General features: G+C 37.7%; 3 protein-coding genes across 6 annotated transcripts; 2 read left to right on the forward strand and 1 right to left on the reverse strand.

Moving 5' to 3' along the window:
- The first annotated feature begins 1,827 nt into the window (after positions 1 to 1,827).
- LOC145991040 (uncharacterized) lies at positions 1,828 to 13,527 on the forward strand. Of its 4 annotated transcripts, none has more exons than XM_083126734.1 (3): positions 1,828 to 1,874; positions 10,084 to 10,615; positions 12,005 to 13,527. In XM_083126734.1, the coding sequence occupies exons 2-3, from the start codon at positions 10,260 to 10,262 to the stop codon at positions 12,918 to 12,920; spliced, it is 1,272 nt and encodes a 423-aa protein (XP_082982860.1). In that variant the 5' UTR covers positions 1,828 to 1,874; positions 10,084 to 10,259; the 3' UTR covers positions 12,921 to 13,527. The 4 variants fall into 4 exon arrangements, with proteins under 4 accessions (XP_082982860.1, XP_082982857.1, XP_082982858.1 ...); XM_083126731.1 differs by lacking the exon at positions 1,828 to 1,874 and adding an exon at positions 4,792 to 4,879; XM_083126732.1 differs by lacking the exon at positions 1,828 to 1,874 and adding an exon at positions 5,015 to 5,148.
- A 3,500-nt stretch (positions 13,528 to 17,027) lies between these two features.
- LOC145991810 (histone-lysine N-methyltransferase SETMAR-like) lies at positions 17,028 to 17,984 on the reverse strand. The gene has a single exon (XM_083127859.1). It carries the CDS (start codon positions 17,982 to 17,984, stop codon positions 17,028 to 17,030), a length of 957 nt encoding a protein of 318 aa, XP_082983985.1.
- A 10,516-nt stretch (positions 17,985 to 28,500) lies between these two features.
- Positions 28,501 to 45,011, forward strand: LOC145991038 (zinc finger MYM-type protein 1-like). The gene is made up of 2 exons (XM_083126729.1): positions 28,501 to 28,580; positions 37,282 to 45,011. The coding sequence occupies exon 2, from the start codon at positions 37,518 to 37,520 to the stop codon at positions 39,978 to 39,980; it is 2,463 nt and encodes an 820-aa protein (XP_082982855.1). The 5' UTR covers positions 28,501 to 28,580; positions 37,282 to 37,517; the 3' UTR covers positions 39,981 to 45,011.
- Positions 45,012 to 72,089: the final 27,078 nt, after the last annotated feature.

Consider the following 72,089-nt stretch of genomic DNA (forward strand, 5'->3'; position numbering starts at 1 on the left):
GACCGTGTTCTTTTTTTCATCGTATACTATTGCTACTATTGCATAATGTAAAGGTTCTTGTTTTTTCTCAAGCTACAAATGAAAATGCAATTATATTCAACCGATTTTTCATGTAAACAATGTAAAAACGTTTATCACATGGAAGGAATTTCTCTATGACCACATATTTGCAATATACTGAACCACTAGCGTGCGCAGAACTTTTTTCGGGGGGGCTGGCATTGCAAAGGTGGATTTTGCACACCTGCCTTCTGGAGGAGCTGAGTATCTAACTATACAATTATTCGTAATTACCTTTTTTTTGCCTTCGTTTTCTAAACTGTCAAACACAAAAAATGGTAATCCGGGTTCATTTTAAGAGAGTTTAGTTTTTCCAAATTCCTTATTGCATTCCTTTGAATATAATAATTTTATGAACATTTCTGGAGAGCTGTAGCTTCGTTAGATTCCCCTGTGTGCGCCAGTGTACTGAACCAAATGCTCACCCCTAAAAGAACAGAAATTGCAACACCTTCACAATTTGTTTTTGCTGGCATCAACATTCAGACCCTTCTTTTTGTAAGTACTGTTATGAGTTTATTTGGGTTCAGTTTTAAGTCAACATTATGCACAAAAGGCTAATCGGGACTGAACCTACAGTTTTAAAGTGGGATCCGAACCACTATGTGCCTCCACCGGATATTGAACCCAGGAGCCCCTGGTTACAAGGCGATGAAGTTACCACTACGCCATCGAGGAAGTCCAAGTACTGTTATGCAGGTGTTGAAATCACTGTGAAAATTAAGCATTTTGTTTTAGGGGACGCCCACTTAGTGGCGTATGGGATGCCCACTTTTGATTACGGACCATCAATGGACACGATTGATTGTTCAATTGTGTTTGTTCCATAGTTAAGATTGATTGATTTGGTGTTTTGAGTCCACTTTATCCACAGTAAAGCTAATCGGGACTGGACCTACAGTTTAAAGTGGGATCCGAACCACTTGTGCCTCCACCGGGTATCGAACGTTACATAGTTAAGAGAAAGGTATACTATATACTTTCAATCCCATTTTCCTTGAGGGCAAAAACATCCATGGCAGCGATAAAAAAACATTTCTTTTGCCGGGGATATTTTGGGGGGGATTCACAGGCCCCTCCCCCCGCGTTAATTCGCACATTGGTTGAAATCTGTTTTGAAATTGTGTAATAATCGATGTAACATAGCTAATAATAAAGTTATAAATTAATAAAAACCCGATTGCATCTAGGGTTAACAGATGTTCTCTTTTACCCGGACATGTCCTCTTTTTCGGGCCCTAAAACTGGTCCGGGCGGGTTTTTAGGGAAATGGGGAAATGTCCTTTTTGGGGGGTATAGATAACTGCTTCAACTTCAAGATTCGTAACAAAATTTTATACATATAAATAATTCTTAATAGCATTTCCGTGTTCAAGTTCAAAGTAAAGAAATACAATACTCTCAGTTACAAGAAACTTTTCTTCCAACAAAGAAAAATTGTTGGACGTTTTCGCATCTTCTGTTGTCGTCTCCGCACCGACGAGGTTTTGATTTCAAAGCATTTGCGTTGCGATCTACCACGTTTCTAACAACAGCGAAGAATATGCGAGAAACTTTGATTCCTTTGATTTGAGTTTCATGACGTCAGAATTCAGCAATAAACAGTAACTTTTAACTGCTCTACTATTAGTTGTTACATGGTAGCGGTGAAGTGAAGTTGTGTCGATCAGCGATATGAACCATGCCGAAACGCAAACGTGTTTTTAATGGCGACTTACAAAAACGGTCTCCCGACTTTGGGACTGGAAGAAACATGTCCGAGGTAGAATGTCTTATCTATCCATCAGGCACATTCGTTTCAGTTGCTATTAAAGGTAAGTTTATTTCAGTATAGTGTCTAAATACATTGACGTTCCTTTATTATCTGACTAACGAACTCATTGGCATTGAGGAACCCGAAGGTTCATCACCGCAGCAACACAAGCCTTCCATTTTTTCCCTATCTTGGTCAAATCACAATCGAATCTTCATTATCGTTACCAATGTCTTTCAAATCTACTCTCATATTATCATATTATCTTCCCATCTTCCCTAAGGGCCTCTTTCCTTCAGGTTTTCCTACAAGAATTCTCCAAATCTTCCTCTCTTCTCCCATGTACGTGCTACATAACATGCGCATCTAAATCTTCTTGATTTAATGGTACTCTAATAATGTTAGGGGATGAATATAGTTTATGCAGTTAATTATTATGTAATATTCTCCATTCACAAACTTTCAATTTATGTTTCACAAGTTTCACAACCGTATAATACTACCGACATAGCAAATACATATTAGATTGATTGATTGATTTGATTGATTTAGTTTATTTTACTTCGCGTTTTGTGCCTCTAGGCTAATTTGCGAAGATGGTGATGAGTGATGAAATGATGAAATTGATGAATGGACATTCACAAACAACCAAGCCCGACCGGGATTCGAACCCGGGACCCTTGGCGTCGCAGCGCGATGTGCTAACCACTCGGCCACAGGGTCGGGCTAAATACATATTAGAATATCCAGACATTTGCTATAATGAGGCCTATTATTACTTTATTAGTTATACTGAAGGCAAGTAAAGGTAAAGTTCCCCGTGCATATAGCACCGTGCCATGAAGGCACATTTACGGGATGTAGAGGGTAAGGCCTCACACATTCTCGACCTCGGCCACTTTTCAGGTGATATGACCAGCACCACGCTTAACTCTCAGGGTTGCCCCGTCCCATCCATTTGAGGCTGGGTGAGCTCCTTGTCCCCGCATAAAGCAGCTCTGGTGCTCACCCAGCCTCAAATCGATGGGCAAAACATAGGCACAAGTGAAATATTCAAATACAAGTAATTTGCCTTATTATTTCTGAAGAAGAAGTGGAGTAACGTAATTCTTCTTGCGAACACGAGCCATCATTCGAAGGTTCAGATAATAATTATATAAGATATGGTAGTAGGTAATCCTTGGTTCATAGTCTCTTGCTGACGTCACGATTATGTTTATATTCCAGAAATGAAAAAGCAATCACTTGAGGTGGAAATAATGTGTAGAATTCGAAATTTTTAGAGCTTCGAAAATTTCCCGACTTTGTCCGGAAATTGCTATTTTTCAGTGACGTGCGGTGACGTCGACACTTGGGGTAGCAGTCAGTGGCGTGCTCAAGGGGGGGGAGGGTTGGTGTGGGTCACACCCCTCCTCCCTTTAGTGCCAGTATTCCTACAAAAATGAAGAATGTCAATAACAGAAAAAGATTGCAAAATTATGAATGAGTACTAGAAAAAAGTACACGTAACCCGCACCCACATTCGAAAATAAAAAACTATTTGATTTGACTCTAAGCCAGAGATCCTGGGTTCGAATCTCGGATTGGCCATTTGTGTTCTTTGTGTGTGTCCCTTCATCAATTTTGTCGTACCAAAGGTGGCGGAAAAGCGAAGTAAATTAAACCAAATTGAGCAATCAATCAATGATTTTATTTAATTTTAGTTACTTAGCGTCGCTTTTTGTCACATTTGGTTAATTGCGAAGATACGATGAAATTGATGAAGGGACGAGCACAGGGAACGCAATGCCTGGGTCGGGGTTCGAACCCGGAAATCCTGGTGTCATAGCGCGCTGTGATAATCACTCCCCCACGCTTTGTTGATTTGGTGACAGGTAACAAAACACAACACACTTTTTTGTAGTTTCTTCGATGATATTCATTTGACTTTTTGAGTTCTGAGATACATTTTTTATTCCAAATTATTTCATTATTCACTGCAACACATAGGACAAGAATGTGCACACATCACGGGTTCGAATCCTGGCCTGGATTGTTCATATGAGGTCCCTTAACCAATTTCATCATATTATCACTCAATCCTCATTTTCGCGATAACCAAATGTGGCAGAAAAGCGAAGTAAAATAAACCAAACCAACAACAATATGAACACGCGTTCTCTTGCCCAAATAAATACATCCGTATTTATGACTGTTAGAGACCAAGAGTAGTATATTTTAATAAAACACTACTAAAACGAGAGTCAGAGAGAGCCTGAGCACATATTTGTAATTTAATCATTATATATTCCATATTTGAAAAAGAAAAAAAGAAAGAAAGCATAACATTATTGTCTGCACATAACACGTTCCCATTTTATAAATAATAAAACTACATCCCATATTATACATACACACATATTGTACAACGTGTAAAAGGTTGTGTAAATACAGAGAACATAAGTACTGCAGAAAATTTTACCCTGTGTTCTTTAGAGGATTTACAAAAAAATTATGAGAAACCAATCCCCTATCTGTCCTATAGGAGATAGACTGGGGGACCTGAAAGCCTGGGCTTTCAACCATTGCAGCGGGGGGCGAGGGGACAAGGGAGGTAGAGGTAGAAATCTCCCTTTTCCTTGGGCTGGCCGTTTCTACCTGGAAACTGGTCTGGCGGAAGAAGAGCGAGCTAGGGTATCCAGCCAGCTTTGCCCGCGGAGAACACCGATGGACGAGAAGCGCGTGGAAAAGAAAGTGTTGCATATGAGTTGTGGTGGCCTTAACAAGACAATAAATATTGTGATTTGAATATAATTCGAGATGTGAGATTGATTGATCTATCTCTGCTAGACTAGCTACTCCTCAGTGCACGTCACTGCTATTTTTTCCTGTCTCAAATTTCCTGATTTTAAAATTTTCAGACGTCTATGGTTAACACCAAAGGGGCGGGGCGGAGTTCAATTGGGTGTGCGAAAAGTAAGACCTCCGTCGTCTGTATTATCGGCTATCACGCTGTATATATTATAATTACATTGTAATGGAGAAAGCCATAGATAAACTACCACAACACACTTGTCAATTTTCGCCGTAAGTTTGTTCTGTCAAAATTTTATTTAACAATAATTTTTGCGTATATTTACATACGCAGAGAGCCGATTGTTAATAAGCTGACATCTCAAATATCAAGCCGGTTCCTGGTGAACGGCAGTACTTGAACACTGTAGAACTTGAAGATTAACTCGGTCATATATCTTGAGTTTACCTCTGGTTACTCTTCATTTATGAAGAGTTTGTATGTTTATGATATCCAAGGGTCGAGTTTGACGTGATTTGACGTACTGTACTTAAACATTGAGGTGTGAATACGTTATAGGTGTTTAGGAAAGATACCTCTTCGGCCTAAGTTACGATTGTCTAATTCCGAATTTGTCATGGTGTACAGACTTTTAAATTGTTCGATTTCTAATTATGTATGTTAACACACTTCAGTTTTGTGATTTTTTTTTCATTACCTGTTTGGTATGGGGAAAACACCTTTCACTCGTTCATTTCGTCTTGTTTGACATTGGTATTTACCTCTTGTGCATTGCCAAACATTCTTTAAGGTGGGATTTTGCTTTTCTCACGAAAATAATTTCATTTTTTCACATTACGATTATTTATTGTTTTTCCTTTTTTCGCTTTCGTAAGGCACAATATGGCTAGCACAGCTTGGCACATCGTGGATCATCAGTGGGTATGCAGTGGTTCCAACCTTCTTAACCGAAAAATGCCCCACAAACCATTCATGCATTGCCCCAGAAACCATTCAAGGTACGGTTAGGCGAGCATAGTTAAAATTTGGGGTTTTAACCAAAAAATGCCCCACAAACCATTCACGCATAGCCCCCAGAAACCATTCATGGAAGGTTAGGTTAGGCAAACATAAATAAAATTTGGGGTCGTATTTGGTTTTTCATGTTCTTGCAAAACAACGGCGTGGTTGTAAACACTGGGGGTTACGTCATCAAACGTACACAACAGAAGCAAGTAGAAGCAATGGCAATTGTGCATCGGAGATATATTTCTCTTCAAAAATACATGAATTCTTGGACCAATAGATCAACGATCAAAGAAAATACCTGCACAGACTTTGAAAATGCAACAGAAACTCATTTCTGTAAGTAGTTTCTTCTGTAAAATTGAAGAAATGCACTCATTTGTTTACTGTCGGCTTGGATATGGACTAAGTCTACACATGCGAAGGGATATTGTGCCTATAAATACCTTCGTTGTAAGGGTAAGCTGGTGAGGCTTATGGCTTTTAGTGTTAATAAAATATTCCTACATCATTTCGTTGTTAGATTTAGGGCTCTTAGCATTAAATCTACTTCAAGCTTCGCATGAAAAAAAAAATTGTCTGAGTCAACTGGAAACGAAGCGACATTTCAATACATAATAACTAAGATACTAGTTTACTATCCTTCGGACACATTTATTTATTTTTACAGAAGAAACTACTTACCGTAATAAGTTCCTGTAGCATTGTCGAACATCGGGAAGGTGTTTTGTGCGATGTGGGAATGTTTCATAGCTGAAATTCATGTTGTTCATTGAAAATTAATTCCCCACCAGCCATTGGCACGTGGATAGGTTAGTTCTGTTAGGTTAGGAAACATAGTTAAAATTTGGTGTCGTGTTAGTATCAGGATCTAGAAATTGGAAATAATTGCGAACCATTGACGCTAGCCCCACAAACCATTGACGCTAGCCCCACAAACCATTGGCGCTAGCCCCACAAACCATTTGCACGTGGTTAGGTTAGTTCTGTTAGGTTAGGAAACATAGTTCAAATTTCATCAAAACAACGTTGATACACCTTCAGGAATGTTCCGCGAAGCAGATACGTAAGTACGAATGTCAAAAATTGACGAAACGAAAAAATTAGAGGTGTCCGAAGGATAGTAAATTTTTACCATAACTAATACTTAGTGAAGCTTTTAACTGTGCTACTTAGTTTCTCCAAGAATTTAACTTACTCCCACAATTGTTTCTAGTATTCTGAAGTACTTCCAAAAAGTAACATTATAGTATAGGGGTGACGGATTTCTTCAAATTTACAGGAGAAAGTACTTACGGAAATCATTTTCTGTAGCATTGTGGAAGTTTGTGAATGTAGTTTTGATCCATTTTAATGCGAATACATGTTGTTTTCTGCGAAAATCTATGTCCAACACGCTGTTTCTGCTGCCGCAATTTGCTTTCTGCACGAGAGCACAATGCTCCTTGTGTCAGATGACATAACCTCGTGGTCAGTGTTTCAAACTTGCAGTGTTTTCACTAGAACATGACGTGTCGAGTATTTTTAATTTTTAATTTTTTTTTTTTTTTTTTACTATGCTTGCCTAACCAAACCTTACGGAAAATGGTTTTTGGGGCTAACGTGAATGGTTTTTGGGGCTGTTTCCGCTGCCGCCATTTGCTTTCTGCACGAGAGCACAATGTTCCCCGTAGTCAGTGTTTCAAACTTGCCATGTTTTCACTAGAACATTACGTGTCTAGTATTTTTAATTTTTTTTTAACTATACTTGCCGAACCTTACGGAAAATGGTTTTTGGGGTTAACGTGAATGGTTTTTGGAGCTAACGTCAATGGTTTGTGGGTCTAACGTCAATGGTTTGTGAGGCTAACGTCAATGGTTTGCGAGGTATTAGCATAATTTCAAATCCAGGCACGAAAGTAGGTATGTTCCGGTGAACGAGGTTGCAACACTGCATAAATCGACAAAACACTCGCACAACGCGACCTGAACCAGTACGCTATAGCCTGCCATAATGTGTTACAGAATCGAAATAACAAGTAACAGTAAGTACTTGTAAATGTAAGAAATAGACATTATCTTAGTTAGAAATGCATTATTTCACCTTAGGAAATGTTCCGCATTCCAAAATAGTACGTTAGCAATGTAAAAAAGTGTGAAATATATGATTTATAGGTGTCACCCCCATACTATAATAGTACCCTTCCAAATACTTCTATAAAACTTGCAAAAAATCATTAAACATTCAGAACCGTTACCCTCAAATTGACTAATATTTCAGAAAAAAGGCTACAAGTAAATTTATCCATGACCATTGGTCCGGCTTCCGCATGCTGAATTAAGAGAATGTAAAACACTGTAGATGAGTTTGAGTTAATGCTTGAACTTTGTAGAATGCATGAATCTGTTGGCTTGAGTTTGTGGAAAACCGTAATTATTGAAATATCATAGTGAAAAGTTAATTGCATATGTTATCGTTCCTTTTGTTATAGCTACTGAAACTGAAAGAAAGAATTATGGAAATACAAAGGTAATTTAAGCCAACTCTAATTTTTTTGAAGATGATTTGCATTATATTTTGCTCCCATGCGTAGAAAAAATGCAGTAGTTTAGAAATACTAAGACAACTGACTCTGCCTAAGTTAGTCATGTACACATTTTGGGAACTGAATGATAAGAATATTAAACAAACCTATTTCAATTTTGCAGAACAGGTGAACATACTTGCAGAGATAGCAGCATTAGTCCTTATGCAATGTGATAACAGATGACCCTGTGAATGGAGTTTGCCATATTTCTCTATAACAATGCAGGGCATACACAGTCAATATAATGTCCCGCTCTTTACACCAACAAACATCAGAATATATATTTTTGATTGATTGAATTGTTGTTTAAAGTCCACTTTATGCACAGACAGGCTAATTGGGACTGCACCTACAGTTTAAAGTGGGATCCGAACTGCTGTATCATGTGCCTCCAGCGGGTATCAAACCCAAAACCCCTTGATCACAAGGCAACAACATAAAGCTACATGTTTTGAAATGTGCTCTTAAAACATTTAATTTATTAATTAATATAAGATTGGACTAAAAGTAATTAATTCTTGAGGGAGAGTGACCTTCCTAAAGAAGACTCAATGGGTAACAACATGAACAATTATGTAATATATTCAAAGGTATGGCCAACTCTATCATATCGCTGCAGGTTTTAAAATTCAGCTAGCAGCAGTGAAGAAATTATAATGGCATGTTTAATATTCTGATTTAACGATACTTGTGATACAGAAAACACACAAGGATTCATAAACACATACTGTACTAGCTAAATGGAAATTTTCATAAGCAAACTTGAAATATGTAATAATATATAAATTTTAGGTTATAGGTGCAAATTTTCAGGTGCCATGGTGTTTTTTGTACCCCTGATTAAAGTAAGCATTAGAATTATGGACAGAATTGTTGAATGCCTTAATGGAAAGTACACGTCCATTTTGATAAACATATTAAAAAGCATGTAAAAACAGGACGTCTGGCAACCCTACAGTGTGAAACGAAATTTATGGGACAGAAATATCATTTCGTAAGAAAGACTCAGGATGATTAGTAGTGTTTGGAAACTGGAAATTTTTTTTTTTGGTTCAAAAGCTCATTTACACAAACATTGATTCCTAGAATTTATTAGAATTTTTTGGGGGCCCACTTGGAGAAGCCCCCCCCCCTCCCCTTCCTTCAAGCATAAATGGCTAAGCTAATCAGGAGTGGACCTGCACTCAAAAGTTGAATCTGAGTTGCTGAAATGAACCTCCACCAGTAACTGAACTTTGCACAAACACTTGTTGTATTTTAGACAAAAAATCTTCACTGGAAAATTATAATTTCTATAAATTTCATGGTGGATAGCTGTATTCCAGATGTGCAAAGTGCTTATTTACCCTTTTTTCAATGTTAGCAATCATATATTAAATGTAATTTATTGCTTTTAGGTAGATGCAATGTAATATAATATAATACTGTTATTTTAAGAAAAAGTATTAGTTTATGGCAACATTAAATTCTTACTCATTTTGAATCTCAATTAGACATTATGCTGTGTACAGTGGGATCCATGAGTATTACCGTGCAAATTGTCCATCACCATGTTCGAGCACTTTATTTGGCCCAATAAGAGCTTCAAGAATTAAAAGAAAACTCAAAACAAGCTGTTGACAACTTCTGCACAAGCATACATAAAAATCAATCGCTAAAAGCACATAGGATGTAAGAGAAAAATTAATGAAAATAGTCATGGACAATTTGCACGGTATTACTCATGGATCCCACTGTACATTTTTAGCTATTATACATTATTGTTACGAATGCAAATAGATGTGTTAGGATGTAATTTTCCATGGCTTTGTGTATTGTAATAGTTAAGATTTTAAAAAGTTAAGCACATTTAGGTTATTTTACAGGCTTTGTGGCTTGAACAAATTTCTATTTTTTATTTTCAGTGTATATCAAGGAAATTAACCACCACTTTAAATGAAGAATAATAAGTAAATTCATCCGTTTATTCAACATAAGTTTGGAAATCTCTTCAGTGGAGTATTACACTCCTTATGACACCAATAAATATTTGATCACTCACTTTTCACTGCTGAATAATCTCTGAATTGCAAAGAACAGAATGGAAACTGATGATATTTCAAAAAATGAAACTCCACAAACTGATGAAAAAATTATCAAGGGAGAAGCAAACATTGCAACTTCCGACATGTCAACACCATTTGTATCCTGTGGAGAGTTGAAAGTAGAAATCAAAGTAGAATGCGAAGATGTTTACTCTGACGAATTACAATCAAGTACAGGTGAATTTCACAGTGATGAAAACAGTCACACTTTGGAATTAGAACTAAAAACAGAGTCTTCCACTGTGTCAGATCAAGTATTTCAATCTCTCCCATTAGAAGTACAAATTACGGAAGGATCGGCAATTAAAGCAGGAGATGATGATTTGAAGGAAGAAGTATTCCCCAGCACAAAGTAAGTTAAGTACATAGCAAAACTACAGTTCAGTCCATTTTAGTATAGTTTATCAACAATTAGTTAGGAAGTGTTAAAGGCTCTGCTTCTTAAGTTTTGAATTATCACAACTGCTTAGTTTTTGTGGTATTGAACCAAATGTACCTGGCATTGAACGGCAGCGTGGTGTATTGCATAAATGCTTTAGGTTTTCATCGCTAAAAACAGATTTTGTTGCAGGTTTTATGCTTTAGTCTACCAGGAAACATCTGCTAATTAGTACAGGACCAAGGTTGTTAACCCTTAAGTACTTTGAACTGTAAACTAGCTTTTTTGCTAATTTCAATTTCTGGCTAGGTTTCACATGACTTGACATAGAGAATATTGTTGTTTAGTTAAAGATATATAATGTCTTGGGTTAGAAGGGTGTGAGAAATATAGTAAAAGGGAAAGTTTGGGTGGTCCGAGAGACTGTCATAGTAGTAAAGGGTTAACATAAAAGGTATTGACACAGTTTTATTATCAAATTTTTCTCTTGACTTAAAGGGAAACAACTTTACTAAATGATGTTAGCACTAGCCATTAATTATTACAACAATCCTTGTGTTGTTGTTATGACCTAAGTGATGTGGGAAAATCTCACATGAAATACTGGTTGTACAAATTTTGGTAGTAAATTTTTCTGGACAGGTTTTGTTATTACATCTTTCAAGCAAAAACGCTAAAACGTTACACTAGATTGTTTTAGTTTTTAATAATATAACAACACACTTAGATTACCCACGAAGGTTACAAAAAAAACATTTAAACTACAGGGTAATTCAAAATGAATGGTACAGAAAGAAACCATACCTGTGACTGCTGTAATGAATGTAATTCACAATTATCGATATAATATGAAAGGTCAACTCATCATTAGCACACAAACTATATGTTTCTACGGACATTCCATGTGCTCCGATGATACGTTGACTTGGTGGGGCTTCGTAGGAAAGTCGCACAAATGTTTTCAACCACTTCGTTCTTGACGGATGGCCGTCCTGTGCTTTTCCCCTTGCATAAGCATCCCGTTTCCTCAAACTGTTTCACCCACCTAGCGATGTTGTGACAGCGAGGTGCTTCTTTGGCAAAATTTGTCTGGAAATCTCTCTGAACAACGGTTGCCAATGAAGTTTTTGCATATTCTAGCACATAATAAGCCTTTTCGTTCGCTGATGCTGCCATTTTGGATGACCAGCTTGTTTTGGTTCAGTGTTGCCAGATGAAACCTTGAAAGGTAATATCATTTTATGTCGATAATTGTGAATTAAATTCATCACAGCAGTCACAATTATGGTTTATTCCTTTACCATTCATTTTGAATTACCCTGTATATATTTTTTTCTTTTTTAATGAAAAGTAATATTTCAGCTCTACATCTCCTGTACTGAATCCAACGAACACCGATCATGAACCTTGTGAAGAAAATTCATCAATGCAGTGCCAACAATGTGGGAAACCTTGTTCTAGTGGAGATGGTGTGAAAGGGGGTTCTGGATTTCACAGCAAGAATAATCAGCATGTCTGCCAGGATTGTACCATGAAAAAGAAATCGTTGAGAAAATCTAGAACTGATGGAGGGTCTGTACCATTTCAGTGCCACCAATGCGGTAAATTATATAAACGGAAAGATTTCTTGGACACTCATCTTAGAACTCACGAGGAAGTTCGTCCTTTCACCTGCACCCATTGTGATAAGTCATTTTGTCGCAAAAGTTATCTGAATTGCCATCTTAGGATTCATGATGGTATTACTCCTTTCATGTGTCAATATTGCAGCAAATCATTTACGGAGAAAAATAACTTGAAGGCTCATCTACGAATCCACGAGGGCGTTCGACCATTTACTTGTCCACACTGTGCAAAATCATTCACACAGAAAGGTTCACTGACTTCACATATTCGGATTCACGAAGGCGTAAGACCATTTAAATGCCAACATTGTGACAGAGCATTTACGGAGAAAGGTTCTCTGAATGTGCATTTAAGAATACACCAAGGGATTCGTCCTTTCACATGTAAACACTGTGATATGGCTTTTACACAAAAAGGATCTTTGAATAAACATCTGCGTATTCACGAAGGAATTCGTCCATACAAGTGTCATTATTGTAGTAAGTCATTTAGGCAGAAGGGTTACTTCACAATACACATTAGATTTCACGAAGGGATTCGTCCATACAAGTGTCAGTACTGTCCAAAAGCATTCTCAGAGAATGGGTCATTAAGAACACATCTCAAAATTCATGAACGAGCGAATAAGGTTTCTTGTGAGCAAACAAAATAACTTGAACATCCACTGTGATCATTTTATGTTTTGTCTGATAGCCTCAGTGACCAACAAAGATTCTGAGTTAATGTTACTACATTTCATCACAGGAGTCTGTGGAGCAATAGAGAGGAGAGAAAGCATAGCAATGCATGCTGCAAATATCCATGATACAAACACTCATACTTAGAGATGGTTCAAACTGGGGCATTCATTGGTCAAGCCCTCTTGAGTCACTATTTGTATACAGCACTTGTTTTTATTCACTTGATTGGCCTTCCAGATGGTGTAGTGGAAAAGGGTCCCAGGTTCGGTACCTGCTGGAGGTGCATAGTGGTTTCAGATCCCACTTAAAATTGTAGGTCCAGTCCCGTTTAGCCTATCCATGTACAAAGTGGGCTTAAAAACTCATTCACTTGCTCCAGAGACTCAAAGATGTTAGAAACCCCAATGTAGCCTCTCCAGGATTACTTTTTTCCCCTCATCTCCAATTAGGACATTGACATGCAATGCAAATGTACCTTTTTTTTTGTCATCACACATTTAGGCTTGTTATTTTTGTTATAAGATATGATATAAAGGGGTAGATAAATAGAGGGCACCCGATTGTCATGGCACCTAAAAATTCAATTACAAATATATATATATATATATATATATATATATATATATATATATATATATATATATATATATATATATATATACCACATGAGGCACCTAAAAGTACCACCTGAAATAGCGAAGAAACCAGAAACAGTAGCGATGTGAGGTTTGCGGGAAACAATAATATCAAATGGGGCTCGTAAATCGGAGGTATGGGGTGGGTCGAAAAATATCGACAAATGGGGCATCTGGAGCAAAGTCATATTTTTTTAAATGGAACGATATACAATAACATGCATAATATAAAAGAGCACACGCAGAGAAACACAACGCCGTTGGTCTCATGCATCTATTGCACATAGGAACGAAGATATGGCCATGTGAAAATATGTAAACAAACTAACAAGTGGCCCACTTGACCGTCAGTACCACGGCATGTAAGACTTCTCAGGTGCCTGACAGAACTGCCTTTACGCAGAGCAAGTTTTGATAGCAGGTCCACGAGATCGGGTTAGTTCATAGCAAGCAGTCGTAGTGGTAAGAGCGAAGATTATGGTGTTCACAAACATAGAAAAAGCGGATATGATCCTGATTTATGGGGAATGCCTCAGAAGCCTACCGTGTTTACGCAGAGAGATATCCGGACAGATGACAGCCATCTCGACGTCTGTTTGGTAAGTTATTTATTAAATTAAGAGACACCGGACGTGTAACAACACGAGCACGTGTGCGGAACAAGCCAACTACAGGTGAGGCAGGTGCAACAAATGTTCTCGCTGCTGTTGCTGTGAATCCGCACGTTAGCTCCCGTAAAATTGCCAGGGATGCTGGGATGAGTCAGCAAAGTGTATTGCGCATTCTGCACACACACAAGTTTCACCCATATCATATCTCCCTCCATCAGGAACTTCACGGGAATGATTTTGTGGACCGTGTTCGGTTTTGCACATGGATGTTACGACACGACACACCCGATTTGTCACGTATCCTCTTCACTGACGAGGCAACTTTTACCAATCATGGAAATGTCAACCTAAGGAACATGCACTATTGGTCGATGACAAATCCACATTGCCTTCGCCAAGTGGAACGCCAGCGCCCATGGAGTGTGAACGTGTGGTGTGGTATAGTGGGTGAACATCTCATTGGCCCTTTTTTTATACAAGGGACATTGAATGCTGACCGATACATACAGTTTTTACAACATGAACTGCCTGTACTATTGGAGGACATACCACTTCAGACAAGGAGGGAAATGTGGTACCAACATGACGGGTGCCTAGCTCACAGTGCAAGACGCGCTACAGCATGTGTGGAAAATACATTTCCAAATCATTGGATTGGACGTGGAGGGCCTGTCAAATGGCCGGCTCGTTCCCGAGATTTGACACCGTTAGACTTTTTCCTGTGGGGAAAGCTGAAGGACATTGTCTACCGGGATGTGCCAACAACTCCAGAGGATATGCAACACCGCATTACTGCGGCCTGTAGGGACATTCCCTACGAGATGCTACATTCTGTGCAACGATCTTTGCGTGGGCGCCTCGTTGCCTGTATCGCAGCTGACGGCCACCACTTTGAACACACACTTTGACAGGTTTTCGCTTCTTAAGCAGTGGTTCTTCGACATACTGTCATGGTCATTTTCATTATTCTGTAACACTGTCAAATACAGGGTGCTGACGATGTCTACTGTATTTTATCTTCCTTTAACACGTTCTGTCTTCATCTTGTCCAATGGCTTCCGACATCTCATACTTGTACATGCCGTGGAACTGACGGTCAAGTGGGCCACTTGTTAGTTTGTTTACATATTTTCACATGGCCATGTCTTCGTTCCTATGTGCAGTAGATGCATGAGACCAACGGCGTTGTGTTTCTCTGCGTGTGCTCTTTTATATTATGCATGTTATTGTATATCGTTCCATTTAAAAAAAAATATGACTTTGCTCAGATGCCCCATTTGTCGATATTTTTCGACCCACCCCATACCTCCGATTTACGAGCCCCATTTGATATTATTGTTTCCCGCAAACCTAACATCGCTACTATTTCTGGTTTCTTCGCTATTTCAGGTGGTACTTTTAGGTGCCTCACGCGATATATATATATATATATATATATATATATATATATATATATATATATATATATATTTATTTTTAAGATCACTTATGGGAATTTCCATTACCATTTTTTTAAAATATCGAGCACACTATCTTTTTTTTAGTGTTTGTGTCTTTCGTGCATCACATGTTCGTTAAATCAGAATAATAAGCATGCCATGATAAATTTTTGCACTGTCGCTAGATGAATTTTATAATCTGCAACGATATAGTATAGTTGGTCATGTATTGCGTAGTTACAAGTCTTTATGCTGTTATCAGCAAAGCCTTCTTTAGGAAGACTGGCTGACCTCCTTGGTGTTAGAACGAGTGCTTAGTACCTGCTACAACGACAAGGCTCATCTTCGCAATTAGCCAAAAGTGGCAGAAAAGCAAAGTAAAATAAACCAAATCAATCAATTTAGGAAAGCCATTCCAGAGCATTAATGATTTTTAATCTAATCTTGTCTTAATTAATTAAATGTGTAGCTCTATCTTAGTTGGATTCGTGGTTTTCTGAGCCCATATTTTTAAACAAAGCTGGCTACTGGAAAGAAAAAAAAAAGGTGGGGTGTTTGTGCCTGAATTATTTTTAGTTATGTCTACCCCTGATGATATGTATCATTAAAATAATTGTAATTTTAATTAGTTGAATAATGTGAGGGAAAATCCTGAATTAAATTTGTTCTTAGTGAAAATAATTTTGATGAGGCATAACTTGCACCACATGCCATCATTTCACTATGTAATCAAGACCAGTTTTGGAATGTACTTACTTTTTTCTCTAGCTTTCTTTATAGTCTTTTTAACCTTTTTCATTATTCATTATCTGGTAAATCTTGACTACTCTTGTCCTGTCTCCTGAGGAAACCACATGATGTGGTGAAAGCTAGAGAACAAAGTAAGTACATGCCAAAACTGGTCTTTATTACATAGGAAAATAATTTTATTATAATGAAAAATGTTTGTGTCATTTGAAATTGTATTTCATTGTTTCAATGAGTGTATATTAAAGTTTATTTCATTGTTTTAATGAGTGATTAATCAGGCTTCGGTTTTTATGTAGGCAAAACTTGTGAAATACGAGGGTTGGGGCAAAAGTCATTGCAACTATTTTTTTTCTTGCAGATAACAGCCCGGTTGGGAAATACGACATATACAGATGAAAGGACGAGAGGGGAACTACATGTGGGGACAGTTAAAACACGCGAACATTTTGCCTCACATATTTATTACGATACTGTACAGGACAATACTGGTTTGATCGTGCAAGACAAATACATACCTGTTCTACAAAACTGGGGCTAAAGGCCCTCAAAGTAGTCACCTGCCATGTGCACCACACGCTGCCAACGATGTGGGAGACTCTGAATACCATCTGCGTCACCATTGGCCGCACCATGTGTGAATTGGGTCATCTGTTGTTGCACAGCATTGGCAATGTCGTCTCGTGTCGCAAACTGCCTTCCACGTAGTGGATCCTTAACCTTGGGTATGAGATGAAAGTCACAGGGCAAAATGTCAGGAGAGTACGGCGGGTGGTCCAATTCTTCCCATCCCAGCGGTGCAGTTGCCGCCGTACACACTCTGCTTTATGTGGTCTAGCGTTGTCGTGCAGGAAGATTGCACTGTCCAGAAGGTCCGGGCGTTTGTCCCGAACGCCACGTCGTACCTGTCGCACGAGGAAGTTTTTGTAGTACTCTGCTGTCACTGTTCTGCCATGTGGAACGAAGTGGCACACAATGACACCCCTGACGTCATACGTGACGATCACCATCAATTTCATGGTGGAAGAATTCTGACGGAACTTCTTCGGCCTTGATGATTCGGCATGTCGCCACTCCGCGGACTGACGTTTGAGTTCTGGTTCGTATGCCCTGGCCCAAAATTCATCGATGGCGATTATTCGTGACAGGAAGTGGTCGCCGTCCTGTTGCAAGCGTGCTAGGTGGTCGGAGCATGTTGCATATCGCATCCACCGTTGAATTTCCGTCAGTGCATGTGGTACCCACCGCGATGCGATTTTGCGCAGTTGCAGCTCTGTCCGCAATATCCTGTGGATGGTGCGTTTCTCGTAGCCACTTGCCCTCTCTAACTCCAGTAGCATCCATCGTCTGTCTTCCTCCAGGAGCTGCTCGATGACGGCACGTGCCACGTCGGTCCGCACACTGACAGGTCGTCCCGAGCGTTGCTGATCGCTGGTTGACACACGTTCTTGATGAAACTTTCGTACCCACCATGCTACTGTTCGGTATGGGAGAGCATTATCCCCAACGGCGTCCACCAATTCACTGTGACAATCTCTCGCATTCAACCCTCGGCGAACGGCTAGTTTGATGTACGAGCGCTGCTCAACACGGGTTACGTCCATCTCGCACGACGCTCGCCACACAACTGATTTCAGAGCGCTCTCTGTGCTACTTCCTGCAATCACAGAGCCATCTGTTGTTGTGCATACACACTATGCCTGCATGGCTTCCACGCGACACATAGCACTTTGTGCTGCACTCACATATCTGCAAGAAAAAAACCAGTTGCAATGACTTTTGCCCCAACCCTCGTATATACATAAATATGTATGAAAAATTACTGAATATGTAAAAATCAGTAAGTATAATACATGGCTAGTGTGTGTATTCTTTCTCATTTCTGTGCAATTTTTCAGGTTCCTGGCAGTAAAAATGCAATTATACTAAATTAATTTCTCAATATGATTATATTTTAATAAGTTTTCGTAAAGTAATAAAATTGCAAAGTACTATATTAAATGGAAAATTCATTATCTGGTAAAATGCCATTATTGACAACAGTTTTGAGCAGTGTGGCCAGGTATTTTTCACTACGAGAGAGGCATTCAGATTTCTACAATGCTAAAGAATATTATCATTGAATGAACAAAATGGTGTGCCAAGCAAGAAATAAAATGAACATTTAATTCAACAATACATTATTTTTTTAAGAAGTAAAAAGTGCTTCTGTTTCAGTACATACCATGTTAATTTTATACACAGTGAACCAGTAAATGCATTTTGAGATTTTTTTTTTCAATGTTTTTGTTTTTTCATCTTTGGAGAAATCAAAGCTTTGAATATTTGCCCCACGATCATATCTCCTTACTCAATGAAAAACAGAAAAATGGCCAATTTTATGTAAAAATGTGTAGTGTAAATGGGAAATATGTAATAAACCTCCAAATATGTAAGTGAAATTCACATATATGATCCCTAACTAGGGCTGTGCCGATACCACTTTGAACCGATACCCATGCCAATACTTTTACAGATTCCCACCGATACTGATACTTGAAAATTGCAATAATTAAAATGTGTTCAAAATTTTGATCAATATTGTTGTGCAAATTTTCTTCTCCAATTTTATACATCAATTTACCAAGAAATTTACTTTAGAATATTCAAGAATTACATCATAATATGAAAATGGATATTCTCTAAATCACAAAATATAGTTTTTCGTGCAAAGTTGGTGCAAAATAAAAAGAAAGTTTAAATTTTGCATAATTTCTAGGATAATTAGAATCCACTAAAGTGTTGCGTCGCATGAGCCAAAATGTCAGAAAACTATCAGTAGATGAATTCCAATCAATACTTTGCGATACTGATACATCGTCATCAGCTCTGCCCGTCACCAGCTTCATAATTCGCAGACATTCGTCATTTTTGCTTGGCTACATCCAAAGGAAAAATATGTAATTGCATAAAATCCAGGCCCTAGTGACTGTAGTCTTCATGCAAACCTCCATGGTTTCAGTTCACAGATTGTTCGACAGTGAAGGACTTACAAATGGAAAGGTATTTCTTGTACTTGCATTTCTGGCTTTTTAGGATAATTGTGATAAGAATTAATGACGAGTAGATGAAACTGATGATTGATCCAAAAATAAATCCTTTACACCAAGGTTGGAACTTCAACAAGGAACCTTTCATTCATGCCAACATGTTGAGTCAACTATTCAATGCAATTGGCCAACAGAGGCAGCTAAAGAAGGTACCAATGTGTAGATCCAGGTTAGTAAGCAATCAAATCATTTTATTTCCCTCCTGTGGCCCCTTTTTCCTTACCACACCCTACAATTGATTGCATTTAAAAATCTCTGATATTTTAAGGGTGAGTTGGTTTCAGTGTAAGTACTGGGTTGGAATCCTTCCTTGGGTGTTCATTTGTTCATCATTTTGATGTATATGACATTCATCACCATCATGATTAAAAATTACAACAAATATTCTTCACTATACACATGTTTTAGATACATTCAGGTAAGAACTTTCTCAAAATTTAGTATATGCCCTTAAATTTTATTAAACAGAAATTTGTATTTGGTATTGACTTCATCTTGTTTGATGAATGTTAATATACTGTATTTCAGGGCCGGTGCCAGTCATTTTGCCACCCTGGCTGGTTGCAGCAGATGCCACTTCCATATGAAGGCCCCCCGTCATTACGCAGCAACGGGACATTGAAAAATCAATATATTCCTAAGTAAAACATCAAACTATAAAATAAATAATGAGATTTGTTACGCCACCACAGTTAAACTTTAGAAAATGCGACACTAATTTTATATTATTATTATTTATGAAATCTATCTATCTGTCTCTTAAATGTATTAGGTTAGGAAAGAAATGAAGGCTTGACTTCATATGTTTACCGTTGTAGGTCTGTGATTGGAACTTTAATATTAATATTCCCGGATCTCCCACGTGGGTGATTAAGGGCCGGTTGCACCATATCACTCAATCTGCCACTTTACTAAGTGCTGGATAACGACAGGTGGGAGATTTAGGCGGCGGTGGGTTGCACCAAGCATTTTTATCCTCTGCCTTGTACGGTGGAACTTTCTCCTGCTTGCGTACGACCTGGCAACAGAAACTGGAGAAAGTTGTGTTTTCGATTGCGTTTTGTTTGTTTATTACGTGCTAATGTCTGCTTGACAATTCCAAATGCATGCTTTTTCAACTGAAATATGTTTAAAAAAACGAAATATTTATTGCAATAAAATGAAACAGCTGATCGAAGTAGGTAATGCACGTGTCATACTCTCATTTAATATCAAATATATGTTATATGATATAATATAAAACGTAATGTTTCCAAGTAGTGGGGAGTTATTCTTAAAAACTTTTCAAATTATTTTCCACATACTCCAATTAACATAATGCAAAATAGAATATTCCTACTTAACAGTGACCAAAACTTTACGAAGTCCTAACAAATTTAAGTTAAATTTTGAGTCTGAGTTTGTGAAAATAAACGGAATGAGAAGAGCAATCTTCTATTCTGCTCTTACTAACTTATCATTCGTTTCTGTTAATAATTTACCAATCCGTAACACCTTCTTTAGCGAATAGCGAGTATCAGTATTAACAACGTTGACTATATTATACTTAGGTTTCTTGCAGCTTTTGTGCAATAACGAGGCAAATAAAAATTTAATTTTTGTATTCAAAACAAATTCGGATAGCACAAAAAAATTGTTAATCAACGGTTCTATGTACAAGGTACATATTGGGAATTAATCATCTTAGCACAAAAGGAATAATCAAATAGTAATGTAAAGTATTGTATGTACAAATGTTTTATTCTTATTAAGAAAAAAGAAACTCCAGGCAGTATATACTTTTAGATAGGTAGTTTCGTGCAATGTTATATCTAGTGCAGTGCAAGAACGTATGTATTGTTTACAAAAAAACACCAACAACCACCCGGAAAATATACCTTGTACATACGTACACGCTGTGGTATATTTTAGGCGATCGGCTAGGGACAGTATTAGCACCTTGGGTAATACATGCTAACAACACCAAACCTGGTCTGCCTAACCTATCCATGTATGCATATAAAAGCTTAAATAAACAAATTATAACTTGCCAAACCTATTTACATGCTTATTTATGCTATTATATGCCTACGTGGATAGGTTAGGCAGGCCAGGTTTGGTGTTCTTGGCATGTATTTCCCAAGGTGATAATTCTTTCCCTAGCTGTTCGTCTTTTTAGGCCAGTTATTTTGAAAAATTATATACAAGATCATGTATATTGCATATGAATGTAAAAAAGAAAAAAAACTTGTGTTCACGTTTTATGTATCACCATTCGGAAATTGTTCCTTGTATATACGTATCAACGCCGTAAATATACTGCTGTGTCTGTCTCTATTATTATTATTATTGCCAGTCTTAAAGTTAAAGTACAAAATATCGCACAATGTCGTTAAAATATGTTACTTCGCATAAAATGTTTCCTGTAAATAGTAATTACCGAAAAAAAAAACTTCGGCATTTACGTCTTATTCACTCCCATGTATATTAGCGTAGGTACAAAACCAGTAGGAAATTGTTCCTTGTACATGCGTGTCAACATCGTAAGAATGCTTGTTAACAGTAAACTTTTTTTTTTTTTTTTGCTAATTTTGAAAGTTAACATAATAAATCACACGTATACATATATACGTTTCTTTAAAGATTGGTATTACGTCTTATGTACTATTAGGTATGTAGTTGCTTGCAAGGTTATTATTGTAAATGTGTGTGTGTGTACGTACAAAACAAACCACCATTCGGAAATTGTTCCTTGTACCATGTTACAGGTTACTTGTTTATTTGCAATGTTACATTCACACCAATGGCGACGGAAGTGACTCGAATGTTACACGGTATTTAATTTTAAAGATTACAAATTACTAGGATTGCGAAAAAGCAATTGATGCATGGTGTACATTTCGTATATTGTGTTGTTTGGTTGAAAAAATTTGTTACAGCAAACCCACATTCATTTATTTGGAACGCAATTTTAATACAATTTTGCAAGCATCAAACGCATTAGCCTGGAAGTCTGGAACGGTAGTTTTTATTTATATTTCTGTACCCGCATGCACTCCAATCCTACTTACGAAATTACAGCGGAACTGCTAACGCTAATATTAATATACAACATTTTTACAACACACACAAAAAAAACCACCTAATATTCATTTTTACACATATATTTATAAACGTTGCTTTATTTATTGCCGTTCCTAAGATAATTAACAAATCCGCCTGTTTTGCTGTTATTTGATATTTGGTAATGCAAAACGTGCAACAAACTTTCGCAATTTACATCAGCTGATCGAGACTTGGCCATTTTATCAACTACAACTATAAAAGTGCAAACACAGATTATACTAGGTACTGAACGTATCCGTTGGCTGCACAGTGTACTGCTTTTCCATGTTTATCCGACACTTAACGCGTTAGGCGGAGCCCAGACTGCCACTTACGTTACACGGGACTTTAAGTGCTAGGTAACGTTAGGCGGACATTGAACAACCGCAGAATGGTGTTAAGGGGGGGATAAGACGTTAAGCGGAGATAGTGCAACCGGCCCTAATGGTATGAATTCTTCCTGTGTTGTCCCTGCATAAAGCGGCTCTGGGGTTCCAAAGTCTCAAATTAATGGGTACCTGTGGACAACCCTGGGAAGGTAGGGGTGTGCGGGACAATTTTTTAAATCCAGACATTCGGGATGGAAAAAATTCGCCATTTCCCGACAAAAATCTCGAATTCTACAAGTCATTTTCAACTTAAGTGATTGTTTTTGAATTTCTGGAATAAAAACAAACAATTTCCGATAAGATACAGACACATGCAGAAAACGTCGAGAATTAAGAACTTTTTAAAATGACCATTCAGTATTTCCCGACTGCTCGGGATCCCGTACATCCCTACTGAGAGGTATAGGCGGCTGGAGAGTGGTGCTGATCACATCAGCTCCAAAATTACCGAGATCGAGAATGTGTATGGCCCTATCCCCACATGCCCTAAATATGACCATGATGGTGCTATATGCACAGGGAACTTTAACTTTGCATGTAATATTCTTTTTCCTATAATTCTATCTTGCATAAAATGGAAACGAGCTTGTTTCAGACATGATTGACCGAAGATAGTATTTTTATTAACCCTAATTTCCGACTTAGTCGGAAAATGGCGATTTTTTCCCGTCTCATGTCGGGTATAAAAAAATTTCCCGCACACCCCTACTTTTTAAAAATGAAAAACAACCCAACCCACCCACTTGGCCACGCCACTGACCCCCTTATTATAGGGCTGTTCACTGCAAAACTTTTCCGCTAGAGGCACCACCCCTCTTGTGTGTCTAAGGAATTTCGTTCGTCATCTGGTTGCCCTAAACTTTACATTGGAGAGCGATAGGATGGCTATTCAAACGTTATTTTCAACAAAGGTAAAAATTTATCGTGCAAATCGATAACAAAAATGCCGTTAGCAAACCTTTAAGATTATGTAGGAAGTCATAAGTTTCCGAAAATTACATTATCCTGAATCTAAGAATTAATATATTAAAGCGCAACAACAGGATAGCTCAGGTGCAGGATCCCGTTCGGGATCCCGAGCAGTCGGGAAATACCGAATAGTTATTTTAAAAAGTCGTTAATTCTCGACGGTTTCTGCATTGTAAATGTCTGTGACTCAGTAGCGTACGCAGGATTTCATCAAGGGGGGTGTTATTTCTAAAACTTTTTTCCAAATTCACATTACCATTGTTTTATTATACTGGAATTAAATAATAATAATCACAATGAATAATAATCCACTTATAATTAATTAACTAGCTGAATTAATACTACAAATACCACTACTACTACTCTCAAGTAGTAGAGATCTACATAAATATTGTATTTATGAAAACAATAGAACGAAATTACTTTCTAGTCATTCGATTTTTATCAAATCCTGGGAGCATTATTTGTTTCTTTGTTACGAAATAATTGTCTGGTCAACGAGGTGAGACATTTCAGGGTGAAGAAGATCCATAAATACAAGAAAATATATTTAAATAAATTGAAATAATCAAAGTATGGAACTCATCCAAGGAGCTGCGGTGATCTGGTCGGTAGAGCGTCTGACAAGTGACAATCAAGCGGGAGATCCGGATTCGATTCCCGAAATTGGTTGGAATTTTTCCCCGCATAAATATCCCCGATAATTCACATTTGGATTATCTAGCTGTTCTTACCAAGAAAACATTTTACAATAGTTAAGCTTATTGTCGTTTTAATAATTGTCTAGTCAACAAGGTGCGACATTTTAAAAAGAGACATTCAAACGAGCTGTGGTAAACAATATAATGGGAAGGCGAATTGGTGACTGTATTCTTGTCCGACTAGCCTTTGTCTATACATTAGCCTCTTACAACGTACCAATAACTTTATTTAGTTAATTCTCATTGTTCACACACAAAAAAAATACATGTTCGTTGAACACTGGCGTACGTAGAGGGATGACCGATTGTGTTCCAGCCCCTACCGAAATTTTGATAAAATCAGAATTTTCAAATAAAAATCCGTGAAGAACTTTAAAAAATCAAAATGTGTAAATGCGAAACCTCTTTTAAAGTGAATCCCGATTACCATTTTTGTCTTTGAATACAATTTTAATAGACTGAAAAGCTCCAAAAATACGAAATATCTTATTATACATCCTGCCCTCCAAATCGAAGCCACTTACTATCCACATTTACTATTCCAGCCCCTCCCGAAAAAAATCCTTTGTACGCCAGTGTGTTGAACATTGTTGCAACTGAGATACAAAACAACAACTTTCTCTTATAAATCATAGTTACCCTATCCTAACCTCATAAACTCGTGGTTATTTTCAAGGCATCACTCTGAAAGACGCGTGTGTTTGGAATGCTGCGCTTTTCTCCATGCTGCATGGAAATAATAATTCAAATTACTATATTATTATTAGTAGTAGTAGTAGTAGAAGTAGTAATAGTAATATTATTGTCCCAGATCTTTGACTGTGAAAAATTGGCCATTTAATTTTTTCCACGGCATTTTTCATAATATTTCACAAGCTCAAGGGGGGGGGTTAAACCCCGTAAACCCCCCTTGCGTACGCCACTACTGTGACTTATTGGAAATTGTTAGTTTTTGTACCAGAAATGCAAAAACAATCACTTAACGTGAAAATGACGTGTAGAATTCGAGATTTCAAGAGCTTCGGGAAATTTCGAACATTTCCCGTCCCGAAAATTTCCCGACTTTGTCGGGAAATTTAAAGGTAGTGTCTGCTGCCACGTTCTTTTTCTGCTGGAACCTCAAAAAAGATGCGCGTGGCAGCAGACTCGGTCTTTGTTTTATCGTGATTTCATCATGCTATATATGCAATTACGTCTGCAACCAGGGGCGCCGACTTGTCAAAATTATTGGGGGGGGGGCTCTGATCAGTGAAATAAATGAATGAATGACTCACTCTCTCTCTTTTTTTAAGTTTTGGCCTCAGTGTTCGGAATCTCATAAAAGCCCATGAATTCCTCAAATATATCAAAATTTTTATTCACAGTTCGAATGCAGAATATTAATTTTCAACGAATGGATATGTCACCAGTTTCGTCAACCATAATAGCAAAATATTCCCGACTTTTAATAAGGTGCGTTGCAAAATGATAAGAACAGTATGGAATTTGAACATATCGTGGGAACGAAAAGGAAACAGGTAACGAAAGTGATGCAGACTGACAGAGAGAGGAAAGCATGTTATGAGAAATGTGGTACTGTTCAGGGAGACGTGTATGTGTAACAGCAGGCAACGTCGAAATCAAAAGAGCGTTGCAAAATGATAAGAACGGAGTGCGGTTATTTCAGTAGATGTCGTTGTCAGTGGCTACAGAGGGCGCTGTTGTGGCTAGCGTGTAGATCGCGAGGTATTCATGCCCTGTTGCGGAGTACGACAGCATTGATGAAGATACAGAATGGGCCGTCGAGCAGGATTGTCGGAACGTGAAAAGGGCCAGATATTGGCATTTAAGGAAGAGGGAGTGTCTTTGAATGAGATTGCACGCCCAATTTGTCGGAGCGCCTGTGTGGTGAACAATTTCATAAAACTTGGAGACAGGTATGGAATGAAGAAAGCACAGGGAAGGCCGCAGAAATTGACGTCCCGACAGGAACGTGACGTCCTGAGGAAGCTGGCTGCTGGTGAAACATCCCTGACAGTTGGCTCGTGATGCTCATATTCATGTGCATCAATCAACGCTATCACAGGCTGTGAAACGCAGCAATCGTCTCTGATATCGCAAGGCCAAACGACAGCCAAGACTCACAGCACAACACAAGGAGCGTCGCGTGTCCTTGGCCAAGATGTACATGGCGTGGAAGGAGGAATGGCGGCGGGTAATTTTCAGTGATGAAAAGAAATTCGATTTGGATGGTCATGATGGCTGGAGAAACTATTGGCATGATCTCCGCAAAGAGGAAAAGATCTTTTCCAAGAGACAACAAGGAGGACAGTCTGTAATGGTGTGGGGTGGGTTTGGTTATCATGGGAAAACGAAATTCGCCTTTCCCACAGGCCGTATGAATGCGCTAGGATACCAAAACGTCCTAACGGACAATCTATTGCCTTTTGCCAATGGCATTGGTGGCGATCAGTGACGTTTTCAGCAAGACAACGCCACTATACACACTGCTGAGTCCACTATCTTCTGGTTTCTTGACAGGAATGTGCATGTCATTGATTGGCCTGCGATTTCCCCTGATATTAACCCCATGGAAAACCTGTGGGGTCTTCTGTGCCGTTAAGTGTACGCCAATGGAACCCAGTACAACAACGTTCATGACTGTGGAATGCTATCGTTGCTGCATGGGATGCCCTAGATGCTAATCTATTGAAAACACTGGTGGACAGCATGTGTGATCGGGTCTTCAAAATGGTGTACTGCCATGGTTCGTGTATTGACTATTAAGGCAGGTCTGGGATGCCGTTCTTATGATTTTGCAACAGTAAACATGGTCACTTTTAAGGTTCGTTGCTTTGTACCTTCCCCTTCCCTGCACATGACTTCTGTTCAACACTTTTTCTCTTTCTGTACATTAGGTGAGCATTGTAATGTGCTGTGTACCTGTACCTGTAACTTGGTAGACCTGTCACACTTACTTTTTGATTAGTTCTTATCATTTTGCAACGCACCTTATCTGCTACCACGGAGCGCAAAACAGATCTTCCTAATATATCAATGATCTCGTTCTGAATGTCATGTGAGAGCCATTTGTAGCCCGAACGTCCCACCTACTACCCTAGTTCGTCTTTTGAAACTATTTTTAGTAAAAATGTTAACAATACTCATAATTGCATACTTAGTACATAGAATAGTTAGCTTAGTATATAGTGTTAAGTTATGTATTTTGCTGTCTCTGGTCATAGCCCTCCCAAAGTTGATGGTGTAGTGGTATCAGCCCCCCAAAGATGATGGTCTAGTCTAGAGCATTTCAAATGTGTATTTAAAGTTAAGTTCATGTGGCACAATTCAGAGTAAACTTTACAAGAGAAGCAAAATATTACATTAGATTATCTTAAGCAAAATTATTTTGGGGGCTCTGCAACCACATCGTTAACATTGGGGGGCTCGAGCCCCCCTCCAAGCCCCATGGAGTCGGCGCCTATGTCTGCAACACATACTGTGAAGTTGTAGCGATTACTTTCACAAAAATGTTTTAAGATTAGGTCCCTTAGCATTCTTCTAATAATAAACCTAAATGCTCTCGTAGTTAGGTTAGGTTCTGTTAGCATTAAAATAATATATTTCTAAAGAAAGAGTTCTAAATTACCTGTACATTAATTCCCACTAATCATAAACTTGCATTTCTCTCGTCTTAAGTTGTTCTTAAGATTTGTAACATCCTTTTAGCAGACGACTTACGTGGCAGGAGCAAATTTGACGCTTATTCTTACTGCTGACACGTCCGTGGCAGCAGACTCGGCCGAAAATAAAACACCTTTATGGTCAACCTTGCCGCAACTTTTGGAACGCGCACTTTGTATCTCTTCTGTTTTGCTTGTCAAATGTTTTTGTTTTTCATTTGTTTGTATCCTCTCCATGCAAAACCGCGAGCAAAGAAATAAACATTAACACAAGTACAGTGTGCTACAAAGGAAAGGTTAATGAAAGTAAGATTTTAATTAATATACTTGTGAAATATATTTTATTGATAGATAGTGATAGGCTATTTTACTAATGTCCTGTTCCGACAGTGATACTATACTTCCGTATAGGCTGTTTTACTGATGTCCTGTTCGTAAATGTTAACTCCTGCAGTTGGGTTTTCGGGTTAAAAATGTAAACGAGCAGAAATTCTAAGGCAATAAAACCGAATGTGCTGACCCTACTGAAGTAAAATACTTGTTATATATCCATATTCATACATAGAACTGGTAGTGATTGATTTCTGTGCATTTATCAGAGGATCTAACGACACACCGTGCACTGATACCAGACATTGTGACGTTCATCTTCTCTTAAGAAATGTATAGAACTTCTGTAACGCACGAAGGCGAAGATATTACTTCTCTGGGTTATGCATATAAGAAATAAAACGATCCAAGATATAGTTAAGATACCTTCACTCAGGTCCATACCCAGGATTTTATGTGTGTATATATACAGTAGTGGCTATTTGGGGCAGCGTGTGGGAGTTGCCCCCAACTTATTTGCCACTTTTGCCCCCGTACTATGGCCTCTTAATGCATTTACCATGAGAAAATTATTGTCCTCGCCCCCTCCACTTCCCCAGTTTTTGCATCCAATCGCCGTTACTAGTCAGGAGTATCTGCGTAGTTCTAACTTTCACAAATTAAAAATGTTTCCAAATTTCCTTTATTGTCTTGTGCCAGAACCATTGAACAGCCACGATAATTCAATGTTTAGAAAATAATATAGGTAAGAATTGACAATATAGAGAAAGTCTCCAATTTTGTTAATTTTCAGTATACTAACTAATTTTGGCCTCTGGAAATTGTACATTTGGTAAAATTTTCGTTTCCCCAAAACGTATTTCTTCAATTTTACAGGAGAAAGTACTTACCAAAATGAGGTTATTTATACTTTAGGAAGGTCTTGGAAGTGTATTTTCCTCTCGCTTAAATTTTTTTTCCGGTAAATCATGTAATTTTCGACATTAATGTCACTCCGATGCACGAAAGCTGTTCCCTTGATGTCCGTCTACTACATGAACCAAATTTTTGCATGCGTTAATGACGTAACAACTGGTCAGTATTTCCAAATACGCGGTTTTGTAACTGTGTAACAGTTCTAGAACATAAATAAACGTGAGTTACTGTTTATCATTTCTAATTACGAACTTGCGACAACATGACGTGCACAGGATCAGTGGCATGCTCAATGTGAGGTTGAAGGGGGTTATAACCCCCCCCCTTTTGCCCAGTATCTCTAAGGCTATTTATGAATGGTTCATGGGGTTATTTATGAATGGTTCGTGGGGCTATCCATAAATGGTTCGTGGTGCTATCCATCAATGGTTCGTGGTGCTATTTATGAATGGTTTGTGGGGCTATCCGTCAATGGTTCGTGGGCCTATTTATGAATGGTTCGTGGGGCTATATATGAATAGGGTAAATGTCTGTTATATCGGAGACACTTTCCTTCAAATTTACAGGAGAAACTACTTACGGAAATGAGTTTCTGTTGCATTTATCAAACTTCGTGGAGGTATTTTGTCACAATGGAATGCTGCACAACAGAAAATAAGCGCTTTTGATGTATAAAAGTAGACTTTTGTGTGAAGCGACAACATTATGCCGTTGTTTCCATTATGAATCAGCAGATGGCGAGAGTGTTGAAAGTCACGCGGTCTCGTGAGAGGAAGAAGTGTTTCCAAACGTGCCTTTTTTTAACCAGAATTTTTTTATTTTTATTTTTTTAACTTTACCTAACCTAACCCAACCTAACCTAACCTTGCTGGAAATGGTTCGTGGGGCTAACGTGAATGGTTTTTGGGGCTAACGTGAATGCTTTTTGGGGCTATCGGGAATGGTTTTTGGAGCTATCCGTCAATGGTTTGTGATAACATAATGAACACGAAAGTAGGTATTTTTCGGTTAAGAAGGTTGCAACACTGCATGCCCACTCCAAATCGACAAAACACAAGCACGACGCGCGATGATCCACAGCTGTGCGCGAAATATTCTATGCTCGGCAACGGAAGAAAGGTCCCAAAAGAATTACTCGTAATGTGAAAAATCGAAGTTATTTTCGTGTAAAAAACATAATGGCACCTTCAACTATGTTCCGCAATACACAATTGTTAAGTACGAACCATTTGAAACTGAAAATATGCGTTAGAAAAGTGTCTCCGATATAACAGACATTTACCATGAATAGTTCGTGGGGCTATCCGTGAATGGTTCGTGAGGCTATTTATGAATATTACGTGGGGCTATCTGTGAATAGTTCGTGGGCTATTTATGAATGGTTCGTGGGGCTATTTATGAATGGTTCATGGGGCTATCCGTTCATGGTTTGTGGGGCTATTTATGAATGGTTCATGGGGCTATCCGTGAATGGTTTGTGGGGCTATTTATGAATGGTTTGTGGGGTTTTCGAACCCGAAAAAAATTCTAATTTTGAAAAACAAATTTAACTATGTTTGCCTAACCTAACAGAACTTAACCTAACCTTGCCGTTCATGGTTTGTGGGGCTATTTATGAATGGTTCGTGGGGCTATTTATCAATGGTTCATCGGGATGTCCGTGAATGGTATGTGGGGCTATCCGTGCATGGTTCGTGGGACTATCCGTGCATGGTTCGTGGGGCTATCCGTGCATGGTTCGTGGGGCTATCCGTGCATGGTTCGTGGGGCTATCCGTGCATGGTTAGTGGGGTTTTTGAACCCAAAAAAAAATTTCTAATTTTGAAAAACAAATTTAACTGTTTGCCTAACCTAACAGAACCTAATCTAACCTTGCCGTGCATGGTTTGTTGGGCTATTTATGAATGGTTTGTGGGGTTTTCAAACCTGGAAAAAAATACAAAATCAGTAACACGAAAGTAGGTATTTTTCTATGAAGAAGTTTGCATCACTGCATAACCACTGATCATGGACTACACTAGTAAAGATTTCTCCGCCATATTGCGTGTAACGCAAGTGAAAGCGAACAAAATAAAAATACTCGATATTTCGAAAATTGATATTATTTGCGTGCAAAAAACAAAACGCGAACGTAAAGAATCCTTAGGAATGTAGAATACGTAAGTATAAATGTGAAAAATACGAAAATAAGGGAATTAGAGACGTTTGGTGGTTACTGAAATTTTAATGTACATTTTGATGAAACATTGTTCATTAACCCCAAAAACCATCCACGGGTAGCCCCAAAAAACATTGATGTTAGCCCCACGAACCATTCACACAAGGTTAGGTTAGGCCTCTTAGGTTAGGTTCCACTCATTTCACCCCTAAATTGATCACAAAAATAGGGTTCGTAATAGAATTGAACATCATAAATCATTTTCTTGTAAAACAACGGCGTGGTTGGAAACAATGACAGGAGATTAAATTTTCCTTCGTAAAACTATGCATATACACCTATAAATAAATAAAAATCAATCGGCTTTTTTTTTTCAAATTTCCAGACGTGACCCCTGGTTTTTTACAACAGATTTGTGATTAGGAGGCCAAAATTAGTTAGTAGCCTATATCGAAAATTAACAAAATTGGAGACTTTCTCTATATTGTCAATTCGGTCCATAATATATTTATAAATTAAATTATACGCATTAGCAATTATTATTACAATAAAGAATTCTAAATGTGAGTTAACCACAAAAAGGGAGAGAGAGACAGACACTTTTGCCTTGCAGCCAGTCGCAGTGATTGGGTGCCAAAAATGGGTACAAGGACAATTTACTTTGTCTTGGTAGACAGGTTTGAGTTTTTGTTTTAGGTACGCTTTTATGCACTAAAAGACTAACTGGGACTGGACCTACAGTTTAACGTGGGATCGGAACCACTATGTGCCTCCATCGGGTCTGGGTAGGCAAAGCTTAGCATTAAGAGGCCATAGTGCAGGAGCAAAAGTGGAAATAATGGGGAGGGGGGGTGTCAATGGCATCAATAAAACTAAAGGAACCCAATATCCCAGACTGCAGATTTCTGGAGACTGCCTCTCTCTTTACACAACAAACACATTCATTTGCACGAGGACAAAATTGAAATTTTTACAGGTTTGAAAAATCGTAGATGTTATTCTTGTAGCTTTTTGTAGGTTTACATTTCAAAATTTCATGGTTCGAGGGGGGGGGGCATGGCCCCTCCCCTGGGTACGGGCCTGCGCTTCGCTATTGGTGTTCTGTCAAACTTCCATATCGTTGTTTTTCTTCTCAATAGTGTAATGACGAAATTCCAATTACAGTATATCATTTATACAGCATTTTTAGAAAAAATAATTAAAGTAGCCAGTGACCAACCGTACACCATTGAAAATTTCAACTTTTAAAAATTTAATCTAAAGATTTCAATGTTTAACAAAGCCTAAAATTTATTTCAGGATGTGTGAACCACATGTAAGCGAAATACCTAGCCCTGAAGTGTAATCAGCATACATCAAGTATCGTGGACCACTTTTTAAAATATAAATTACGTTCTACATGTGCAAAAACCAGGGCTGAGTCAATACAGATACCGATGTATTGGTATCAGAAAGTATTGGTTGATATTTTTGCACCGATACTAGCCAATACCATTGTCTTTGAGTCGCTAGAAGCGTGGTCAAGATCAAAATTGGTTCCTTTCCAACTTACTGAAAAAAACTGAAAATTACGTATTTGTGCATTTGTTAGTTGAACGTGGACTCAAGTTCCGTGAAGGGCAAGTACGTGACAAAAAATCCATACGCAGACAAGATTCATGGTCAAGTATCTTGCAAAAGAGGGGTAACGTGAAATTCCCCACAGGAGTTCCTTTGAAGTCTACCAGGCTTTGTTCCCACAGATGACATCTCATGTAACAATAATCCCAATACGGTCCCGGTGCCAACAAGGCATCTGGGGTATTGTGGACATCTCTCTTCTTAAGAGACCTCCCGCAGTGTCATCGCTCACGTGGTGGACGTGTCTGAGACATAGTACATAGCATATTCCTAAAATTCAAATACCTGGGGTAATCCCCTTTTCCTTTCCAACTTTAGACTATTGTTTGTCCCGACCTGGATAACTGGGTTTGAGAAGGTGTGTTTAGGCACAGGGGCACGGCAGGGGAATAATGTTCTTTGAACGACAGATGATGGCAGGTACTTTCTGGAATGTGTAGTGATGGGTTTGGATTTTCCTCCACGCCAATGGATAGAACTATGCAATTACTTTTTCTTTTTAGAAATCATTTGCCAAAAGTATATATATGTCGAAAAGCCACATCGGAATATCACTGTACTGAAGTCAATTGCCTGATTTAGAAGCAAGAGACTGGTTAGTTATCATTCTCTCCTTATGTTTAGTTTACAAATTTTTATTATCTTTGTTAAAGGACAAGAAAGAGACGAGATTGGTTTTACATTATAGCTTTACTGTTAGTTTTAGACGTCGTGTCCGGCCGGGGCTGGTTAATAGATTATTATTCTTGTGTTCACGGATGATTTAATGTTAGTTTGGGAAGATTGATGCCTTAGTTTTAGAAGAGGTTGAAGAGGCATGATCTGATTTTTCAACATTGGGGGTGGGGGGACGAGGACACGATTATCTTGCTCTTAGGTTCTTATAATATTTATGTCTTATTTTTGAAACCTCTGATCGATTGTCACTGATCTAAAAAATACTGTAAACTTGAGATGCATCGTTGCAACTGAACACAATAGCCTTTGTTATTTTGAACTGGAATTATACAAGTATCGGTATCGGCTCAGCCCTAGCAAAACACGTGCAAATTCGAAGAACAATGTAAAATTACTACAAGCATCAAACGTAACAAGAATGTAAAATTACTATCGGCATCAAACCTAACATTCCTAACCAAACAAAAATGTCAGATTACTATCAACATCACCATGGCGGAATGGTTAGCACAGCATAGACGGCCTGGATATGGGTGTTGTGTCCCCTTCATCAATTTTATCATATCAACACTCGTCCTCATCTTTGTGATTAGCCATTTATTTTTAGTTTTTGTCTGATGAAGGGAGCTTGTGTTCTCCCGAAACGTAATATCAAAAATTGTGCTTATATACTTGTAGCCATAAACTAGGAGAGAAATAATTTCTTATTCTTAAATGTGTTTACTGTTTACTCTGCCTCAACACACAGAGTCAGGCATCATTTTATAATTTTTAATGTGCTTTTTTAAAGCTCAATATTGTAGGTGAAGTAGATACTATTTAGGGAGATTTCACACTGAAGTGGCATTGCCCAGTTGAATAGAGATTTTCCCCTACAGTCCGTATTATAACTAGGGAACAGAACTTTATGTGCTAAAAAACTCAGAAATATTTTTTTATGTGACAAAAATAAAAAAATAAAAACATTTGGTAACAAAAACAAAATATTACATGCATTTTAAACACCTGAAATCAGTTTCTAAATGCTTACCTCTTAGCGAGTTATTTTTTGGAAGAGTTGCAGTGGATTCACCATAGTTTTTTCAAATTCTCCATTGTAAATCTGTGACGATTATCTCTAAATAGCATCTTATATTGTGAGAAAGATCGCTCCACGTCACAAGAAACAATACTTGCATATTTGAAGCACGAAATGTCACTAATGCTGAAGTTTTCCAAAGCTTCCTCTTGCTCACCTTCCAAAACATGTGCAATTTGGCACAAAGTTGAAAACCTTTGTTTTTCCACAACATTTCTGTACATTTAGACATTAGCACTTGTGCGTTAGATCCAGTGAGTTTTTTTCAGTTTTGTTTATACTATACGGACTTCACCCACGGAAGCTGCCAAAGTGTTCGCGGATGATTCAAGCTTTTGTATGGAATTAGAGAGAAAGGACAGGTTTGTTGAGATGTATGCCAATTTGACTTTTAAGGAGGGATCCTTTAACAGTTCTTGCAGAATTTCTTCTTTGTCGAGATCATTTACAACAGAAACAATTTTTTCAAAGTTCTGAGCATAATATACAGCTGCATCCAACCAAGTGCCCCATCACGTAACTACAGGTGTACGGGGAAGGGGAACCTCAGGACATTTTTCTTTAAAAATTTATATTCTTCTACGCGACTTGATAAAAACTTTCTTCCCATTTGAAACCAGTGTATCAACATTGGGATAAAGAGCTCTTAATTTTTCACATATTCTATGCAACGCATGAGACACACATGAAACGTGCACCAGTATGGGGTAGCTAACGGCAAGACCTACTGCAGCTTTTTTCATGTAAGCTGCAGCATCTGTCACGAGGAGAACATTGTCAATCATGTAGCCCCAGCTAGCTCTCTACACACTAGCAAATAATTTTTCGTTGAGACAGTTTCGTCATTATTTAGCACTCCCACAATCACATTTCCCACTTTTCTAGCGGTGGAGTCTGTAGTTTCGTCAATACATACCCAAATATTTTGATGCGCACATTGTGAGCAAATATGTTGTAAGGTTTGCTCGTAACAACCTGTGCAGATACATTTTTTGCAATGTTGATTCGTCACGCGGTTCGAAGTTCATATATTTCGCGAGAAAGTTACGTAAATCAGGGTTCATTAATTTGAACAGTGAAATATCTGTGGACACAGAAGCTCTGCACAAGTCCATTGAAAAAGCGGACAATTTTTACGGTTCCCCAGAAGTAGATGGAGTTTGTTGCCCAATAAGTGCCTGTCTGCCACTCAAACGTGAAGAAGCAACAACATGCTTACCTCAATGCTGCGTAATTTGCGAACGTTGGTCAGCTGCGATAGATTTATCACACGGTTGGCAAAACAACACTTTGCCATCAGTTGAAAACACATCCTTATATTCTTTACAGAACAGTTGCAAATGAGATGAAACACTTGCCTTAACTTTTGGCATATCACACGAGAAAAAACACAAGCACCGAATCAGAACATGACAAAAACAGAAACACTCTCGAAGCTCTGCATTATGTTGTACGCTTGCCTCATCTGGGTAATATTTTCCCCAATAGGATCGTAGTCGAGGTGCCAGAAGTCTGCCAGCGAGCATTTTCAAAGACAAAACAAACCTAGCACTCTTGATATGAAAGAGGTGTGGAGAATAAACATTTTTCCTTCGAGTATTTCAAGGTTGCTGAAGTAAATGAGCGATTTTGTGTATTTAAAAGGAAAATTCGCAAAATATGCATGTTTTGACATATCAAGGCTACGATCAGAATTTTGGCAAAAATGAGGGTCTCTATCTTATTGCATAAAAACATTTATTTACATAAAGTTCCGTTCCCTAATTATAACAGCCCGACCCTGTGGCCGAGCGGTTAGCACATCGCGCTGCGACGCCAAGGGTCCCGGGTTCGAATCCTGGTCGGGCTTGGTTGTTTGTGAATTTCCATTCATCAATTTCATCCTTTCATCACTCATCCTCATCTTCGCAAATTAGCCACGAGGCACAAAACGCGAAGTAAAATAAACTAAATCAATCAATCAATCAAACCTAATTATAACATTCATTATGCATCCACATCCAACAATCCAAGGTGATGTGATGTGCTACTGAAAAAAGGCTGTTGTTTGAGTTACTCCAAAGCAACAAATGCAGCTTTGTCACATCTCTCCTCTGCAAAATGTTTATTTATTTCATAAGGCTCATTTTCAAGTTTCATGTCTCCTATGGTTTGTCACTTCATTGCGAAGCTCCTTTAGTGATACTTCAAAATTGTATGTATTTATATGTTTACTTCCTTCTTTACAGATCTGGAACATCAGTAATTTACATGTATTCAAAAGAACTTTCAACAAGTTATCTGGAAAAAATCAAAATGAGGCATTCACAAGACAACATATAAATGTTCAGTGGGGAGATGAAATGACAAGTAACTTAATTTGAATGCTATTTCTTTTCAAGTTCGCATATTTGTCCACCTTAGACTTCACACTACCAACTTCATGTTACATTTAGTAATGGTGCTTATAAGTTCTCTCTGAAACATGGAAAATACATATTCAGTATCATGTAAATCTGAAAATGAGGAAATGGAAATTGATAATGTATGTGTAAACAATGATTCGAATGACAGCAACACCGATATAGCAAATCCCCTCAACCGTGAAACGATCAAGGACATAAAAGAGGAGGATGGAGATACATGTGAAACATCTTTATGTGATGAATCTGGTCAGTCAACTATTATCCAACATGACCCTGGAATTACAGATGGCTCCTTGAAGACCGAGCCAAATGGTCCAGATGCAGCAGCTGAATTTAATGGAATGAAAATAGAAATTAACGATGTTGAAGAATCAAACACGAATGCTCTTGCAGAAATAACTGAAACTAAATCTGACACATACAGGCCGGTGAATTCAGTAGATGAGCTGTTGAAGAGGCCTTTTTTGACAAGGACATTGGAAGAACAATTGATTATAAAACAGTTAGGCCGACCAACTCCAGACCTTGATTTAACGAATTATTCTGTTGGTGTCAACAGAACTTATAAGAGAAGTTTCAACAGAGGCATGTATGATAGGAATAACTGGGTGTGTGGCTGCGATATTAGGAACGCTTTGTTTTGTTTTCCATGCTTACTTTTTGGTAACAGTGATCCATGGGCTAAATGTGGAAGGAAAGACCTAGGCCATCTCTCTATATCAACCAAGAAACATAGAGAAAGTAAAAAACACATCAATAATGTTTTAGATCTCAGTGCTGTAGGTGGAGTCAACATTGAAACATTACTAACTCGTGCCTACCTTGAAGAAAAGGTAAAACACAATCAGCAAGTAGAAAGAAACAGATATGTGCTTTCTAGAATTATCGACTGCATAAAATTTTGTGGTGCATTCGAACTTGCCTTGAGGGTGCACGATGAAACTTCTGAAGATCCAAATGTTTTGTTCGGGTTAGTGGATCTACTCTCCAGCATAGACAGTGCAGTGAAAGAGCACATAGAATCTTATCAAGCCTTCAGGGGAAAGTCAAAATCAATACAAAATGATTTGTTGTACTGCATGCTAGAAACTTGTCGTGAGGTGATAATGGAAGAAATGAAACAAGCGGAGTTCATTGCAATAATGGCAGAAGAGACGACACACGTTTCCGAACAGCCTCAATTGGTGTTGCTATTTCGTTACGAGAAGAATGGTGTTCCGCATGAAAGATTTTGGGGGTTTTTCAAGCCAGTGGGACTAACTGCAGATGCAATTGCTAGGTGCATTTTAAATGAACTGGATGAAATGTTCAAAGATACATCACACAAAATTATAGCTCAAACTTGGGATGGTGTGCATGCGATTGGTGGTGGAAAAACTGGAGTTCAAGAAAAAATTAAAATCCATTATCCCAATGCTCATTATATCCACTGTTATGCTCATCATCTAACTTCAACTATGGAAAAGGCAGCTTCTCAAAATCAATCAGCAAGGTTATTTTTCCTTAACTTGTCGGGATTCCCTAGTTTCTTTTCAAGATCACCAGAATGCTTGTTGGTATTGGAAGCAGTGGCAGTTCAAAGGAACCCTTGCAGAAAAACACGCAGGTGGAATTTCAAATCAAAAACTGTTAATGTTGTGGATGCATATAAAAAAACGTTGGCTCAGTGTCTATCAAAGTTAGAGAAATCGTCATCTAACAGGACTTGTCTCGAGGCTTACAGGCTCCGTTGCAGTTTAAAAGATGATGATTTCCTCTTTTGGTTGTCATTTTTCAGGAGATTAATGCAGCATGTAGACACATTACATGATCAATTGCAAGCAACATCGATTGATGCCATGAAAGTGAAAGACAGTGTGTCACAATTTGTGCTAGAGATTAATGAGATCAGAGACTCAGTAGACAACATGAACACAGCAGCAAGTCAAACATTGGAGAATAAACGTCAAAAACTATCAAACCGAACTGACGATGCCAAGCAAGTGTGTGACAGCATCACACAGGAGATCCGTGATCGTTTCCAATCCTTAGATCATCTTGAAGCAGAAAAATTATTAAGTTCTTCAAACTTTGAGAAATACTCAATCAATTTCCCACATGCAGAACTTAATACTACCACCCAGACATACAGCATGCTAGAGAGTAACAAATTAAAGGCTGAGCTCTCTGTTTTTTACAACCGACAGGACTTCTGGTTTATGGAAGGAATTGTTCCATTCCTACAGTTCATTTTAACGAACAGTCTACAAGAGACATTCTCTGAAGTAACAAAACTTTTGAAAATCTTAATTACAACACCAATGAGAACTTCTGAGCCAGAGAGATGCTTTTCATCGCTCAAGAGGATAAAAACATTCCTACAGAACACTGTGACCCCTATGTCGCAGGAACAGCTTAGTGCACTTGCAATGCTGTCAATCCAGAAGGAAATGATTTCCAGCATTGAAGGGTTCAATGCCAGAGTGATTGAGAAATTCTGCACCAGGAAGCAGTGTCGGATGGACTTTACATTTCGCCAGTGAGTGAATGTTATGGGCATAAAGTTTGGACATACAGGCAGATATGTGTATGTAGTCAGAAACTGGTTGGATGACCAGTGTGCAATCAGAGTGAAATGCTGTTGTTAGGGACTCATTGAAGAACCTGCTGAAATATCTAACACACTCTCTCTATTCTGAAAAAAAAAAAAAAAACTTGAATCATGTGCCTTTTGATTTTTAATATTAATTGGTTTCCCTGCCAGAAATTAATATAAATTATAGGAATTAAGTTGTGGTTTTAAGGATACCATAACAACATTAATGGTCTCCAGAACTGTACAACCTTTTCACACATATCTTAATTGCACTTTTTTGACTGGGTATATGGTGTATTATGTCAATTTCAGGCAAGGACTGATTTGCATGTGCTTCCAAAAATTTTATATAACAATAACAATTATTATACCCTGAACAAAATGGAAGCATTCTGTTAAGTAAAAGGTTATACTATCACCACTGTATTTATATATGTAAATGGTAGCTAGTATTCAGAAGCAGTTACCTTGAACTAAGTATATTTTTGATGGACATATTGTGTTTACCTGCATGTTTAAATCTAGAGTTGCAAAGAAGCTGGATTTTTTGAATGGACTTATATATATATATTAAACCTGGCTTTTTTACCAATTAAGGCTAACCAATTTCACTTGCAGTGTTTGTTACGAGTTCAGAGGTTTGTAATATCATATTTTGCAATTAGATAAATAGTTTTACATGGTGTAGCTACCACACATTTGCCACTTCTTCTTCAGGGTGTCCAAAAATTCAAGCAACCGAGACTTTGAACATACATAACTTTTGTACAAATAGTTACAGAGGTATGAATCTTCCACTGGTTATTAAACTTTGTCCATATGGATTTTTTTTAAACATTAAACTAGAAAATTGTGCTGTTCATGAATGTTCAGAATGGAGAAAAGTTACTAAGGTGTAAGAAAGTTTTTGTACAGAGTGAAAACGAGCATGGATAAAATGCAGCTATGGAGTCATTAGCAAAACGTTTTCAATGTGAACATGCAGGCACGCTCCCAGTCAAGTGGAATGCTGGCATAGGTATTGTTGTAGGCCTATCGTCTATCTATCAGCATGTTCGAAATGGGCAAGGTGAAGGAACTTAGTTCCGATCTGAAGGATGTTATTATAAATTTGGCCCTTAGAGGTTATTCGTTAAGAAAAATTGGACAAACAGTCAATAAATCACATTCCACAGTTCAATACATAGTAAACAAATTTAGAGAGGAAGTTTCAACACAGAATGTGCCGAGAAAACCAAATGAGAGACGGTTGAATAAATGTGATGAACACTTTATTTTGAAAAGAGTGCGAGAAAACCCGACTAAATGTTCCTCAGTTAAGACCGTTAGTAGAAAATGTTGCTGGCAAGATGATGTCCGATCAAACTGTCCGACGTGCCTTGTGGAAGCATGGATATCATGGCAGAATACCACGAACGAGGCCGTATGTAAATAAGGTGAATCACAGGAATAGACTTTCATTCACGAAAGGGCACATCCACAAGGACCAGGAATTTTGGGATAGTGTCATACGGTCAGACGAGTCCAAGATTAATATATACGCAGTGGCGTATCCTGGATTTTCATAAAGGGCATGCTGTACACAATTTTTTTAAAACATATATTATGGAATAGGGGATAGCATTATACGTATTCAATAGCTGACGATTTGCACATTAACATTAATAAATATTGCATAACGTATATAGTAATGAAATATGGATAATAAAGTTCAAAACTCACCAGGTTTGATGTCTGATGTGGAAGTCTTCATAAAATTATAAAATCACTTGATATTTATAAACAGTTTATATTTACATTGGAGATTCACAATTTAGGTTTGTTTGGTTTATGCAAATAAGATTATAGTAGAGGCCTAAATTGCAATCAGATATTCAGGAACAAAAGACTAGACTTAATTAAAATAATTTAAATGTAAATTCTGATCTTCTGTTTTGAGTGGTAAATTCCCTTATGACATCTTCGTAAAATGAGGGCAATGCTTTAATTTTCAGAAGCAGCTCTTTTTCAATGGATAATATACCAAGCGCACTTAATCTTTCTTGCAATTGGGTTGCTCTAGTATAAATTCTTCTTAATGCTGAAAAAGATCGTTACACTGATGCAGTTGAAGCTGGTATTGACAAAATGAGTGTAGCCAACTTGTAAGTTTCACTCATAATGTTATGAATAGTGTTCCTGTTCATATATGGCACTAGTTCATGTAGAGGTTTATTTTCAAACTCGGGGGAAGAATAGAGAGCAATCAACTCATTCTTTAGCTTTACAAAGTAAAATAATAATAATAATCCTGTATCACACCCTCTGTTTCATTTTCCGTCATTTTTTAAAAATATTTCGGGAAAATACTGCACTAAGCCATGTGGAACTTTGAAAGAGGCTCAGAAATAAAAATAAAACAAACTTCAAACTAAATGTGCATTGCGCTGTACCTCCAAGGAAAAAAAATAATCGCTGCCACCTCTTTGTTCAACGAAACAACAAGCATACTCTTCTCTGTAGCTGTCACCTCACAGCATGCAGCCAACGTGATATCCACGCATTGTGAAGGGGAAGAAGCACAGGTGCAGCGCTTGCCCACGTTAAAATCTTCCTTCGCTGATGCAGTACATCGCAGCTTGCTCTGCAACGACATTAATGAGCATTTCTACATTCTAATTTCTTCATATAGGAGAAGTATTTATTTTACAGGGGAGCGCTCAACTAAGCTTATATTACATTTCTTGGATCTGAAGTGAAAGAAAGTAATAATTCTTTTCCCACAATTGACGCATGCATCGCATGTGCCCAGAATATGCCTCTGTATATACGGGTCAGATGGGATAAATAGGGTCTGGAGAAAATCAAATAAAGACAATGATCACGTTAACACAGTTCCAACAGTTAAACATGGTGGTGGGTCATTATTGATTTGGGGCTGTATGTCGTCCAAAGGTGTTGGTACCATCCAGTTTATTGATAGTATCATGATGCATATGTCTAGTTGGACATATTGAAGAACAATGTAAAACAGAGTGCCCAAAAAAATGGACATGCCGCCTATCTAAGATTCCAACATGACAATGACAGTAAGCATAAGGCGCGAGTTAACATGATTTGGCTAATATGGAATGTACCATACTACTACAAACACCAGCTCAAAGTTCAGACTTAAATCCCATTGAGCATTTATGGGCAATTTTGAAGAGGCGAGTCCATAAAGCAGGTGTCAAGTCCAAACTAGAGTTGAAAACTGTTGTGCAAGCCAAGTAGAATAAAATAAGCTCTGAAGCATGTCGGAAACTGGTTAATTCTATGAAGAACAGGTGTCAAGCAGTAATTAAAGCCAAAGGATACGCATCAAAGTATTAGAATTGTCAGCCAATTTGCTCTGAATATACTCTTTTTTTTCTTTTATATTATTAAGTGTACGATTAGAAAAGTTGTACAAAAAATGGCATGTTTCTCTTTCAGTTTCATTTATTATTGTCATTATTTATACAGAATTTGGGTAAGATTTTATGTTCCTAATGATATTAGTTATTGAACTGTAAAGAAACAATTTCAAAATAGTGTCTTTCCTTTCAGATATTAAAGCATTTTCTTTGAAAATCAGTGTGTACGAATAAGAATGTTACATACTATACCTATCTTTTTGTACGATAAATTTCAAATCTTTCTTTCATCTGGACACTGACTTAATAACATAACCAGACGTCGGGCAGACCTGATACTGCCCTCCAACATAACAAATGTTGCCAGTACACCTCGTAATTAAAAAAAAAGAAAATACATGCTTCCTTATAAATGAGACGTAATTAACCCCATAAATAGTCTGTAATACATAAAGATTTATTGTTCTTTTATCAATTTGGTAAATATTCACAGAGACCATTGATACACATTGGAAACTTTCTCAAGTGACTCCGCAGCTGTCTCTTGTCCATGTTTGTTTTCTCTTCACACTCTTTTTTTCTTTTTTTACACACTACCGTATTGCATGGGACCCTTTCGTTCATTGATTCTTGTTTGAGTCTCACACGATCGAGGATGCTACGCTCAAGGGTATAGAATCAAATATCAGTCTCTCTAGTCTTTCCAAGAGTATGCGCATGCATCTGGTTGATTCTCCTGTTAAATGCCAATTGTATGACGTGTGCTTTCAGTCCAAGTTCTTGGCCCTGCTGTTGTGATGCACCTGATAGTGGTTCAAGTTTGTTTGGGTTCGGTTGAAAGTTCGTGCTTACAATTAGTGGTTCGTGATTACAGTAACAAAGTAGTACAGTATGAGTTGATAATCAGTGTGTGTATCATTCACACATACTGGAAAATGGAGCCCACAAAGGCATGCTAGCGACAATTTATTGCACAGTTTGGGGTCCGGAAACTGCCTGCAAAGTCTTCCATTGAATATTTGGTGAAAAAACTGGGAACAATGTGTGCAGGCATGCATTGATGCTAATGGTGACCACTTTCAACACTCAGTGTGATGTCGCCATGCTTCTCATGCACCAAGGTATGTCCGAAGCAAATTTTATTACATTATGAGTACGACCAATAGTTTGACTTTTATAAGTGAAAATCAGGGTCCGAGAGCGAGTGAAACACCCTGTACATTTTAACATGGAGATGATTATTATTCATCTCACGATCCACTAACACATTCAAATTACAGCTATACATGAACTACTGGTCTTCAAGCATATACTGTTCGTTTTGCCCTTGCGAACTACTAGACAAATAGCAAATAGCACTTGCTGCAGCACTCTATTTTACACCTTAGTAAATCTTCTCCATACTGAACGTTCATGAACAGCACAGTTTTCTAGTTTAATGTTTAAAAAATATCCACATGTACAAAATTAATACCCAAAGTAAGATGCATGTCTTATCGCTTTTTGTACAAAAGTTATGTACAGTCAAAATCTCAATTGCACGACTTTTTGGACACCCTTTAGCTACTAATTTGTTTTTGCCATTTGAGAGTTTACATATGTGCCCAGCCCTGGCCCAAAACCATGGTAACGGTTGAAGTTTTTGCTTGCGATGACGTGTGATCGGCCAAGTGAATCCATCACTTCAATGTAAAGTCACGTGAAATGACAAAACGACAGTGTTGCAGTATGCAGATATTAAACACCAGAACAAGAACAATGTCTAGATGAGGATGTGTACTACAGGCTGTGGAAAAGGAGATGTGATAGCCACTAACGCCGTCAAACGGTTGGGCGGGAACTTTACGTCACATACCATGAAGAAGTAATAGGATCTGAGCTGATTATGTCCTTTGCGATTAGTCACTTAATTAAATTATTTACTAAATCTCACCAATTTACATTGTCGAGTTCATTATTTGTGTTATTTTTGGTTTAGGTTCAACATCTTCTCCGAAGAGAAAATTATGCTCATTTCTTTGTTTTCCTTGACCCTGTACATCCAGGGCCAAGGATGTCAGTAATAAGGTGTGTTACGTATATACAGTGTACACCATGGCCGGCGCTAGTAATTTTGCCGCCTGGGAGGTAGCGGCAGATGCCGCTCCCTCTCGAAACTCCCATTACGTAGCAACGGTAAATTGAAATTCCTAAGTAAAACATCAAACTATAAAATAAATAATTTTATTATACTATTAACCAAAAAAGGATATCTCGCTCGACCACAGTTAAACACTAATTTTATATTAGACTTATTATTATACTTTATGAAAACTCTCTCTTTCTTTTAAATGTATCTTAAATGTATTAGGAAAGAAATGAAGGCTTGACTTCATATGTTTAACGTTGTAGGTCTGTGATACATGATTGGATTTTTAAAATGTGGGTGACCTAAGGTCTTAATTCTTTCCTGCGCTCTGGGGTTCACTCAGCCTCAAATGAATGGGTGTACCATGGGGGAAACCCTGGGAGGTAAAGGCGGCCGGAGAGTGGTGCTGATCACATCATCTCTAAAATGGCTGAGATCGAGAATGTGTGTGGGCCTACTCCCACATCCCCTATACGTGCCTTCATGACATGGTGCTATGTGCACAGGGAACTTTACCTTTGCATTTAATATTCTTCTTCGTATAAAGCTATCTTGCATAAAACAGAAACAAGGGTATTTCAGACATGATTGATAGGAGATAGTATTTTTATTAACCTTAATTTCCAAGAAGAACTTTGTTCGCCACTTGCCACGTTTACCGACAAAGTTAATAAATCCGAAGTTCTACACTCACATTAGGTGCAAAATCATGACTCTTTATCAGTTCAAGATCTCCTTTCGTGTAATTGTTTTCTTATAGCCAAAAACGCTTTTCGTTCATCTTTTAATTCACTAGCTTTCATGTGTTAACATTCCGGGAGTTTTCTACAATTTTCAAATAAAGATAAGATTGCATGTCTTTAAGCTTACTAATATCATAAAAGAAATGGAAAATTCACTATGATGTTTAAGCTGCTCAAATCTTTCTCTTAGAGCTAAAATAATCGTCTACGGCCTGGTAATAAATATCAACTTTGTACCGCTTTAGTGGACCTTCAACAGTTTCATCATACTGAAACTGCTTCTCCTTTCGATTTCGGCCCTCTACAGTGTTGCCTATCTTTGGATCATCTATATCTAGATTCGATGCCAATTCTTTCTCATCAACCTGGACTCAAAGGTCGCCCCCCCCCCCCCCCGACGCCTCCGCGAGTGGAGGGAGGGAAGTCCTACCAGGCTGCCAAGTGGCGTCTAAGAAACTTTGAAATTTTCATCACTCCTGCTTTTTTCAAAACGCCTATATGCTTGCAAGAAATCACCAAACACATCGTAGATTAATATCTTGAAGGCATTTGCTCATTACATTACGTGGAATAAGAAGTCATACGTACCATATAACTAGTGAGCAAAGAAATGTAAAGCCACACAACTAGTTTGCAATACACCGAGCCTCATGTGCTACCATTTGGACAGTTTTATTGTCGCCAATTATTTGAAGCAGCGCATCATAGACCTCTCCCATTTGACATCTCAACAAAGTTAAGGCATATAGTGCTGATTAAAGAATATAAAAAAGTCAAGACAGCGTTTGTAATTCTTCTCCTTCGTGAACCCCACCGCCGGGCATGTGGCAGTCTTGGTCAAGAAGGTGTACAACACGGAATTGTGGAGGAGTACCATAGAATTGAATTCGTAGTAGTAGCTGTGGTCATATAGATATCGCAATACTATACTTCACTTCACTGACCTGTAACACTGATCACAAACTTGCATATACACACAAATTTTAAAATTAAATACCAATCTGGCGGGCAAAACTATATAGTATCCACATTGTACGAGGGGGTGGGGAGACGATAACAGGGAGTGTATGATACAGGAAATGGTATCTTGGCTCTGTGTAGTCTGTTAAAAAAGGTCGTGTCTGTGTTTGTTCCTTAACGTGCAATGGAAGAATAGATAATTTGGCGTTTGTTTGATTACTCTGCAATCACATGCAGAAGATTCATAACGTGATGTTCTTTTGATTGTATGAAAAAAATATTGGTGACATTTTGAAGGATTCTATAGAGCAGAAGTTTAAAATGTATTATACAAATTAGTAATAGTATTTTAAATATTTGTGGCAACGTGTTCAATTCACTTAAGTATTCTTAAAAATGTATACTACTATGTAAGACCATTACAGACACATTAACATTTATTTCATAGAACGTATAAGCGATATTAAAAAATACAATACTTCTGCAACTCAATTCTGCTTTATGGCCAAGTTACAAAGCAAAAATTAAACCATTAAGATAAACTCCTACAGCTGATCAAAATCTAATTACGGCTTTGCAGTAACGCAACTTAGCTTTGAACAAAACTTCGAGTATTATTGTGCTTATAAAATACCGACACGAAAGTTGTCGTATTAATCATTTTACACATCGGTAAGAAGCCACACTTGGTTACATCTGCAGAAATTAAAGACTACACATCGAAAGGTGGAAAAAATCTGCCCTTGCATGTTGACCTGAGACTGCAGTGGCGTGCCCAGGATTTTCGAAAGGCAGGGGTTACGTACACTATTTTTGGTAGTCATCCCTCATTTTGCCATCTTTTCCTACATTTGACGTTCTTTCTTTTTAGGAATACTGGGCCAACGGGAAGGGTTATAACCCCTACCTACCAACTCCCCCTTGGACACGCCACTGCCTGTGAGAATGAAATATTACTTTATGCCAAGTTTGCGTGAAAGCAAAGTTGTACAATATTACATTTCATGTTAGGCAGACTTTGATATATTCGCGGAAACATGTTGTGCACTGAAGAAAAAATACAAGTGCATAGCCTAGTGTAAATATAGCGTACATAAATGCTCATTTGAACTTTTCTTTTCTGGTATACACAGTACATTATGATCAACGTACTTGGAAGATGTATCTTGTAATAAATAATAATAACAAGTGGTGTGCGGTATCTAGAAAAGTCGGGACCGGGATCCGAAAGAAAAATTCCGTCCCGATCCCGACTTCGGCAAATAACTTCCCTACTTTCTGGATCCCGAGCAGTCAGGAAATACCGAATGGTCATTTCAAAACGGTATTAATTCTTTTCTTTTCTACATTGCAAGTGCCTGGAACTTATCGGAAATTGTTAGTTTTCATTCCAGAAATACAAAGACAATCACTTAAGGTGAAAATGACGTGTAGAATTTGAAATTTCCAGAGCGTCGGAAAATTTCCCGACTAGTCGAGAAATTGCGAATATTTCCCGTCCCGAATGACGGGATTAGAAAAATAAATCCCGTTCCGATCAATAATATTCTGTCCCGCATAACAATAAGTACCTATCGATATTTATTTTCAATTTGTCTAAAGCCACAAAATGTAAATGGGTGGAAATGCTCATTTGTGTACTCGTTTCGTGTGTTCAGTTTCTGGTATGGTTTTCCTATCTGCATAGTGCAACACTAGCGCATAGATTTGGAATTCATTTCATTGATAAATTCACTTCTTACCGTCGTTTCGTCATCACGAGTAAACAACGGATTGCCCCAACCTATACTTCTAATAACCTTGTATGTGCCTACCCAACGTAGTGATAACCCTGTTAGCTTGTAATCAATGAGTATCAGGTTTGATCCTCAGTGGAGACATATTGCATAAAGATTTGGATTCCATTTTAAAACTGTAGGCCCATTCCTGATTAGACTATGTGAACATAAAATGAAATTAAAACAAACTTGTGCCGTTGTCATAAAAAATTAAGCAAATATTAATATTAAACTATTATATGTTTCAAGACAATTTAAAACTTGACTATTCATAGTATGTGTGCAGAACTACATGCGTATATAGTCCGCATTTAATACTTAGCATCAGTATGCTGCTACAAGGGAGATTTAGATCCCAAAGTAACTTACAATTGTGAATACTAGAGTACTGCATTGGACCACTTTTGATCGCTCAAACTCGATCGAATCTCCCATGCTTGAGCGAGATTTGCTCGAATATATAGAACATCAAATATCATTTCAATAGGAAAATAATCGTATAAATATATGTGTAAAAATTGTGCTGGTAGTTTCAGCCCATAATCATTTTTTAATTTCATATTTTGCTATGTATTGGTAAGATAGACTAAATTACATATTAACATGGAGATGATGACTATGTTCACTTTAGTTTCAATTTCGCTGCGTCTTTCACTTCACGAAGCATATTTGAAGGCCCACTGCTACAGACAAATTACAGTTATACGTGAACTACTGGACTTCGAGCGTATACCGATCGTTTGAATGTTCAAGCGTTATTCGCTCAAGCGAAGAAAGAGTTCATTCCGTAAGCCATGTAGCATCATCCATGCGAACTGTAGGACGATTGAGCAAAAAAGCCTCGGTGCAGCACTCTAGCGAATACTGTTGGAAAATGGCCGGATATATATATAAAAGAATGAGCCTCCCTGATTGCATAAAATAATGATGTCACCTTGTATTCAATGATTTCAAAGTTTAGTCCCCAATGGAGGCACAGTGGTTCAGGTCCCATTTTAAGCTGTATGTCCAATCCCAATTAGCATATCTGAGCATAAAGTGGACTTAAACAAAATTTTGCTGAGAGTAAGCCAGATTTTTCCTTATTGCCATTTGTGGCCAATCTATTTCAGTTTCTGCTTCATTTTTAGGCCGCCGTGCACTAGGACAGTGTTTCTTTCTTTCTTCTTTTTTTGCTTCATGCATATTCATGTGTCAAATTCAAACAATGAAAATTATATCATACTTTAGATTCTATTTACAAAATATATACACAAGTACTCTAGTTATGCAAGTGTTTATATATTACAGATATATTTAATAAACCTCTGAAATATGAAGTTAACACTTGGGGAAAACCATGCATTCACAAAAAACTTGTATTTTTGCAACTACTGGTAGTGTCTAGTTATGAATTCCATGTCGAAAGTTGTATTATCAATTTAGATATGTCTTTTTAAAGTAGAGAGATAAATTATAGCTATGGAACAAGAAAAATGCAGCCAAGAACTGTATTTTCATTGATTTGAAACACTTTGGGGGAAAAGGCAGAAAAAGTCCAACTCCAAAGCAATTTTTTCGACCACTTCCAACTCTATTTAAACCTTGATTCATTCTTATTTTTCTTATGAACAACGTACAACTGGTATACTAATAGAAGATTGAATAAACTCTTCACAATCTCCCTTGATTAATTCAAAGCTATCTTTATTCATAGAAAACATTTTCCCTCTTAGTGCATTGTTTGCATTAAAGGCACTGTTGCTATTATACCTTCACTAATGATGCAGAGCTTACTTTCAATTAGGCTATGCTGTGAGAAAGGAAAAATCCATCTCTGGATAAAGTTATGGCCGTTTCACTACATTTTGGCGTAGCAACATTTATCTTCAATGTCATTCATCCTGTCGATGTATTGTTTGGTTGCATTAGAAGTTAATTTTAGACCACCTAATTTCTTTTCAGATGCTTGTAGATGTGAGATTATTATTTTTATAATTTATGTATTTATCTGCAATGATTGTGGATGTTTGAGTATCAAAAAGTAGTGAGAATATGTGTACAATATTTGATGTATTTGTATTTTTATACTTATTTGTTAGTTTGAAAACCATTTTCAACCACCTATACCTCATTGAAAAACTTAAAAACAGGTTGACTGCCAACAGTGGTTAGTTTCTTAACAGTTTCTTTTACAAGGTAATTTTGTATAAATAAGTTGTTTGGCAATTTTTAATAAACATTTTCATGTTATTGCAATATTTATTTAGTGATGTGCTATAGGTTAATTGAATTTCTGTGATTGTATAAAGTGGTGAAGTGCTATTACACATTTGGTATTTTGAAATATACCATTTAATAATGCAGAGCTTATGAAATTATTTTAAAGCAATGAGAATTTTTTTGTCGAAGTGACAGATATAAAATACATTTGTTATGCACTATTGATTATTTGTGTCTACAATCTGCACTGACTTTTACGATGAACCAACTGATAGCTTTCAACTTTGACTGGAAGTACACTGAATAAACAACAAAAAAGCATAGGGTGGGTGATCCTTGATTTCAATCCTTGTTTACGCATTTTCAATAACGAGCTAAGAGATTGCACATACAGTTCCATAAATATACTAATGTCCAAAATTAAAGCAACAAACTGAAATTCTTTCCCGTGTGTCCATTTGACCACATTACATGATCAGGTGATAGTAATATTTATGATATCACGATATCAACAGGTTAAACTTGGCAAATTTATCAAAAAAATCACACGAGGAAAGGATTTCTGTTTGTTGCTTTCATTGTGGACACTAGTGTAGTACCAAATTGTATGGAAATTAATTGAAATGGTGCTAGTGAAGTGGTTGTAGCCTGATTGGTTGGCATTTTCTTTCAGTCATTGAATCTCACATTGTGTAATTTACCTGGTTATTCGACATGCATCCCACTGTACAGTGAATTGTAAAAATAAATGACACAGCTTGTGCATCATTATTATAATGCAGTTTTATTGTACATCTGTCCTGTTTTTAATTGTATTGATGCTGTTGTAGAAATTTTGTTCTGCTTTATTGGGGCTTATTGTAGAACAAAGAAAGACCACAATGGAACACTTTCCTAGTTATAGTGTCGGCAAAAAGTTTATCATCACTACTGTGGAGGAGTCTGTCAGACAGCTGTTTTGATTTCCAACTGTGAACTAGATGTTTCACTATTTTCCAATTTCTGATGCATTTCACATGACTTAACATGGTTATAGAAGAATATTGTAAACTAGTTTTCAATTATTGTTTACTTAAAGAAACATAGGTACTAGGTATGCCTGTCAGGCAGCTTGCTGAAAATAAAACTCAATAATATTGCAGGTAAATTCGAGTTTGAAATTTTCATACAATTATCTATATTTTATGGGTCTCCCCGATGGTATAGTGGTAACATCGTCGCCATCAAGGTGTCCCGGGTTCGATACCTGGTGGAGCCACATTGCACAGTTGTTCTGATCACAGTTTAAACTGTAGGTCCAGTCCTGGTTAACTTATATGTGCATAAAGTGGACTTAAAACAACAAATTAAATTACATTCAGTTAACAATTTTTTTAATTAATATATGTCATTATTTGTGATTTGTTTTTGTAGATTATTTCGAGTCCGAGTACATGAAAATGCAATTTAAACATATTTATGTCTGTGTGGGTGGTGAGAAGCGCAAATATGTAAGGTTGAAATAGAGAAAAGATCTGCTTTTACCATTGAATTTTTGGAAACTTCTCCTTGAAAACTGGTAATTATACTTGAATTTTATCATGGTTCTGGAGAGGCCACCCTGAATACGAAAAGTGGTGTCCTGTCCTTGTACTTTCTGTTCAAGTGGTAATATTAACCTTCTCAGTCCCAAGGCCATTTTCACAAGTAAGCCTCTCTGTCAAGGAGCCGATTTTGAGCAAAATGCAGAGTTTCAATTAAATGAGTGTAGATCGGAGACTAATTGCCCTAGAGAGATGAGCGATATACCGTTGTACGCGGAATGAACCAGAGATTCAGACTATATGAAATTTATGCAAATTCGGCGTATATGTGGCAGAGGAGGGGGCTAACTCTCAAAATTCCAAAATTTCGGAAAAAAAATTTGGTTCCCCCACCCTCCCCCCAAGAAAAAAGTACATGACAGTGTCGACATGCACATGGAAATGATCGCTGACATGTAAGGAACACAAAAATATTTGCATTATCATCATATGACCAATGTAACTTGAGTTATACCCCCAAAAGGAATGGTCGGCATGCCACTGATTCAAGCTTCAAAATGCAGCTGTACCTTGAAATGACTTTTGCTCGGAGATTATTTGCCCTGGAGATATGTAAACAGAATGAATCACAGATTCAGACGATATATAATTTATGCACATTCAGCATATATATGGAGGGGGAAAGGGGGGAAATCCCCTGAAAATACTTTTTTTTTAAAAAAATGGGGTTTCGCCCCCCCCCCCCCCGAAAAAAAGGATATGAAAAGTTCAAAATGCACATAGAAATTATCGCTGGCATGTAAGAAACAGAAAAATATTTGCATCATTGTCGTATGACCAATGTAACTTGAGTTGTACCTCCAAAAGGAATGGTCGGCACGCCACTGATTCAAGCTTCAAAATGCAGCGGTACCTTGAAATGACTATAGCTCAGAAACTAAATGCCCTAGAGATATGAAAGATACACCGTTGTACGCAGAATGAATTACAGATTCAGACGATATATAATTTATGCACATTCGGCGTACATGTGGAGGGGGAAAGGGGGGAAATCCCCTCAAAAATACTTTTCTTAAAAAAAAATGGTGTTTCCCCCTGCCCATGCATATTTGGCGTATATATGGAGGGGGAAGGGAGAAAAACCCAAAAGTTTTAAAAAATTGTCACCACCCAAAAAATGTCCTCGCACTTGCGCACAAAACGACACCTACGCACAACATTCACGGATGAAAAGCTAGAATGCAGTGAAAAATGAGCGCCGATTCTTGCGCTGCTTGAAATTCTATTTTTAGACAATGCAGGGTAACCCCTGTCGCAACTTGTGGACACTTGTGTTAAAAAAAACAAAGGTTTCCTTCAGCACACTTCGAAATTCCATTCTTACAACGCAGATTCAACAACCAGTCTTCCCCCTCCCCCCACCCCCTGCTAGCGCCCTCACGGAAAACTTTCATTTTGACATCGGATACTGATAAACAAGCTTCCTTCGAATGCAGTTCACAGGCGGGAGTGTAAAGCATTGCTTTAGAACAACAAAGCCGGTCTTCCTTTGTCGGCAAAAATTTTCCCTTGAAAAGAGACGCAAAAGAGAAGTCCCTTTTCCCGTCTTTTCCCCTCCATTCTCATGAAGACAAAAAAAAAAAAAATGCAAAAAAACATTTCTGTTAAATACGTGTTAGGAACAATATTAAAAAAAATCGAAATTCTAGCCAAAAATTGAAACGTTATAACGTAAAACTACGACCTTGACAGCATCTCACTTGAGACGCTTGGGACCGTGAGGGTTACTTTTGGGTATCTCGATCGAGATGCTTGGGACTGAAAAGATTAACACTGCAGATGAAAGATAATGACAACAGTGGCATGTTGCTACAAGAACCAAGTAGTGATTGCTATTGGGTGCGGTATGAAAGAACCAACACTTGTGATCAAGAAAAAAATGGGAACCATGAGTAAACTAATACATCACGTGTCGGTCCGGTTGTATAGTCCTAGTGGTAGCAATGGGCTATGAAAGGAAACATGGAATGGCAATGTGGGAACAATGCATAGGCACGTAAGTGCACGATCAACCACTGCAATTGTGCATGCAAAAGGGAGGCAATCTGCAGATATAGTCAGTGCCATTCCCAGCAATTGATGCTCTTTGTATGTCTTTATCAATTTCATCATACATCACTCACCCTCACGAACAGCCAAAAGTGGCAGAAAAAGGAAATAAAATAAAGCAAATCATCATGTAGTAATGCTATGTGCTTGTTAATTCACCCAAGTTGATTCCAGTATTTCTAAAATTTGGAATCAACAAAATTTTCAATTACAACATGTTTATATGTGCATTATGTACATGTAATAGTGGCTAGGTAAATTATTATTACCCTTTCACCACTTTATATTCATAGCACTTACTTTTTATGTGTATGGTGTTATCATTTTTGTATGGGACATAGTGGCCTGGCTGACCTTACCAAAGTATCTTTTAATTGGCCCCAAATCAGAATGTGTATCCACTTGCAACCAAATGCAAGACCACATGATTATACTACTATGCAGTTGCTATGTATGTCCCGGATTTTCTAGCACAGTCCCAGAATAGTATCATTTGTTCTCGTGTCCTGAAAAGTTTTTTCAGGATGAACTAATGTCTCCGAATCGGGTGGAAAAGCAGATAATATTTTCATGAACATTATTTCTATTTAAATGTGTGGATATAATTGTATAATGACCATTTTACAAAACAATCTAGCTGTACATTGAACCACTCTCTCTCAATTATACAAGAGTTACGAGAATTTGCTGCAGAAATTTTTGACTTCATGATGGCACCGAGCAGTGCACTTGCTGACAACAATTAGTAATGGTGCTTCTTTCTTTTTGCAGTGCTGCAAGGAGTCAGTGCTCAATGCCCTTCTGTTCAGTCCGCAGTTTTCAAATAAAGCTTCGACATTGAGAGATACCATCTTAGTTCATTTTAGCACACAAAAGGAAGTGTACATTTAATGATAAGACTTCGAAGTGAATTTCCTTTCATTAAGAAGTGCAAAGAATGTACCGTTCTTAATAATTATGGTGTTCATACATCACTACTTGATCGGGTCCAGCCCTCCCAGTGTCCCGTACAGGGTTCTGATCTGCACTGTCCTGGATTTTCACTTATGAAATATGAGTTCACTTTATGCACAGATAGACTAATTGGGAATGGAGCTACAGTTTGAAGTGGAATCCAAACCACTACATGCTGCCACTTGGTACCTGGAAACCCTTGATTACAAGGCAACGATGTTATCGCTACACCATCAAGGAAGCTGACTCCCTTTGATAATGTCATTTGGTGTCGAGATTTCCCATCTCACATCAAACTGAAGAGTCTCTTGGCCTCATCTTGTTACAAAAGTACCACAAATTTGACAAAACTGTATCTATAATCCAGGTAAAATTCCTCCATTTCCTTCTCGATATGCAGATTAGACTTTTACAGCATGTGTCATAATAGAGTAAACAATTTATATCAGGTCTATTGTTAGAATAAGAAACACCCTTGTTTGGGTTGACACGGAGTTATTGGCAAAAATGTGGCGAGAACTCTAATTTCAATGGGTTGTGGTCGCATAACTGGTTGAAGCCACATTGAACATTTTTGAACATTTGTAGACATTCATAGATACCTGAAGTGTTACTGATTCATACATAACCAGGGTTGCTACGAGTTTTTGATTATGAAATTCATTGACATTTCCAGGTTTTCCAGTCCAAAAATTATTATTTTCCAGACATGTTTATCATGATTTTTGCTTTTGAACCTTGTTTTTCAATTAAATATGTAATCTGTTCATTATTATGAATATTCACTTTCACAACTTTTTTTTTAGCAAATTTCATTCTTCACACACAAGAACATGTGAAAATTTGAAGAGTAAAATGTAAAATTACAATCGGCATCAAATGTATTTTGTGCTACAATCACGTCCATCTAGAGCTTTCAGGCTAAAGTAACAGAGATACATTAATTCATCATAACAGATCTCCACAATATAAAAACAACAGAAAAAGTTCATAAATCATTTTTCATTTTCTGGCAGATTTATAGTGTCGTAAAAAATCCTACTTTTTTTGCTTACATTTATAAGTACACAGCATCTGGAGAAATTTTTGTTGCATATAGGAATTCTATAGAAAATGCCAACAAAACTAAGGTCTATAAAATAATAGACGATAACCTCATCTTCACCAACCATTCCGATAATTATGATCATATTGTCAATGTACTTTAGTTATCAATCGGATATCGGGACTGCAAGTTTTACTTTAATATTCTTTCTAATATTAGTATTATTTCTAGTATTGTAAAAGGGAAAATTTATTACAGAAATTCGAAGGAATCATAATTTTCCACAAGTCTGAGAATCATAAGAACGAAAGAAACAAGTTTCTAAACTGAATCTTTTTTTGGGAGTGGAATCACAAGGACCGAATCCAGAAGTGGTGAACTGCTTGCTCATTTTGCAACTTTTTCTCTTGCAGACTCCAAAATGTACGTAAATTCCAGATGATCTGCAAAATTCCCTGACATTTTCCTGATTTTTCCGACAAGCCAAATTCCTGACATTTCCCTGCTTTCCAGGTTTTACAGACATGTAGCAAAGCCTGATAACAAATGTATTTGTTGTATTCCATATAGTTTAGTTGACATACATTTTTAAAAGTTGTTTTATCTATTATGATACAGCCTGTATATATGGTTATGGAAATATTTCAAGTTATTTTTTCATTTGCAGTACTAGTAAAATAAATAATATCAGATACCATGAAGATGATGATTATACATATTGTAGCGTGACGTCGGGTATGGCACGGAATCGGCAGATGTCGTGGTTTTGTTGATCAACTTGCTAATAGTATGGAGATTGATTATCTCCAGGGGTTTTTATACATGGAAATTTCGCCGTGACGTGGTGGACTTTGCACCTCCAAAGGTGGAAATTTACACTGCTGGCGAGGGCCGTTGGCTTGCTGACTGTGCAGAGCAGAATGGAAAATTCTTGTTGGCCGGCTCTGCATCCAGTGGAATTTGGGATGAATGAGCATTCAACTGGGGAGCTTCATGATGGATGTTTTAGTGAAATTGATATTTTCCCTTTCATGCTCCCAATTCCTTCATCAAAATATAAATTTCACGAAAGAGACAAAAAAAATCAGTGTAATTAATTGGTTTAGTTACATGTAATGAACACATAGACCCAACATATCAGTAGTGACTATGTGCTAATGGCAGCAGTGATTCAGTTTCATATCCTCAAGGTCCTCTGGCAGGTACATGTGATCTTTGATATGACCCCACAAGAAGAAATCGCACACGCTCATAATCAACTGGCTGCAAGCAAACAAGCATGCAAAATGTTATCTCCACCTGTGACAAATGGCACCACTGTCAGCCATTTCACAACCATGCCAGTGTAAATTTTAAAAAAGTTCTTGGGACAGTTTGTCTTGTGCATGATTTTTACATGTTTCTGAACCATTTTAATACAAGGCACGTCAGGAAAGTAAAGATACAATTGATATTTATCTTAGAGAAAATATATAAGACATAATTTAACAACACTGACAGTAAACTTGATCATTACTCTTTCCAGTAGCAGTCATTTGCAGTGCTGTGCTGAGTCTTGTGTGAGTCACACATTTTGAAAATGGCTGCGGCAATAAATAATCCTGCCAAATGCAAAGTGCAGGCTGTGATGCTGTTTCTCCACGGAAAAGGTGAATGTCGTCCAGCAGACATTCGTCGTCACATTATGGTAGTTTATGGGAACATTATGAATCTATTTATTTACTTAATCATCAAAATATGATTAAGTGGTGTCGTGCCTTCAATTCCTTTAAGGTCATCAGAGATCACAGATGTCGGCCGCTCACTCCTGTGTTAGTCATGAATATCTGTCCTATCTCCTGCGAAAGCCAAACACCACTTCGTCACATTTTGACGATTCATAATGTTCCCATAAACTGCCCCAATGTGATGATGAATGTCTGCTGGATGACATTCACCTTTTGCGTGGAGAAACAGCATCACGCCTTGAACTTCATGTTTGGTGGTATTATTTATCGCCCCAGCATTTCCAGTATGTGTGACTCATACAAGACTCAGTGCAGCACTGGGAATGACCACTACCAGAAAAAGTAAGGATCAAGGTTACTGTCAGTCACATGTGTGCACTCCAGTACAGCATTACAGTTACAAAATTATTTATTTAACTTTTAGTTGTTCATTATTTCTTCCCTGTTACCTCAACAGAATCAACCCACCATAGGCCTGCAATGTTCGTCCTTTTCCGGTATGAGACTATCCACAACCTCTCGTGGCATGTTAACAAAAGATTGCCCTGGCTTGCTTGTAGCCAACACCAGCAAGTCACTCCGAGAGAAACAGGCGACCTTGAATCAGCCAATGGGAGACTGTTTTATGTCGAGGGAAACTTTGTATTCCAAACGGTAAGGGATGAAAGATAGTCGGGTGCCATCGGGCAAGCCTGCTGATGTCCTCAGAGTTGCAAACTGCATGATTAAGTGTCCATGCCAGCATTGTAGCATATCAACCAAACAAGTTACAATTTTAATATTTTTAAATAAACCATGAAGTTTCAAAGCACACGAGAAAAACAAAAATATGATTGCTAACACGCGTATGACATATTCTGTGTGAATATAAAAGTTTCAGAGCGTTTGGTCTACTAAGACATCACGTCCATAGACACATTCCCCAAATTGAGTTGGTAACATTTGCTGGTCGTGGTCACGTTTTTTTCCCAAGCACTTTGCAAGGTTAAAAGTTTCTCGGACGTGCAAATTTCTATTTCTTTTGTTTGTTTTTGTAGGAAGTTCGACTGGTTGTGTAGAAACTGAAAGGTTCAAAAACTTTAGTACTCGCATTGTTTACCATTTTCTATGGAAAGAACTACGTGGTGCCAAAGGGGATTTTTGAATATTGCAATATGTGAAAAATGATTCAATCATCTGCTTTCATCTGTTCCATTAAATATGTTTGACAACAGGCCAAATGAGGTTCGAATAAGTGAACAACTGCACCAGGATATACATCGAATAAGTGAACAACTGCACCAGGATATACATCTTTCCCTTTCAAATACTCAGTGATTGAAAACTGTTTTGAAGTATGAGAGACGTTGAGGAAACAGTATCAGGTACAGTGGCGTGCGGTGATAAATCAGGCAGGGGAACAGGTCACCTGTACTTGCTCCCCCTCGCATGGGTGTCTTAATATAATACAATAGATCAAGTAAAATTCAACCCTTATTGAAATGTCAGAAGTGACAAACATGAGGCACGTTAAAATTATATGTCAATAATAATTTTAAAGCAAATGTGATATATAGAGACCGGATGTTAGGCAAAATGCCTATTCTTTCCTGTTTGAGATATGATGAAAACGAATGTTGCGAAGGCCAAAGGAGAGGGATTAGCTTCATTTAAAGGCATTTTAATTTTGCCTATTTTGCCTATTTCATACGATATTTCCTATATTATTTCATAAATGCCAGATATTGCCTATTTTAGACATTTTCTTTAAAATTGGGAGAAAATTGCAGAGGGATTTCGTGTTTCATTTCCCGAAGTTGACTCTTTAATTTCCAATGCTAAGAAAATATTCCTCAAAGCACCATCCCGGGTTCTTTTGTTTAAAGAAACAGCCCCTGAACTTGCTTTGCCTTCACAGCCAATACTAACTGGGGTACTTGGATATCTGCTGCAGTATATTACGCGACCAACTATCAGAAGGTGGCTGAAGTAATTAATTCCCTATCTGAAGATGATGCAACATCAATGCGCTTAACACAGCGTCTTTTGAACAATTCTGTTGTGCGAAACGACTCAGGATTAATCACCACCCATTATTCAAATTTGCCAGACACAATAACATTACTGGAAGAGAGAAGTGAAACACTCATAAATTCTATGGACCGTTTTCATTCTGCAGTTGACCAAATTTGTGCTGTACCAGCTGCTAAAGGTCAGGCTATTCGTGAGAAATGTCAGCGAGTTATTGCAGCTAATAAGGACTTGGACAAATTAAGGGCAATTCAACAAGTTCTGAAAGGTGAAAATATACAAACTGAGTTAGATCCACATGTTCTCGCGTGCTTTAAGTATGCTCCAGTAACATCTGTGGAGGTTGAAAGATTTTTTTCAATTCTAAAATATGTGTTGTCCGAATTGCAGACATAACTTGTCGGTTGATCACCTGAAGAAATACCTTGTGATGTGCAACCGCAATTAGTGCTTCTTACTCAGAGACTGCCAAACCGTACAGTACAAACTTGAAATTCATTTAAACAGTTTCTTAGTTTGAACTGCTGTGTGGAATATATAGTGTAACTTTTTTAACTGGAATAACCCTGCGTGCAGTGATAAAGTGTATATTTAAATAATTTGGGTACTGGTTGGAAGTAGCCAACAATTTCTTTTGTCAGACTATTGTGTGTAGCCATTATACAATGGAAAATTTTGAGCTAACGTGACTCCTGTTTGCAGTGATTTATTAAGTACAATATTGGACTGCTGTCTCTAATGATGAGCTCCTGGTTTATTTTAAGCAACTATAAAGAATGTACAGGTATGTTTCTATATTTTTTAAACACCTATTTCTTTTTGTATGTTTATCTTCATTATTTTGAGTAAAATTTCATTGCCTTTTTTATTGCCTATTTGTATTTTAATGCCTATTTTACTGCCTATCTTGAAAATTATAAGTGCTTATTTGCCTGCCTATTTTATATGTTTTTAGTGCCTAAACATCCGGTCTCTAGTGATATAATATAAAGAAAACATTAAAAATAAAATTGTTGACGCGCAACAAAGAAAAAATTGATAATATAAATTTATGAGTCATCAGAGAAAGAAAATAATATTTTGTCGTGACCTGTTTCATCTCTTTATTCGTAGATTAAGTTGACGTTTTTCATAGAGTTGAGTATTCTTGTAATTCAAACTTTCTCAATCCAATAATGGCACACAGATGGTTGAGTTTTTCATGACGTTCGCTAGATTAGTCAGGGTGGCTACTGTAGGACCATAATAAAATTCAAGTATAATTCCCGGTTTTCAAAGCGAACTTTACAAAAATTCAAGCAGATGTTTTCTCTATTTCAAACTAAGGTTTTACAGTCTCTCACCACCCACACACATACACACCAACAAATACTTATATTAACAATATATGGTTTGTGCGATTCCAATGAATCCAATAATTCTAATCCACTTTGACGGTACATATATATAATTTAAGGCACGGAGTTTTAAAAAGTTGCAATTTTTCATGTCTACAGAGAAAATTTCAAGCAGAATTCACGCACAATTCCTGGAGCCAATAATTCACGCATAATTCCCAGAATTCAAGAAATTCCCGGTGAGTAGCCACCCTGTTAGTAGAAGTTGTTAATGTGACAAAACCCGACCTGTTCCAGACTCCCTTCTCATGATTAAACAAGGACAACAATATAATTTGCCACTGGTAGAATATCCAGTTAATCATTTTACAGAGTTGTAGTAACTCGTTTGAAAATGCCTTGTGTATGATTTCGTTTTAGTTTTTAATTCAGTTAGGATGTGTGTTGGTTTGTTGTATTTTCTGCAAAGTTCAATGAACTACAGGCTTTCGTACTCAGCCGGTTGATCATACAACACTCGCAACATTCGCTTTCTTGCATTTAGCAGACACTTAGACTGTAGAAGATTTTTTCAGTTCGTTATGAATGTCAGATGCAAGTTCTCAACGAGATTAGGAAGTTATGGACTTTCTACACTCAAAAGTATCACTTATGACGCGATTAAACTTCAGCACATAGCAAAAACTGGAAGAAAAGCGAATCCGCAATATCTCTCTGAGGGAACAGCTAGAATGTTCAGCTTCCGTAGTGCCGTGGGAATCGTTTACCTTCGCGCGTGGTCGGAAATACTCGGCTTCAGACAGTAGAGGGCATGATACTAAGAGACCATGGTAGAGCATGGGGGTGAGAACCATGATGCGTTGGGGGTAGATGACATCAAAAAACGTCCAGCCACGGTGAAAGATTTTCTTCAGTGTTACTTTTGGAAAAGTTGATTTCGGGAGAAAGAAGTGTTCTTATTATATTAATATAAATAATTTAAATATCCCAAAAGTGCACTAAGTAGGAGGGAACAACCTGTTCCCTCTGTTCCATGGAGGGACCGCCACTGATCAGGTATCATTATTTCAGTATAGCGTACCATGTAGATACACTGAATTCTTGGGTTTCTTATTTTTTCGGGATCTGCTTCCCCAACGAAAAATGTCACTGCATGCCACTGCTGTCAGTGTTGTTACTTATACCTTACATGTCTTCCGTAAGATAAATGCCCATTGTATCTTTACTTTCCTGACATGCCCTCGTACATTGATTTTTCAATATTTTCCATGGAGACCTCATAAAGAATTTTCCTTACTTAAATACAATAAAAGAAGGAATAGGCAGAAACAATAAAGCAATTACTGAAAAGAGTGCAAGAGCTTTGCACTTTCTATTCATAGCAATGCCATGTGGTAACAGGCAAGATCAAACAATTGATACAAAACGTCAACCAAAAATTTTATCTTATGCTGTAACTAAATACAATCAGAAAAAATAACATATTATTTACATTGTGGTGTGCCACATTTTGGTGAAGCAAATAACCTTTAAAAGCAAAACCATCACTATTAACTAGACCTCGGCTTTTAGGTTTTTAACCTATTTTTTCCTTTGCAGGTAAATAAGAAATAACAAGGTACAAGGTGGTTATAATTAAAGTGACGGTGTTCAGAGTGGTACAGCACGGGCTGTAATGAGAGTAGCAGTCTGAAACTTCGTAGATATGCTAATGAAGCAATGCGCTCGCGAATTATGCAAAAAAAAAAAAAAAAAAAAAAAGGTTCCAATTCTCGCCACCAGGGTAAAAAATGGCGCTGTAAGCAGTCAAAACGTGGTATAGTTACAGGAAAAACACTATAAATCGCAGAAAACAATACTCTTTGTAATAAAATATCGCTACAATTTCACTATTCGAATTACATGAACATTACTAAAGGAAAAAGCAACAAACGTCACCAATGACAACCAGGGAGCTCACACAATGGTTAGGCAATGTCACCGACTTTGACGTCAGAGTTACTGAAAATTCCACGTTTCGACTGCTTACAGCGCCATTTTTTACCCTGGTGGCGAGAATTGGAACTATTTTTTTATATATATATATAATTCGCGAGCGCATTGCTTCATTAGCATATCTACGAAGTTTCAGACTGCTACTCTCATTACAGCCCGTGCTGTACCACTCTGAACACAGTCACTTTAATTATAACCACCTGGTATGTCAACGTTTCATTCAAAAATAAAGAACTGGCGAAGTTTTATAGTGCCTAAAATATCCTATTTTGCTTGATAGAACCTATTTTAGGTCTTTATGTACTTTTTAAGGTTTGTAAGGATTTTTGTATGAAACAGAGGTATTATCTTGCTTTGGTACCGAAAAAGTTAATGATTAACATGCTTGAAACAAACTTGGTTGATTTCTCTTCATCCAAGTCTATGATGTTTTTCAAAGCTCTAAACAAAGCAAAATGTCTGGCCCCACTGTTACCTTCACGGTCCAAAGTGCATATTTCTTATCCCTTTGGTCTTGCTCACCTTCGCCTCAGTTCTGTGCTTTGTGGCTTTCATGCCTTGCAAAGGAACGTTTCAACATTTAAATTTGCACCACTGACGTTTTGTTGAAATATTGTGTTAAATACGTAAGATGATCCTTACAGACAAAACGTGGAGATGGCCTACGGATAACATGAAAAAAACTGTTATGCATTCAGGGTGGTCACCAACACTTTCTTCATCCGGTCGTGAGTGGGGGTGATGTGATGAGCATGCCCCTGACCCTTTACCTCCCAGGGTTTCCCCCAGGTACCCATGTCATTCGACCCACTCTAGGACCATGATAAAATTCAATTATAATTCCTGGTTTTAAAGGTGAAATTTTCAAAAACTCAAGGGTACAGGCAGATATTTTCTATATTTTAACCTTACGTACTACCACCTCTCATCACAATATGAAGGATGTGTGTGATTGCAACGTATCCAAAAATTGAAATTTTGTTTTTTAACGGTTGTACCTAATCAGTATTTTTCCTGAATTTTAAACCATTTTATATTTTTGGAACCTACTTCAGGCTTTTTTGAGCCTAATTTAAGGTTTTTTAGAACGTATTTTAGTATTTCTAGAGCCTATTTCAGGAACCTAAAAATCAGAAGTCTACTAATAACTATGGACCCAGTTACAGTGAACCTAATGATCTCTAAAAAAAAGGGCTGGTGTATACCAGATCCAGATGCTTGGATCCCGAATTTTCAGATCCACGGATCTGGATTTTGGCAGAAAGGCTAAGGAAATGTCTGAGAAGTGCCAATGTAGGATTCATGTCCTAGCAACCAAAGGTTTATGGCTTGTCACTCACTAATTGCACCGCAAAAGCTTAACGAGTTTTCAAGGAAGAGATGTGGCCGCAGGATGCAGGATAGGCGAATTTAATTCCATATTTGACGTTTCTATTTAATATGCTAGTGTTGCTCATGAAACGAGATTTTGATCTGTCTCATCCCGGAAAATATTATTTTCATGTCTAGTCCCACGTGGGCACTGTACGAGACTTTGGCATGTCTCCTCTCGAGTGATGCGACCCCATCTTCTCTTGCCTTGTCTGTCTCATGAACCACACTAATGGGCACATGTGTTCAGTTTCATCATATCATTACCTACTTACTTACAACACTATGGTCAGGGCTTCCCTTACTGCATAGTGGTAAGATCACTGCCTTGTAATCAAGGGGTCCCTGGTTCAATACCCGGTGGAGGCACCTAGAGGTTCAGACCAACTTTAAACTGTAGGCCCAGTCCCGATTAGCCTTCTGTTCATAAATTAAAACAACAAATCAAACAAACAACGCTCTTGTCCAGTGGCGTGCATACAATGTAAGCTACCTAAGCATTGCTTCGGAATACAATATGCAATAACGTAACAATATACAGGGTGATTTTTTTTAAACTCATGGTTTTCTTTGTTGTGTAAAATTTGTAAATGAAGTATTATTTCCATGCGGTTTGTGGTAAATGAATAAGGAAGGATGGGAGATTTATTGGAGTATGTTTACCGGTTTATATGCATCCCGGTTAATATCGCCCACGCCTCAACAAAAACAGCAAATATTCACCAGTGTACCTTTCGCGTCTATATGGTCTGGGGATTTGGATGCAGTGCGGAGGTTTAAGTTTCCTCCTGTAGATAGCACTGTTGTCATTGTCAACAATAACCAGGAAACTGAGCTGTTATATTGTTGTGCTGGAAAGTTGTGTGCTTTTGCGTAATTGTTGTGCTGAAAAGGACAGGACACACAGTAAGAATGGTGTACTCCTTGCAAGAACGTGTGTTTATCGTGAAAAGTTTTTGGAAAACTGATTCTGTTGTTGCTATGCAAAGGGCATTTAAAAAAAAGTAAAGTAAAGTGTTCCCCTGTGCATAGCACCACGCCATGAAGGCGTATAGGGGGTGTGGGGGTAACGCCCCACACTTTCTTGATCCGGTCGTGAGTAGGGTGATGTGATCAGCATCACGCCCCTGACCGCCTTTACCCCCCAGGGTTTCCCCCAGGTACCCATGTTATTCGACGCTGGGTGGGCACCGGGGCCGCTTCCATCGTTAGAAAAGTTCCCGGATTTGAACCGGCCGGGGATCGAACCCGGGACCTTTAGCATGGTAGTCAGACGCGTTACCGACTGAGCCACCGCGGCCACCTTATGAAAAGGGCATTTAGAAACAAATTTGCCTCACGTTCTGCCCAGACAGAAACACAATATTGTCGCTAGTGAAGAAATGGGAAGAAACAGGATCGCTTCTGAGTGAGACAGGGAAGCATCGGACCCAGCGGGCAGGTGTTGTGGAAGATGCCAGTGCTCGAATCTTGAGGTTGCCCAAGAAATCTCTCCGTCGTTTGTCACAAGAAACCGGCTATAGCTATTCAACATGTCAAAAGGCAGCGAAAACTAAGGGCGTACAAAATTACAGCTGTTCAAGAATTGAAGGATCCAGATAAAGTTAATTACTGTAATTGGTTTTTAATGTTTGTTGTGCATAATCCTGATATTCTGAAAATAACGTGGTTTACTGATGAAGCCTGGTTTCATCTCTCTGGGTATGTTAATTCTCAGAATACACTGATATGGGCAGCTGAAAATCCACATAGTGTAATCGAAATTCCGTTACACTCACAGAAAGTTGGGGTATGGTGCGCTGTCTCAGCATCACGTATAGTGGGTCCAATCTTGAATGAAACAGTGAACACAGAGCAGTACAGGGCAATATTCATGGAATTTGTTGAAAGTTTGGAAGACATTGAACTCACACAGGTTTTTTTTCAACAGGATGGTGCTACATGCCATACATCGCATGACAGTTTGGCACTGTTTGAAAGTTTCTTTGCGAATAGGGTTATTTCAAAGGGATTGTGGCCTCCGAGGTCTCCAGACTTAACGTCACTTGACTTCTTTCTGTGGGGCTTCCTAAAGGGACGTGTGTACACAAACAACCCTACATCCCTGGAAATGTTGAAGCAGAACATTATCACTGAAATTGCGAACATTAGCGCAGAAACACTACGTCAGACAGCCCTTAACATGGAACGGCGTGTTCGACTTTGTTTACAGGAAGGAGGTCGACACTTTCAGCACCTTCTTTAAAGGTGAGATGTTATGTCATGTGTCTGTGCCATAATTTTTGTTTTATTTATGTTTTTTGTGAATACAAAAAAAATAACTCATTTTCATTAATTCAGTTTAGCAAAAATCCAATACTTCAATGTTATTGTAGGGTACACTGGTGAATATTTGCTGTTTTTGTTGAGGCGTGGGCGATATTACCCGGGATGCATATAAACCGGTAAACATACTCCAATAAATCTCCCATCCTTCCTTATTCATTTGCCACAAACCGCATGGAAATAATACTTCATTTACAAATTTTACAGAACAAAGAAAACCATGAGTTTTAAAAAAATCACCCTGTATTATGTCATTATAATCACACGATTATTCAATAATATCTAGATAAACCATTCCATTTCTTTGCTACACATACGTAGAACAAATACCAGTCCCTGCACTGAGGTTGAGCCAAAGCAATGTCTCTTTTGCATGGGTTCAGCAGTGGCAGACAGTTGCGCGGGCACCTCAAGGTCATGGACCATGTGTGTGTATTTCTTCTGCAAACGAAGCTAGCATTGGACAGGGAGTTAGTTTACTCTATAGAGAGGCAGACAGTGTATCAAAGTGTTTCAACTCGTATTGTTTTCGGTTTCCCTCAGTTTACGGGTTTGGTTTGCCGAATGTATATGAAAGTGTGTGAAGGTACCAGATAGTATCTAGTAATATAGAACAATGTGTACACTCGCCTCAATTAGTACTCCGGCAGTTTGTTTCTTTCTTTGTACAGCATATTTGCAGAAGATACAATTCAAAATGCACGTGTGTATTGATATACGCTGTATAAAACACAACTATTACTGACTTCGTTGACTCTGTACTATAAAAGAGCTTTTGTCTAAGTTATTTTCTGCCCGTTCTTTCTCAGAAAAAAAATTGAGATAATTAGAAATGGACGGCCAACACCAGAACTACCGAACTTGGTTCAAAAGACCAGTAAATTCACTAGACATTTTCAGCGCATATATTATACCGGGTGTCCGAGAAGTCTTTGTATGAAAACAAAAATTAACTGTATCCGCTATATGCAACATAGACATGAAAAAATGGTACCAAAATGTTCGGAAACTATTCAAGATTTTTTTGTTTCAGGGTTCTGTAACGTTGCAGTAGTGTAGCAGTGCCAGTGTCCAGCAAACCGGAAATGTACACAAATCAGGAAAAAGCTGAGTGTGTCCTGTGGTTTCACGAGAGCAGGTCACAAAAAACAGTGCAGAGACAGTTTAAAACATCGTACGGAAAGGTGCACCCGATGGTAGGAGCATTAAGTCGTGACAAATTCAAGACCACAGGATCTGTTGCTCACGCACCGAGAAGTGGCCGACCATCAACCTCAGACGAAAGGGTGGAAGATGTCATAGTGGCTTTTGTGCGCAGTCCGAAGAAATCCGTGCGTACGGCCTCACGTGAATTACAGATGCCAAAAAGTTCTGTTCATGATGTGTTACACAAATGTTTACTGTTTCGTGCATTCAAAGTGCAAACCCTGCAGACTTTGTTGCCCAATGACGGCAAACGTCGGTATAACTTTGCGGTGAATATGTTGCCACACATTGACGCTGATAATGGCTATCTGGAATGTGTTGCTTTTTCAGACGAGGCGGTCTTTCATGTCAGTGGTTTAGTGAATAGACACAACGTGCGTATCTGGGGTAAAGAGCCTCCTCATGAGGTGAGGGAGTCGACCATGGGCAGCCCGAAGGTGAATGTTTGGTGCACGCTGCTGCATGACAGAATAATCGGACCATTCTTTTTCTGTACTCCGTGCTACCAAGGGTGCTCACGTGGAGCACCTATTTATTTCCTATTGCCAATAAAACTTGAATAGTTTCCGAATATTTTGGTACCATTTTTTCATACAAAGACTTCTCGGACACCCGGTATATTATTATATACACTGCTGGACAAAAAACACCAGACACTTGAATTTTTTGTGGTAATGCATAAATTCTGATTCGAAGGCTAACTAAATGTTGCAGAAATTATTGGAAATAAGAAAACCTGAATATATTCAACAGAAAGCAAATTAAAATTTATTGTTAATAAGTTAAATTAGAACATAAACGAAAGCTACAGAAAACTACCAAAAAAATTACAAAAAAAAAATCTTAGCAATATATTTTTTTTAATATTGTTATCTGGTACTGGTGGGGTATATAAGCTGTCTTGTAGTGGATGTTACCTCCCCTGCCATCAATTACAGCTTGTAACCGCCGTGGCATACTTCGAATAAGGTTGGCAATCACTTCTTGGTCCAATTGCTCCCATTCTTCTTGAATAGCACATCTTAGCTCTTCAATTGTTTCTGGAACTATTGCGCGGTTTCTGATATGTCGTTCCAGTTGATCCCAGACGTGCTCTATTGGATTTAGGTCCAGACTTTGTGGTGGCCATTCTAATCGCGTAATTCCAACTCTGTGACAATATTCGCAATGTGAGGATGCGCATTGTCATGCATAAAAATAAAATATGGGCCTATGGTACTACATGATCTGCCAAACATTCTGTAATATACCTGCAAGCTGTCATTGCCCCATTCTCTACAAGAACCAACTCTGTACGTCCTTGTAAAGAAATACCTCCCCAGACCATGACACCACCGCCTCCAAAGGGTGTTAACGAAACAACATTGTGCATAACGCTCATTAGGTCTTCTATACACATGTTCATGCCCGTATGATGAACGTAGGTTGAATTCTGACTCATCAGAGAATAAAACCTTTTCCCACTGCTCCACATTCCAATGTAAGTGTTGTGTAGCAAATTCCAGTCTTCGCTTGCGGTGACGTGCTAACAACCTGGGATCTGTAGCCAGCCTCCAAGATGATAAACCACTTTCATTCAGTCCTGTTCGTGAAGAAACCACAGCTCTATGAACATTTGTCAATGGCCGTGCCACAATATTTGAAGTTGTACGACAATCTCTTAAGACTATGATACGCATGAAACAATCTTCCCATGCTGTTGTGCATCGTTTCAAACCAGAACCCGCTCTTCTACCATAGGAACCAGCTGCATCATACCGTCTGAGAGTTTCATGGATAGTACTTCGTGCTATATTTAGCACCCTAGCAATATAGCGCACACTACGACCATCATCACGAAGAGCTACTGTTTTTACTACCTCTTCACGTCTCATTTTCAAGCTAGCAAACTTACTATACACTTGCAAGAAAAACACCAGCAATGACAATGTCAATAATATCTGTTACTATGGTTACTATGAACCAAAATTTATGCCTCTCTAGACATTAAACAAAATAACATCAACAGAAATTGAAAATCAATAAATTAAAACAAAATTGCATGAAATTAATTTTGAGCCTATTAGGTGTCCCAAATAATTAAATACAAGTAAATAAATAAATAAATAATAAACAGAAAAACTATGGAAAATGTTCAATAATGAATGTTCAATTTTTCAATACTTAACTGAGAGGGTAATTCATAAGTAATTGCAATTCAGATGTCAAATATTAAGGTGTCCGGTTTTTTTTGTCCAGCAGTATATAATAATAATATATATTACTATATATAATAATATATATTTTGATATATAATAATATATATTATGATATATAATAATATATATTATGATATATTCAGTGCTTCGGCTATCTAATTGGTAACCGCACGCCACTGCTATTGTCAATGCTGTAGTTTTGATTTTCTTGACATCATTGACGTCTAGAATCCTTTTCGAACTTCATTTTACTGTACAAAAAAATGCACGAAATTCCACCACTGGTGACAGTTCTGTAAACAGAGCATTATTCTTCTATTTGGTTCTTAAATGGTCAAATAAAGTTTAAATGTACAATATGCGACTTGTGACCCTTACCATGAGTTTTCATGTGGTGATGTATGTTTGTAACATTTATTTTCTATATTGATTTTATTATTTTGTCTTCCTTTCCATATCAAAGTTATAGACAATGGAGAAAGTTTTTATATAACCATTAATATTTGCAACACATGAGCAATTCTGTAAGAATGTGTTTATAACATATTGTAACCTGCTAATATATATATCGATACACACATAGATACCTATACATGCATACAATTATATAACACTGCATATATTATAATGTTTTATTTTAATCTTTAAAACTGTAACTGTATAACAATTGTATAATTTTTGTATAACATTTGTATCTTGTTAAATGCGTTAAACGTTTCATCCTGGAATGGAATGTCCCACATTTTCGTGTGTTTCCATTTCCAATACATTCGAATGAATACATATTCATTTCAATGGCATTTACAAAATCACCTCTTCATATATATATATGAAGTTCCGGTTCAGTCTATTTCTCCTCACACCGATGATGCTATGAAATTAGCAAAAATTTTGAATTTTTCTACTGTCCGGTGAGCGTTTCCTTTTACCTTCTTTGATTTTTACTTAGCCCCTTTTGGCCCTCCTTGCTTTTATCCATTATATATATATTGAATTGAAGGACCCAAGGGCAGATCCATGGATAATTCCAATTATACAAGGCTTTATCCAAGTAGAACGTTGCACAGTTGA

The sequence above is a fragment of the Lepisma saccharinum genome, chromosome 8, assembly GCF_977018435.1.
Source record: "Lepisma saccharinum chromosome 8, izLepSacc3.1, whole genome shotgun sequence".
NCBI classification, from domain to species: domain Eukaryota; kingdom Metazoa; phylum Arthropoda; class Insecta; order Zygentoma; family Lepismatidae; genus Lepisma; species Lepisma saccharinum.

Bases quoted from the DNA above. Each gene is read 5' to 3' on its own strand.
- LOC145991038 (XM_083126729.1), top strand. From the start codon at position 37,518: ATGGAAAATACATATTCAGTATCATGTAAATCTGAAAATGAGGAAATG.
- LOC145991810 (XM_083127859.1), bottom strand. From the start codon at position 17,984: ATGGACGTAACCCGTGTTGAGCAGCGCTCGTACATCAAACTAGCCGTT.
- LOC145991040 (XM_083126734.1), top strand. From the start codon at position 10,260: ATGGAAACTGATGATATTTCAAAAAATGAAACTCCACAAACTGATGAA. The intron at 10,616-12,004 runs GTAAGTTAAGTA...GTAATATTTCAG, and splicing joins GAAGTATTCCCCAGCACAAA to CTCTACATCTCCTGTACTGA.